The 70,693-nt window shown below is 47.9% G+C and overlaps 2 protein-coding genes and 1 long non-coding RNA gene across 5 annotated transcripts in view; 1 reads left to right on the top strand and 2 right to left on the bottom strand.

The window, feature by feature from the left end:
• The window catches only part of LIPG (lipase G, endothelial type), a 25,855-nt gene extending 1,675 nt beyond the window's left edge, over positions 1–24,180 (top strand). For 2 of the 3 annotated variants that reach the window (XM_012531697.3, XM_049697880.1), the window contains exons 2-10: positions 2,555–2,736; positions 4,400–4,579; positions 6,096–6,207; positions 12,044–12,265; positions 14,773–15,015; positions 15,691–15,811; positions 16,745–16,963; positions 19,623–19,727; positions 21,757–24,180. In XM_012531697.3, coding sequence (XP_012387151.3) covers positions 2,555–2,736; positions 4,400–4,579; positions 6,096–6,207; positions 12,044–12,265; positions 14,773–15,015; positions 15,691–15,811; positions 16,745–16,963; positions 19,623–19,727; positions 21,757–21,778 — 1,406 coding nt within the window. In that variant the 3' untranslated portion in view covers positions 21,779–24,180. Of the gene's footprint in view, positions 127–2,554; positions 2,737–4,399; positions 4,580–6,095; positions 6,208–12,043; positions 12,266–14,772; positions 15,016–15,690; positions 15,812–16,744; positions 16,964–19,622; positions 19,728–21,756 lie in introns of all 3 variants that reach the window. The other variant, XM_033421387.2, reaches the window with a different exon arrangement.
• Positions 24,181–36,418: 12,238 nt separating this feature from the next.
• LOC101280282 (cytochrome c oxidase assembly factor 8-like) lies at positions 36,419–45,878 on the bottom strand. The gene is given in 4 exon segments (XM_033421331.2): positions 36,419–36,758; positions 36,968–37,021; positions 37,023–37,315; positions 45,789–45,878. Coding segments are annotated over 4 exon segments (543 nt in total). The 3' UTR covers positions 36,419–36,652.
• Positions 45,879–45,899: 21 nt separating this feature from the next.
• On the bottom strand, positions 45,900–55,809 carry LOC117200019 (uncharacterized). Its single transcript, XR_007471655.1, has 2 exons — positions 53,049–55,809; positions 45,900–52,285 (listed from the first exon to the last, which is right to left on the bottom strand). It is a non-coding gene; the product is annotated as an uncharacterized LOC117200019 (long non-coding RNA).
• Between the last annotated feature and the right edge of the window lie 14,884 nt (positions 55,810–70,693).

The raw sequence follows: 70,693 nt of genomic DNA, 5'->3' as shown, positions 1-70,693 counted from the left end.
AGGCAAGAAGGTTGTTAGAGCTCTATCACCTGGTGCCCTTCCTTTTAATCTCGGTGTAGGTGTCTTGAAAGTTAAGGTATCAGGGTAGCTGGCTCTGGTTTGAGTAGTGCTTGCCGGGAGTATTAGGTGAGTAATTTGTGCAGAGAAGCTGCTGGGCTTATTCCCCGGGTTGCCGGCCTCCTCTTCCCCAAGTCTTTCCAGCCCTTGCTCTTCCTCTTCTACCTCTCCGTCCTCCTCCTCCTTCCAGCTGCCAGCTTTTCTTCTGAGTTCTGCGTGGCAGTCTTTTCTACTGGAGGAACCTGCCCCGAGGGGCGAGGGTAGGGTCACCCAGCGGGAGTACCAAGTCAATTAGTTAAGCAGAGGAGAGCGGGGAACCTCTGAACCACACACTATTATTTCATCTTCTACTATTCTGCTGAGGTTGGGTCAAATGATGCTGGTCCATGTTGCTTATGTGCGTGCAGGAGGTTAATTGGAATGAATGGAAAAAACTTGTTTTATTTAACATGTTCCCAACTCTAGTGCAGTTGAACCAGGGTAGGTTGCATCTCTAGTTCCTCTCCTGTAAAGTGCTAACATTCCTTCCAACTTCTATGTTCTGCGATTCTGAGTATTTGGGGGCCATTTCATTCATTCAAAACAGTATTTATTTGCCAGGCATGCTTCTCGGAGTGAGGGATAGAGCAGTGAACAAAATGGGTGTAAACCCCTACCCCCATGGATCTTACATTTCAGTGGTGGGAAAACAGCTAGTCAACTAATTAAAATATATAGTGCTTAGTGTTATGGAAAAAAATAAAGCAGAGGAGGAAAGTACAGAGGGCTGGTGGGAGAAGGTGGTGCAGTGTTAGCCTGGGACCAGGCTTCCATCCCTGAGGAGTTGACCCCTGAGCAAGGAGCTGAAGGAGGTAAGAGAATGAGCCTGAGGACATCCGGATGAAGGACGATCATGAAGTTCCAGAGGCTGAAGTGACTCAGGCTGGAAGTAGTAGAAATGAGCTAGAGAACTGTGGTGTCAGAGAGAGCCAGCTGCTAAGGTGAACCTTTTATGTCAGTTTGTGAGTTTATCCACAAGTCGAGGCAGGAAGCCAGCAGACTCCCTTTCCTTTGCTCCTGGACTTCCCACCTGGTCTCTGTGAGTGGCTGGGTGGAAATGAATGAGTTATGTCCGTGGTTCACATTTCTGTCAGTTGGGGCTTTTGTTCGTTACTTTAATGACAAAGTTCTGCTCATGCACATTTAGTCGCATTTTCTGGAACCTTACCCTTTTTACATCTGGTGCATAGCTGTCCTCCCCCTTGTCCGCTTCCCCACCAACCTGTCCACCACTCTGGTCTCTCTTTCCATGACTCCATTTGTTTTTTAACTCTGGGATAAATGAAGCTCCTGGGATGGTCATTCGGTACCTTTTCACTTGATTTCTGGGTGACTGGACAGTTTGATTTTCTAATTTCCTAGCCTGTTATCAAGGGATGGTATCCTGGATGGTTGGAAGAATGCTAGATGAGGCTCATTTAGGGCCTTCTGAAATAGTGTGGTGATGACAGTACCTAGTGTTAAAAGGCCATAGGGACCATCAGTGACATGGGCTGTGTTTTGTAGTAGGGCCATCTCCTAGACGGCACTGTGCATGTGCAGTGGAGCTGAAAAGAGAGGTTTTGCTGCGCTTATGAGCTTCTCCATGGCTTCAATAACTTATTTAATTTATTCAACAAACTAGAAGACTGTCTGGCACATGTCTGGTACTGCAAGGAGCACTGAGGATGCATGAGGTCTTTGGAGCAAGTGTTGAAATCGAGATGAGAGCATTAGGGAAGCCCATTGCATAAGAGGTCAACAGCTCCTTACCTCCCATTCCAAAATCCAAAATCTTTGAAAATTGAAAAATTTGTTTGGTAACTTGTTTAGCAGCAAGAACTGGCCTTATCTGACCTGAACTCTTACTCATTTGGCAGCAAAAACTGACCTGAACCGATAAGAGGATATTTAGAAACTTTTTTTTTTTCCCCCTCGAGTGTGAGTAGTTATGTATTTCCCTGCAGAAATATTATTGGTGTATTTGATGAATGGGAACGTCCCAGACCCTGCTGGGGGTGTTATATTATATATATATATATATATATATATATATATATATATATATATATATATATATATATATATGCCATAATACCTTTCTAAAATCTGAGAATTTCTGAATTCTGAAACTCAACTGGTCCCAAGCATTTCAGGTCCCATCCTCTGAAACTAGTAACTTGAGGGAAGGAAAGAGAACTCGTTTGGATGGGGAAGAAGAAAGAAAAGCAAGAGAGACTTATTTCAGATTCACAGTAATTGATCCTAGTGACTCATTAATACTCAAATATTGGTGAGATGTCCCTTTTATAACATCTTCGCAACTCTTCTGGGAGGTGAGGAGGAAACATTCAGCAGATGTAAAAACTGAAACCCAGTGGGGTTAAGTAATTTGCTCAAGAGTGAATTAGAACTAGACCCTAGATCTCTCACCACCCAGGCCTGCTAGTTATACCCTTGCTCTGTTATTTCTCCCCAGATGAGCTCAACAAATCCAGGGTTGTACCGGCTGCTGCCAAACCCCCGGTGAGATTTAACCTCCGCACCTCTGAGGACCCAGAGCATGAAGGATGCTACCTCTCCTTTGACCACAACCAGCCCTTAGAAGACTGTGGCTTCAACATGACAGCCAAAACCTTTTTCATCATTCATGGATGGACGGTGAGCCTCTGGGGGAGGGAGCTCTACAGCTTTCCGGGAGATTTGGTTTCCTTTGTTTTGGTCAATTAGAAAGAATACTGGTGCTTCCAGATTCCACTCTGTCTCCCCCTCTTTTCTTGTGGGCTGCTTGTATTTCAGACAGCTGTGAAGAATGTAATGGGCACTTTGCTAAGGGGGCAATCTGGACTCCAGCAGGGCGGTATTTAACACTGGCACACAGCGGGCTTTCAGAAAGTGGCTCTCCTGAGGGCAGCAGCCCAGCTCCACTGGCTCTTAAGGGGCCCTCTAATTATGCTTAATTACATTGGTCAACCACTGCGTCGCGGGGGCCATCCCTCCGTAAGAGCTGAGCTGAACGGAAGCAACTTGACTGGCTCAGAGAGTCTGTGAGGAGGCAGCTGGCCTGGCTGGCTGGCCCTGGTTGGCATGGTGCCCTCCTGTTTGCATAGAGATGGCTCCGTTTAAAGGCACTGGAGTCTTTATATGACCTAGCTGAGCAATTCACATTGAAAAGCCCATGACGAACTTCAACAAAAAAGGGCTTTAACACTCAGCCTCAGAAGCTTTTGACCAGCGAGGGATTTATTCATTCATCTAATGGCAGTCTGTAGGAAAATGGCACTATTAAGTGAGCAGGTTTCTGCCTGGGCTAATTGGGAGGGGACATTCCTCCTCTTAATGATGAGAAATTCATATCCGTTACATGCTTTCTGGGTCTTTAGGTCTATCACCAACTGTTGGGGTCAGGCCTGGTGGGGGTGGGTGGTATGTAGGCACCTACCTACCTAATGTAATTGGAGGGATGATGAAAGGCCTGCCATCCATCCTCACCCCACAGCCTACGATTAGAATTATGCATTTGAACCTTTATAAGGCCCCCTGTCAAAATGCAAGTACAAACTGCCTGCAACTTACAAACGGGTTGCATTCCAGAAAGTTCTTTTATAATCTGTTTGGAACTTGGAATAGCAGTTTCCCATAGAAGCAAGATTGTAAATGGCGTTAGGGTTCCCAGGCCAGGCACAGAAAATTTGTTTATCTAATAATGTACTTGTGGATGGGTTTACAGCTGGACCTAGTCACCATTTACACTTTGTTTCTGTGGGAAAGTGTGTTCTGAGTTCTAATTTGGGATTCCAGGGACAGATCTTCTCTACTCTGGGGTCAAGAAGGATGGCAGAGATGGCTTGTGGGAAGGGGTCATTTGTTAACTCTGCATTTGCCTAAGAGACAGAATCTCCCTGCATCTCTGAGAAAGAAACTAATTCTCCAGGGCAACCCTTCTCAGCTGCCTTTGAATGACGGACCAGGCCACTTACTGGCCTGACTGTGACAGGGACTTGGGTTAACCTCAGGCCAGCATCGCCACCAACTTATATCTCATAGGGGGCCTATCGGTCAGTGGGGCAGCAGCAGAGGACACCAGCTCTGACATCTTTGATGGGAAAAACTGGAGATGTCAAGCGCAATGGAAGACAATCACCCATGTACCAATCCTACCTGTGGCTGGTCCGGCTCATGTGCAAGTGTTTGATGCCTGGGTAGTCAATGTGAAGGTTCCAGAAGTGGCTGGGGAGAAGGTCGTGGAACTGAATTCCATATTCATTAGGATTTCTGAAACCCAGAAGAAAAATTTTAAAAAAAAGCCCCGTTTTCTCTGCAGATGAGCGGCATGTTTGAAAGCTGGCTGTACAAACTCGTGTCAGCCCTGCAGACAAGAGAGAAAGGAGCCAACGTCGTGGTGGTGGACTGGCTCCCGCTGGCTCACCAGCTTTACACAGACGCAGTCAACAATACAAGGGAGGTGGGACACAGCATCGCCAGGATGCTCAACTGGCTGCAGGTAACGGGACCAAAGGGAGTCATCTCCTTTTATGAGCAGGACCTTGAACCCTTTTAAGAAATATAGGTCAGGGGCTTCCCTGGTGGCACAGTGGTTAAGAATCTGCCTGCCAATTCAGGGGACACAGGTTTGAGCTCTGGTCCGGGAAGATCCCACATGCCATGGAGCAATTAAGCCCGTGGGCCACAGCTACTGAAGCCCATGCACCTATAGCCCATGCTCTACCACAAGAGAAGCCACTGCGATGAGAAGCCCGCACACTGCAACGAAGAGTAGACCCCTCTCGTCGCAACTAGAGAAAGCCTGCACGTGGCAACAAAGACCCAACGAAGCCAAAAATAAATAAAAATAAAATAAATAAATTTATTAAAAAAATTCTAAGACTGTAAAAAAAAATACAGGTCAGACAGGTCAGTTTCAGTGAACTTCAGGAGTCTGAGAATATCTTTGAGCTTCCAATTTTTTACGGAATTAAGTATTGCTTGAAACATTTGGAAGCTGGGACTTTTAGAAAGCTTTCTAATTATTGACACATTTCTGGATTTTTCCTTTTACTTTACTTGAGGGAAGAAAATTTGCCTTTTGGTTCATTAATTGCTGATGCCCTCAGAAGCCAGCTTGTAATCTTAAATACCTACTGAAGTCTGCTCTGGCCTCTTAAGGGTGGCTGGGCTGAGGGTACGGAGGGTTGGTTCAAACCAATGTAGCTTAGTGCCTTGCATAAAATGTGGAAAACAGATCTTGAGGTCTTAAATTTACTTTTTATAGGTTAATGATTTACCTGAGCTCAGTGGACTTAATGGGATGCAGGGGTACACTGGCTGGTACACTGGCTAAGTGACCCTATTATTTGAGTAATTACAGCCTGAGCTTCCTTTTAGAAGCCGATGGAATCTGAATAATTTTGGCAGAATTCTGGTCAGGAGTCTTGAACAGTCCTTAGTCCTCTACCTGGGTTGTTGTTTTTTTTTTGCGGTACGCGGTGCCTCTCACTGTTGTGGCCTCTCCCGTTGCGGAGCACAGGCTCCGGACGCGCAGGCTCAGCGGCCATGGCTCACGGGCCCAGCCGCTCCGCGGCATGTGGGATCTTCCCAGACCGGGGCACGAACCCGTGTCCCCTGCATCGGCAGGCGGACTCTCAACCACTGCGCCACCAGGAAAGCCCTACCTGGGTTGTTTTGTCGAGCTCGATTCCTGAGCCATGGGGTCAAATCACCACCTCCTCACCCCCACTGCTGAGTGCCCTGTGAGGGTCTGATGCTTCAACTCTGGGGTCCCAGGCAGGTTTGGGATGAGGAGGTCTGCAGCTCGTGGGCATAAGAGGGTGGGCAGGGGTCACCCTGCTGCAGGCTGTGGCTGGCACTTAGTCTCCAGTGAGCCCGGTGGCTTTGAGCTCCACACTGCCACCCCCTCCCCCCTCCCGCGTCTCCCCAATGTGATTGACTTGTTGAATTGTTGGTGGCCTTGGGGCTCAGGACCACACTCTTCACTCACACACCTCTGTGACTTCCTGCAGGGGAAGGAGGATTTTTCTCTCGGGGATGTTCACTTGATCGGCTACAGCCTTGGGGCTCACGTGGCCGGGTATGCCGGCAACTTCGTGAAAGGCACGGTGGGCAGAATCACGGGTAAGTGTTGCTCCCTTCACTCATGGCTGATCCTGGAGCTCCTTCAGCTGCTCTGCCCACCAGGCTTTCCTGAACCAGAGTGCTCCCTAAGAGGCAGCAGGAGAGAGCCGTAGAGGGTTAGCCTTGGAAGAAACCTGGAGAACATCTAATCCAGGGCTTTTCAAATGTCCAAAAGTCTCAGAGCCCTTTTTCAAATTGAACATGTGCAGGTCCCCAATGTATGAAACAGATAGAAGGTGTGTTCTGGTCAAAGCTGGGTATTTGCAAGTAGTGTTAACCTTGTTATTTGAGCCTCCACCTTTTCTGGAGGAATTTCCGGGTCCCAGAGCACCAGGGAGCACAGTTTGAAAACCAGGTCTAGTGCAACAGGTGAGGAAACACCCAGGGGCAAAGAGCTAAGACTCAGGGGCAGACCTGGGGTAGAGCCCAGGCCTGCAAGCCTCTGGTGCTCACTTCTAGTCTCTGCCCATGGTAATGCCAGGACCTCAAGGGAAAGGAATGAGAGATGGGCTGTGGTTTGAATTCTGCCTCTGGTTTCTATTTCATCCACTAACAGCCTCTTTCCCATGTTTAGTTGGCATATTTATTAGTGATAATTACCTGTTTAGAATGAGTGGTTAAATGTTGTCGTTAAAGAGACCTTTCTATCTGATATTGGTACCCAGGTAGTTGATAGAAATTTGAATTTTCCACGTTAGTGAGCTTTTTTTTTTTTTTTTTAAGTGAAAGCAAGTTTATTTGGAGAGATAAACATTCCATAGGCAGAATTGGTGAGCTTTTTCTTTAAAATTTTATTGAAGTGTAGTTGATTTACAATGTTTTGTTAATTTCTGCTATACAGCAAAGTGATTCAGTTATACATATATATATTCTTTTCATATTCTTTTCCATTGTGGTTTATCAAGGGATATTGAGTACAGTTCACTGTGCTATACAGTAGGACCTTGTTGTTTATCCATCCTATATATAACAGTTTGCAATTGCTAATCCCAAATTCCCAATCCTTCCCTCGCCCCCTTCCCCTTGGCAAATAATTGGTGACCTTTTGATATGAGAGTTTGATTTAAATCATTGAATGATAGTGAAAAGTGGAAAGGATTCTCTTCCCCATTTGGGGACCCTCTCAAAAAACATACTCTCCTCTAGGAGAAAATTAATGGCAATTTTTTTTTTAAGATTATATATTTATTTTAAAATTAATTAATTTTTGGCCGCCTTGGGTCTTCGTTGCTGCACGTGGGCTTTCTCTAGTTGCGGCGAGTGGGGGCTACTCTTCGTTGCGGTGCACGGGCTTCTCATTGCAGTGGCTTCTCTTGTTGCGGAGCATGGGCTCTAGGTGCGCGGGCTTCAGTAGTTGCAGCATGCGAGCTCAGTAGTTGTGGTGCGTGGGCTTGGTTGCTCTGCGGCACGTGGAATCTCCCCGGACCAGGGCTGAAACCTGAGTTCCCTGCATTGACAGGTGGATTCTTAACCACTGTGCCACCAGGGAAGTCCTTAATGGCAAATTTGTTGCCCTGAATTTTTATCCCCCTGCTAGCATTCTTTTATTTGTTTTCCCTCCCAGCTTCTCCCTCACCTCCAACATGCTAAGGGCCTAACTGGCCACCCAGAAGGAAAGAGTTAATCGTTTCCTTCCTGGCAATGTTTTCGTTTGAAAACAGGGTTCAGGTAGAAGGGAGTCCTTAGCTAAAGAATGATTTAGTAGAGGTAGAGTTTCTGGTTTCAACAACAAGCCAGTGGGGCAGATTTAAAAATATATACATTTGTGAGGTTTAGTAGCCCTGCTTAAATCATTGTCCCTGGGCTTAAGTCTAATGAGCACACACACACACACTCCTTTAGATCCAACTGTTTGATTCAGCGTAGCTTGAGAGCTTTACTTTTGGTTATCAAGATGCGGGGCCTGACCTGTCTAACGGGTAATGTGGCCACACATGACTGCTCATTAACCCATCGCTGGAGCAAAGCCGTTGGGCCTCAAGCCCCTCAGGGTTCTATTGGCTGAGCACCTCCTCCTAGCCCCCAGCAAGAGGCAAGATGTTGCAGAGCTCGGCCAGCTGTGCTCAAACTGCAGCACACACAAGGCCCCTGCCGGAGCACCAGGGCCAGTGTCCTTGGCAACAAAGACAAGCTGCAGATCTTCCCTCTTCCTCTTTCTAAGTCTGAAATGAGATGGGGCTAGTAGGAGAGTTCCAGTTCTTTCCCCCTGCCTGTCTGGGTGGGAGCAGCTGAGATGCGGGCTTTGCTGGCAGAATGCTAATCAGTGCTCTGGGCTGTCTGCGTAGAGCACTGGGACCGGCATGTCCTGAGCACAGCCCCTTTTCTGCGGCCTCTCTGTGGAGCAGGGGACTGGGGTGAACATAACAGGAAGGAATGGCCTCTGTCCAGTTGCCAGGCAGCACCTCAGAGGGTATCTGGCTGACCTGACTTATGCTGCTGTGCATGTCTGATGGGAGAGGCCTGTGCCCTCTCCTCTCCCCTCAGACTTCCCATGGGTCTGGGAACCAGGTGGTCCTGACTGGTAAGAGCACCAGAAACTGCAGCTCGTGTGGGGCAGAGGCCAGTGACGCCGCTGTACCGAGGCCAGCAGGGGTCCTTAGCCTGGACCTGCAGGAGGTACCTGAACCCCAGTCTTGCTTGGACCAGAGAACTCTGGACTGAGGTTTGCTAAAGTTTTATCCTCTTAGGCTTCGGAGGGAGTTCTGTGACATATTAGGGAAGAGGTCATATACTTCTAATTGAACTTGTGTTTTGTTAGTTATAAATAAATAAGCAAGCAGATCTGTTCATTCATTCAAGAGATGTGAACTAAGTGTCCACCCTGCAGGCTGTGGGCTAGATGCTACCTAATGTCAAGCACTCAATGTGTGACAGGTATTTTATGCCATATGCAAGCCACATAGCGTCCAGGCAAAAGGGTCCTTGGGCTTCATTTTACAGATGGGGAAAATAGGACTCAGTATGTACTTTAATGATATCTCACACCCTGAGTAGCAGAGCTGGGATTCAAACCCAGGCAGGCCATCAGATTCGAGTCTGCACCTCACCACTGCACAATGCTGCCGCTCTCCTGCTGGGGGAGATGCAGTAGCTGTTACAGCGCAGCAGCCTCTGCCCTGCCAGGCCAGAAGGTGGAGGTTTTCCTGTGTGTATACATGTGCACGACAGGGTGTGTGTGCGTGTGCATGCATGTGTATATTCCATTTGCTGGACAGAACACTTTGCGGGGAGTCTGACTGAATGGAAGAAGAGGTGGTTCTCCATCATCTCTTGTTTTTGGAGGGGATGCGTTCACCCTCCCATTCCTAGTTAAGAAGTAAATTGTGAAACTTTTCCCCAGAGTCGGTGGGCCCTAGCTACGTGTCAGGCGGGGTCAGTCCAGGGAGGTGAAAGCTCTGCCTGCCAGCCGGCCTTTCCAGAAGCCCCGTCAGCCGCCTGCATTCCTCCAGCCCAGCTTGGTTTCCATGGCACTGACTGTCTGGTGGAGACTTTTGTTCACCGATACAAAAGCCCCTCTCTTATTGGCTGCAAAGCAGAATGTTCCTCTTCTTTCTTTTTTTTTTCTCCAGAGGACATGGTGAGAGGCAGGGAGAGGCCACCTGTGTCAGTACTGCGTCCGTTCAGTCCCTAAAAAGAGTCATCGAGGGCTATTCCGGGAGGCCACTGTTTTTGTGCCATCTTTCTTTTGGGTCCTGGGCTAGAGATGAGCCCCCAGGCAGCCTGGGCTCCCTTTCTGCCTCTGTCATTCATACATTTTTCTCAACTTCAGAGTGTTAATCATTACCAGTTCTCATGAGTAGCGAGTTCCACAGGTTTACTGTCCGCTCTGGACAACAGTTCTACCTTTTGTTTATCCTAAAATGACCCCCTCAAGCCTCACGATGTGCTCCCTTGTTCCACTGCACTGGGGTCTGGGAAACACTGTTATATTACTCATCTGCTGCTTTCACAGCTCTGTTCTTGGTCATACCTCCTCCCTACCTTGGTGTTTCTAGATCCAGGTTTCTCAACCTCAGCAACTATTCATATTTGGGGCCAGATAATGCTTGTGTGGGAGCTGACCTGTGCATTGCAGGATGCTTATCAGAATCCCTGGCCTCTACTCCCTGGATGCTAGCAGCTTGTTTTCTCCCTCTTCGCCAATTGTGACAACCAAAAATGCCTCAGATGTTGCCAAGTGTCCCCCTGGGAGCAAAATCCCTCCTAGTTGAGAACCACTGTTCTAGACTAAACAAACCCCCTTCCTCTGCTGCACATAATCTTTTCTTAACTTTCTCCAGGTCCTCTCTCTGTGTCTGTAGGGCTCTAGGTTGGGATGGATCCAGCTCCCATAATTACTTAAGCTTGGTAATAGTAGCCAGTATTACCCTGACAAGCCCTTACTCCTTAATATCGCACAAGAACTGTATGAATCAAGACATTCAGATTTCATTTTCGAAATGCTACTGAAGCATGGAGAAGTTTTTCCAAAATCTGGTCCACAGACCACTTATTTTTAGGATCAGCTGGAGAATAAACCTCTATTTCTGGGCTCTACACTGGACCTACCAATCAGAATCTCTTGGGGGTCAGGGAATCTGCATTTTATGCTTTGCAAATTCTATTTTGAAAGGTTTTACACTCATGTGGTTCCCAAACTATTATACAAGATGGTGAAAGTGTCTCTGTTGCTGCCACTACCTTTGCAGTTGCCTACCCTGCCTTCTCCCCTGACACACATACACACAGGTGACCTGGGGCTTGTGCGTCCTCCCAGAGTTTTTCATAGCTACACGGTGGAATCCAAATTTGTAAGAAGCTCCCCAGAGATATTTGTGCTGTTTCAAATGTGAGAACCAGTGCTCTCTGCAGTGCTGTTTGTTTGATACAGAAAGTTTGCAGACAAAAGGTTTTCTCCTTGTGGCTGCAAAAGAGAGGAATTCTGGGGGCTTGAGATACAGCTGCTCAGTGTGCCTGGTGTACCCCCCTCTTGCCACTCCACTCCTGGGCCTGATTCATAACTAAAGGAAGCGGAAGTGGAAGTCCAAATACAAATAGCTCAGTTTGGGGAGACTGAGTCTTCCCTCTTGAAGATGTAGGTAGCTTAGTTATTCTGTCAAAATTCTGCTAAAATTAAGACTGTGGAAGGCTCCCAGTGGCAGAATAAATGGAATGAATGGCTTAGTTTCAGCCAGCCCAAGTTCTTTCTAGAACTGCTTCAGTTCTTCTTTTTTGCTTTTTAATTAATTAATTTAATGTATTTATTTTTGGCTGCATTGGGTCTTCGTTGCTGCGTGCAGGCATTCTCTTGTTTTGTGAGCGGGGGCTACTCTTCGTTGTGGTGCACAGGCTTCTCATTGCGGTGGCTTCTCTTGTTTCGGAGCACGGGCTCTAGGCATGCAGGCTTCGGTAGCTGTGGCACACGGGCTCAGTAGTTGTGGCACACAGGCTCTAGAGCACAGGCTCAGTAGTTGTGGCTCACGGGCTTTGTTGCTCCGTGGCATGTGGGATCTTCTCAGCCCAGGGATCGAACCTGTGTTCCTTGCACTCGCAGGCGGATTCTTAACCACTGTGCCACCAGGGAAGCCTCTAGAACTGCTTCAGTTCTGACAGTGCACGGTTCCTCAGATCCACGTGTCACTTGAACCCCGTGGCCAATTTACTGAGTCAGCTGAGTTGTCAGGACAGGTGAAGGCTTCAGAAGAAAGCATACGTTCCTCTGCAACAGGCACCACACCCTTTAGGATTCCCAGGGTGGGGATGTCTTCATTTTACACTTGCCGGCTTAGCTATCCACCAGGACCCACTGCCTTAGCGCACCTGACACAGCTGGTCTTGGCTCTCCCTTCTGCTGTAGGTTTGGATCCTGCTGGGCCCATGTTTGAAGGGGTTGACATCCACAGGAGGCTGTCCCCTGACGACGCAGACTTCGTGGATGTCCTGCACACCTACACGCGCTCCTTTGGCTTGAGCATTGGGATTCAGATGCCTGTGGGTCACATTGACATCTACCCCAATGGAGGTGACTTCCAGCCGGGCTGTGGACTCAACGATGTCTTGGGGTCAATTGCATATGGAAGTGAGTTCCTTATTATTATTTATTTTGCGGTACACGGGCCTCTCACTGTTGTGGCCTCTCCCGTTGCGGAGCACAGGCTCCGGACGCGCAGGCTCAGCGGCCATGGTTCACGGGCCCAGCCGCTCCGCGGCATGTGGGATCTTCCCGGACCGGGGCACGAACCCGTGTCCCCTGCATTGGCAGGCAGACCCTCAACCACTGCGCCACCAGGGAAGCCCCGAGTTCCTTATTTTTTGTTTTGACTCAATTATAGCATCTCCTCCTAAATCAGCTGGAGCTGTTCGTGCTCCTGACAGCATCCGTTTCATTATTCCCACTACCCCCCAGTGGCCCTTCAACACTGTTTATTCTACAGTTCATCATCCTGCAAGCCAATTAACAGCCTTCCCGTGGTCTCTGCTCTGCTTTCTTGTGCTTTGAGGTCACAGTTATTATTGATTAATTTCTTTTTATAACAAAAGGAATACATATTTGTTGGGAAAATAATCAAGCATTATAAAATTGCCTAAAGCAAGAAGTGAAAATACCCCCTCATTTCCCACACCTACTCCTACTTTCACTCTCCAGAGGTAGCCAATATGAACATGTTGTGTGTATCCTTCCACTCTTATCGCTTTGCAAATTTATTTGTGTGTGTGTGTGTGATATTTTTCAAAATCACATTGTTCTGCAACTTTGCTTTTTCAGTCCTAATATATATTACGGACATTCTTAGACATCAGAGTACATATATCTACTTACCTTATTCTTTTAAAAGGCTGTATAATATTCTTTAGCATGGATGTACTATAATTTAATTTTTGGTAACATTTTAAAGAAATAAACTCAAGATTCTTCCTCCATTCACTTATAATCTGTCTTCCTGGATGCCTAAGCCTATTCCCAGCAGTCTTGGGCTGAAGTGAGTTTGCTGCTGAAACTGAGGTGCTTGGTTTCTCATTTGCTCACCGCCTTGCATCCTGGCAGCATTTCTAAGTCTTGGCCCCAGTTGGCTCTCTCCACTGTGATGCTCTGCTCTTGGGATGTCCACTCTGTCACTCAGTCTTAAGTTGCTCTCTCCCAAGGTGATAACATCCAAGGAGCCCCTGCGGGGCTTGGGGGTACATGCAAGGGGAGTTCAGCCCTGCAGGGGGGATCAGATGATGGCATTTCTTAAGGCTGGTGATATTAATGAGGAAGGGGAAGGGGAGCTTTGCCAAATTTTTCTTAAGGTCCAAGGATTTACTGGAACTATTGGCTTTAGCCTCTGGTTACAAGAAATAATGATTACTGCGGGTCACAAAAATCCAAATTATACTCCTAGCTTTGCAACCAACTGACTCTGTGACCCTGAGCAAATGACTTCATCTCTAAGGGCATTTGGGCCCATAATCTACAACTGAAAGTATTGGACTAGAATGAGGTTGGCAAACATTTTCTTTCCTTTTTCTTTTTAAGTTCTTTTTTTATAAACTTATTTATTTTGTTTATTTATTTTTGGCTGCTTTGGATCTTCGTTGCTGCTCTTGTGAGCTTTCTCTAGTTGCAGCACACAGGCTCGGTAGTTGTGGCGCACTGGCTCTAGAGCGCAGGCTCAGTAGTTATGGCGCATGGGCTCTGTTGCTCCGTGACATGTGGGATCTTCCTGGACCAGGGATCAAACCTGTGTCCCATCCATTTGCAGGTGGATTCTCAACCACTGCACTACCACGGAAGCCTGGCAAACATTTTCTTAAAGAGTCAGCTAGTAAATATTTCCGGTTTTGCAAACCATACTGTCTCTGCTTCAACAACTCTACTCTGCTACCGTTGCATGCAGGCAGCCAGAGACAATAGATAAATGAATGCATGTGGCTATGTTCCAATAAAACTTTAGTAAAATGGGGCCAGCCTGCAAGGTGCAGTTTGCTGAGCCCCGGACTAGATGATGTTTAGCATCTGATCCATTTCCAGCATTTTGTGACCGCATGACTCTATCAGGACTTAGTGACTCCTACTGCACAACTGGTCTCCATCACCCTGTTTCGTGCCTGTACTATGCATTCTCTTGCTCTTTATTGCTTCATGTGTATCAGTGCTGTCTTCCCACCTGGAGGGCAAGCAGTCAGGTGGCAGGACTGGCTTTCAGTTCTAAAGACAGTATATCACTGGGCATGCATTAAGAATGACACAAACGGGCTTCCCTGGTGGCGCAGTGGTTGAGAGTCCACCTGCCGATGCAGGGGACACGGGTTCGTGCCCCGGTCCGGGAAGATCCCTCATGCCGCGGAGCGGCTGGACCTGTGAGCCACGGCCGCTGAGCCTACGCGTCCAGAGCCTGTGCTCCGCAACGGGAGAGGCCACAACAGTGAGAGGCCCGCATACCGCAAAAAAAAAAAAAAAAGAAAGAAAGAAAAGAATGATACAAACAAGCATACTAACAGTGACATGAAAAGCATGTCTGATGAAGTGTACAGTACTTACTGATGGAGTGGGCGGGTCACCGAGAAGTAGCTCAGCCTGATGGTCTCCGTCTCTCTCTCCCCCAGCAATTGCAGAGGTGGTGAGATGCGAGCACGAGCGGGCAGTACACCTCTTTGTCGACTCTCTGGTGAATCAGGACAAGCCGAGCTTCGCATTCCAGTGCACGGACTCCAACCGCTTCAAAAAGGGGATCTGCCTCAGTTGCCGGAAGAACCGTTGTAATAGCATTGGCTACAATGCCAAGAAAATGAGGAACAAGAGGAATAGCAAAATGTACCTAAAAACCCGGGCAGGCATGCCTTTCAGAGGTAACCTTCATCCAAACCTGCATTGCCCTGGGGAAGGACCTTTTTCCTCCTTCTAAATACCACATTGTAGACGGGCACATTCCTGCAGTTAAATCAAATAACTGCAAATCACATTAAATTGTGTATGCCTAGGAAAGTAGATCTTTAAAAATAAATGATGGGGGCTCCTTTTGTGATGTGAATCACCACTCTATGATCACAATATCGCTATCTTAAGTTTCTATCTTGCATTTAGCTTTTCAAAGCTGTTTCGTATTTGTTTTCTCATTTGATCATCAGAATAATCTGTGATAGGACTAACAGTGGATCCAAATGATATCTCGCATTTTTATAGCATGTTATAAAACCGTAAGGTTTTGTGGGTATTGTGGGTGGAATTTGAGGCTCAAGAAGTTAATACCTTGGTCCTTAATTCAAGGTCACACAGCTAGAAAGTACCTAGGTCAGCATTCCCCAAAGGTCCCCCAAACCCAAAGTTCAGGGCTCCTTCTTCTACACTGCAGTGACCTTTTACACCATTGGACAGAATGAGATCAAAGGGAGGCTAGAGGCTGGGCTGGACCCAAAGGATGAGAGTCCCTAAAAACTCACTGTGCTGGGTGACTCAGTTTGGGTCAGGGTGCCCTAAGATGACAAGCAAGGCTCACAAATGTCTCTGTTCTGCTGTCTCTGCAGTTTACCATTATCAGATGAAAATCCATGTCTTCAGCTACAAGAACATGGGAGAAATTGAGCCCACCTTTCATGTCACCATTTATGGCACCAATGCAGACTCCCAGAATCTGCCTTTGGAAATGTAAGTCACGGGTTTCCTTTGCTGAGTTCAGGACAGAGAACGAATTGGTCTGAAAAGGAGAGAGAGCGCAGGAGCTCTCTGTGTGCCAGGTGAACAAGTGCAGGGGAGCTCGTCTGCATGCCAGGGAGGAGCTGTGTGGTTCCTCTCCTGCTTCACACTCTCCACCTAGCCCTTGACTCACAACGTTTCTGGAAGGGCAGCTCCTGCGATGAATCAGCAGCGTGAGAATCTGCTGGATCAGCTGGGCAGAAACTGCTGTTTCATTTCAGAGAACGCCTGATTCCTGAGGCTTTAGGAAATTTGGAACTTGATAAACATCGTCCCTGGCATGTTTCTAATTATCTGTGGGAGGGGCACACAGTGATCTGTATGTGTTGAGCACTTGTAAGGTGCAAAGCGCCACGCTGAGTAATGCTGGGCTTGCAAAGTAACGTCATCAGAATACTCACTCTCAGGGCTGGGGTTCTAGCAGTAGGAACAGGCTTGTACGCACACACTCATGCACACACATGGGGTGAGACAAGCTCCCCCAAGTGCCACGTGAGAGGGACAGGCAGGAGGGGCTGAGAGTTCCGAGGGAGATGGATGCCTGTGGGCTGAGAGGAGGAGGCGCTGTCGAGTGGGGATGTGACTTCTTTGCGCTTTCTCATTTCTGTTCTTTCCTGGTCTTGTCCCCCCAGGAAGTAGCATGGATGGGGAGATGCTCAGGAATGGTTTGGGGTGCGGTGGGCAACATTATCTCTCTGCCCGTGTGGAGCACATCTGAGTTTTCATCCCGGTCCTGCTGGTGGGACGTGGAGAACGTAGGGGGGACCTCTTGTGCATTTCTCTCCCATCCGAGTGGGGCAGGTGCTGCCACTGCGTCAACCCCCACGGTGCTGCAGTTTTCCAGGTGGCGGGGGGACTGAGACCAGCTTCCCTCTCCCCTTGCAGAGTGGAGCAGATCGAGCTGAATGCCACCAACACCTTCCTGGTCTACACCGAGGAGGACTTGGGAGACCTCCTGAAGATCAGACTCACCTGGGAGAGGACTTCTCAGTCCTGGTACAACCTGTGGAAAGAGCTTCGCAGCTACCTGTCTCAGCCCCGCAGGTCCGAGCAAGAGCTGAATATCAGACGCATCCGCGTCAAGTCCGGGGAAACCCAGAGGAAGTAAGTGCCTCACGACCCTTTCCCTGTTCTGGGTCCGTGGTCAGCGGAAGGCGTGCGTCTCTGCAGCGTCCTTTCCTTTGCTAAGCGTACAGCTTCCATCTTTCCGTATCCAGAGTACATGGGCAAAACTGCAAACCCTTTGCGAGGAGAACTGAATTCCAGACCAAGGCCTCTGTCCACTGTTGTGCAGCTTGTACCCTGATCGCAGGCCCTGGGCTGAGAGGGGTGGGCAAGCGGGGGCTGGAATCCAGCCCTTGTTCCATTGGCCAAGCCCTGTGCTGGCCCGGAGGAAGAGGGCTTCTCCTGGACAGGGCTCTTTAGGAGTGCTGCCTTGTTAATTTGTTTGCTCTGGGGTCCGTGCAACCAAAAGCCTTTGCTTGCTCCTGTCCAGAGCAAACCAGACTATCCAGTTTAGGGAGCCTGCATGGATGAGGTCTGTGGGAGTCCTGGCTTCCCTTGCATCCAATTTTCAGAGCATTATACCTCTCTTTGGGAGGCTCTGACTCAAGGACATGCGTGGGGCGCTAACGTCAAGTAACAGATTCCTCTGTGCCACGCCGGCTGGCAGTTTCCCCACGTCTGTTAACCAAGCCTAACACAAAAAATCCACCCCTAAATCAGCCGCTAAAATGCGGCTTGACTCTCGGAGCAGCCAGGAAGACCTTTGTCAAGAGAGGAGGGTTTCCTTGGCCAAATCCTTCAGCAGACCTCCGGGAGGTCACTGCCAGCCTTGGGATGGTGGGAGGAAGCCTCCACCTTCTTTCTATCTCTTCTGGCATTTTCTCCATTACAGTTCTTCATGCATCCCGTTTCCATCCACCACCTATGGTGCAGCTTGGCCATGCAGGGGGTGGAGGCTTAAGTTGCTTGTCTGAGTGATTCTGATCGGAAGACCTGTGCACTGGTGTGTATGTGGCAGGGGTGGGTGCCAGCTGAGGGGAGCTGTTAGTATGAAGGCTGTGATCTAGATAATTGCGTGTCTTTTTCCTTCTCTCGGTGCTTATAAGTGCAGCCTGTACCAGAAAGATGTGTGGTAGCAGAAAGATGATCATTTTTATAAAATATTTCAAATTTAATAAACCACTGAGACTTAATAAATGTAAACCATTTTCATATTGGTTTCAGATATAAGATTTTAAACAGTAAAACATTACAGATAAAGCTGAAACCCCTTTGTGCCCCTCCCCCATCCGACTCCTCCCCTTTCAAACCAAATGTACCAATCTTCCAACATTAACTAATGTCAGTGTGTTTTCCTCTTCATGATTTTTATACTTTCCCTACTTCTGTTTTATCCATAAACAACCTACAGAAATGTTTTGGTTGCTTCTGAAGTTTACGTGAGCGGACACATTCCTTTAAAAGTTGCTTTTCTCCATTTAACATAGTTTATGAGATTTATCCAATGCATACAGATCTGGTCTATTCACATTCAACTCCTGTATGTAAACTGCCATTGCACAAACAATAGTTTCACCATTGTTCTGCTGAATATTTAAGTTGTTGCTACTTTTTTTCAGTTACAAATAGTGCTGCGATGAACATCCTGGGACATTTTCCTTGTGTACGTGTGTGAGAGCTTCTTTGGGGCATGCTGAATCACTGGGTTATAGTGTATGTATTCTCCAACTGGACGGGATATTATTAAATCCCTCTCCAAAGTGGTTGGACCAATTTTTAATCTTATCCACGGAGTAAGAGCTTCCTTTTCCCCTCCTCCTCACCTACCTTTGGTGGACATTTTTGCTATTCCGTTGAGTGTGAATTGGTCCCCAACTGTTGTTTTCATTTGTATTTCCTGATTGTGAGTGTTGTGGGTGTTTATGGGCTGTTTGGGCTTCCTGGTGAAGGTTCTGAAAGCTGTTGGGAATGTGGCTTTTGTCCTGCTGGTAAGCATCACGGTCAGGTGTACCACATGTCTATTGGTCATGAGGTCATGCTGTCCACACACCACTGAAGCTGGGGCAGCCCACATGGTTGGGCTGTAAGTTACAGTTGAAACGATTATTAGATCATGGATTCTTCCTGTGATCTTGGTTGTCTACTTCTTGAATCTTTGATATTAGCCCACAGCTGAGTTCCAGTTACGCTTGTCAATGGGTATTTCTGGACACCATGCTGGAGGGACCTGGAGTTCCTCCGTTCAAGGAGTTTATAGTCCACCATGGATGCAAGAATCCACAAGCTCTTCAAGGCAAGATATAATGTGTTAAAATGAGCTAAAGCTTTCATTATTAACTCCGTGCCATAAGAAGTAATGACAATAACAAAAGCAACATTTATATAAGGATGTGCCTATTTATGAAATTGGAAGGTCAATGGAGGGTTAGATTAATAAGGTCTCGGGCAATCAGGGAGGCTTCAGAGAGGATATGCCTTGGTACAGGCTTTTGGATAGACAGAAGGAAGAAGGTGGAAGGGGTGTGATTAAAGTCTGCATGAGCTGAATCATGGGAGACATCAAAGTGAGACGCTTTCAGTGTGCTTGTAGCAGCAGTGGAGAGTTCTGAAGGGTCTTGAGTCAGGGGTCACATGATAAAAGCTTCTCTTTTCTCCTTATTCCATCTGCCTCATGTCCAGAGAGCACCATATGGCTGGTGCAAGCCATGTACCTTCCCCTAGAGTTTTGGCTACATCAGTGGTTTCTTTTTCCTCCTAGATTGACTTTTTGTGCAGAAGATCTTGAGAACACTCGCATATCCCCTGGCCAAGAGCTCTGGTTTCACAAGTGTCGAGATGGCTGGAGAATGAAAAATGAAACCAGGTAAGGAGGACATTCTCAGAGGTTCATGCAATGCATGTTGATGGGTCCCCTAGTGTAGGCTGGACATGTGTCTGACACTTGGGACACATAAGTCAACAAAAACAGATAAAAGTCCCTTGCTTTATGAAGATGACCTTCTGCTGGAAGGAGTAGGATGTTGGATGGTGTGAAAGTCCCTTTGCCTCTTGCTCTGCTTCATCCTGTAGGTGTCACGGCCATGGTCCTGCTGGAATGAGGTCTTTCAGTGACTAAGTCCCAAGCTTGGTACCCATGTCCTCATCTTAGATGGAGCTTCTCTGTAGTGACTGGGGCTGTGGGAAGTTCCAGGGCTCCCAGCTTCTTTCTGGGCACCAGGTTGGAGTGGGGAGTTGCGTGGGAGGTAAGGGAGAAGCATAAGGCATAGCCCCCCTTTAAGGTTTTCTGGAACCCAGGTTGGTGTGAGTGGATATTAGTGGGCAACTCTCCCCCTTTTTGAGAAGCAGGAATGCTCATGTGCTCTTGCTTCAGGGTCCTCCTTGCTCCATGCAAGTCTCATGATCTCAGAATTGAGGAAGGATGATCTCGTGGTATGAGGCAGTGGGTGCACCCAAAAGGGGGCTCCGTCACACACCCTCTGAGTCTAAATGCCTGCTGAGGAGCAGGGAGATGGCCCCCACCAGCCCCTACCCCTGGGTCCATCAGAGGTACTAGATAATAACGCTGCTGCCTTACACCGAGCACGGAGTGTGTGCGCACCTTGTGTCAGTGCCTTCCATACATCATCTCATTTACTTCGATCATCAAGCTCATGATGCTGGTGTCGTAACGCTGTGAACAGTTGGGGAACCTGAGACTCAGGGAGGTTTGGTCACTCTTTCCAGGTCCCCCCCTTGGTGATGGCAGAGTAAGGATTTGAAGCAGGTTGGTTTACTCTAAAGCCTGTGCTCTTTCTCACGCATGGAGGTTCCACTTGCTCAGATAAGTCACCTCTCCTCAATCTGAGTATCAATTATCAAGCAGCCGCGCCCGTGCTGGGATCCCCTGTGATTAACTGTCTGCCAGCCTGGAGGGCCGGGCTACACCCTGGCTGCTCTGTCTCCTGTTCAGGAGCATCGACGTGACCACAAGCTCGGCGATCACAGGACTTGTGGTATTCTGAAAACTGCCCATCTAATTAAGTGACTCGGTCTAGTCTGGATATGATTTTCTGCTATAGTAATAATTTTAATTCTTTATGTTTGTATTCAAATTTATACCTTTCCAAGTGCTTCCACATGTACTAACTTCATTGATCCTCAGAACAGCCATGTAAATTGGACACACCCAGGAAGGATTGCTATTCTTATTCTTATATACTTCTTTTCCGCTCCAGAACTTCATAATAGTTGAGAACGTTATACTTCGCCTCAGAATACCTCTTTGAGAAAACACGTCCTTTCCTTTGCCTTCAAAGGAACAGAAAACAATAGGAGCCCGAGTAATAAATTAACACCAGGAAGTGGTGAATCCCTGGACATATATTACACCGTCAGTACTCTCTCTCCTGCCATGGAGACCGTTCACCTGTTCACAGAGAAGGAGACGGAGGTTCCAAGAGGCTCAATAGTACATTACTGTAGCTGAGACTAGAATCAAGATGTCTTGACTTTGCCTTGCCCCCTTCCCGCCACACTGCCGGCTCTCTTGTGTTTCTAGATCAAAGCAAAGGAGCACTTTATAGTTCTCCCCGAAGTTGTGTTTGTGTGTGTGTGTGCTTGTGTGCACATGTGCGTGCTGTGGGTGAGTATTCTGCTAAATACGCAGATGTCAACACTGAGGTGTATGGAACTAGGAACCCGGAGCAGGCTCCGGTGTGGTGTTTCTCAAAGTGAATCTGTGGCTTGTTGGGGGAGGGGGAGGAGGGAGCATTCAGGACTTTCTCCATTTATTCTGAAAGGGAAGCAAATAAAAGAGGCTGATAGGTATGGAAGAAAGCTTGGTCTTGTGGTAAACAGAGTTGCATGTTTGCAAAGCCAGCTAATGAACACCACTCCCACGTGGTTCCTTTCAGCCCAACCCCGGAGCATCCTTGAAGGTCCCCGCAAGGCCCCCCACTCCCTGATTTCCAAGCACATGGAGGAACGTTACTGCTGAGGACCCACCTGATGGAAAGACCCTTCTTGGCCTTGACCCTGGAGCAATGGGAGGAGCCCACTTGCTGGGCCCAGCACCGTGCCTCCCATGATGGCTGGGACTTTTCTCCAGAGGAGACCACATCCTGCTGTTCCTGCTATTCCCGCTGCTGCTCTACGATAGCTCTAACTCCAGATCTGTGTGCAAATGGCCGATGCCCTGGCCTCTATGCGTACCGGGCTGGCTTCTCAGGACTGGATGAGCCAGTGCTTCACCCAACAAGGAACACAGGCTCCGAGTGACTCTGCGTGGAAGGCTGTCAGCTGCCTGACCTGACTTGAGTCATAGTGAGGGGTCTTGCTGCTGGGAGCTGACTCGTGTCAGGATGGCAGACCTGGGACCTTGTTCACCGGGGGAGGGAGAGTAGATCTGGGGAGGTGTGGCGGCCCTCGCTCTTGGGGCTTGATGGGTAACTGGTGACGTGGACTGGTTACATTTTATTCGGTCCTGCTCCCCAGCTCCTTCTCCAAAGCACACATCATTGGCTTTCTTCTTTTTCCATTGCTCATTTATTTGTTTTAAGAAGATGTTGGGGGTAGGAGTTTATTAATTTTTATTTATTTATTTTGGCTGTGTTGGTCTTCGTTTCTGTGCGAGGACTTTCTCTAGTTGTGGCAAGCGGGGGCCACTCTTCATCACGGTACGCGGGCCTCTCACTATCACGGCGCCTCTTGTTGCGGAGCACAGGCTCCAGACGCGCAGGCTTAGTAGTCATGGCTCATGGGCCTAGTTGCTCCGCGGCATGTGGGATCCTCCCAGACCAGGGCTCGAACCCGTGTCCCCTGCATTAGCAGGCAGATTCTCAACCACTGCGCCACCAGGGAAGCCCCTCAATTGCTCATTTTTTGATTGGACAAATGTTTATTAAGCACTGAAACTTAATTAGCACATGGCAGTAGACACCTTAGTAAATCTTTGCAGACCATCTTCTCATTTGAAACCTAATGGGGTTGGGATGTCTAGGCTCTCTTCCCGTTTAGATGATCCATGGATATGCACGTGATGAAAGGCATGAGGGGCACTGGGAGGGCTACAGGATGTGAGAGTTGGGGACCCTGAAGCTTTAAGTGATTTCTACCTATTTCTTCTTAGTTAAAGTGCATTTCCCTTAAGAGTGACATCTTTGATCACCAGCAGAGTGGCAAGCGGAGTGTTATACATGTTAGGGACAGAACGGTGCCAGTTGCTGAATATGATTGGCAAAATCTCTTCTGTGTAGGAAGCTGGAGGCTATTACATATGTTACACATATCTGTTCATACAGAAACCAGCACCTGTCACACACAGCTGGTACCAAGATTGAATTAATGCCATGCTTTTTCCTTCTTGAAATATCTTGTTCCAATACAAGTGCCCTTTCTGTGCTGAACTTCTTCAAAAAGCCCTTAATTCTAGATCTTGGTTTGAATTAATATACATGATATCTGAGGAACCCTTTTATAATTTTCAAAAGATTTGAACATGCATCACTTAATTAGAGACTCACAACAGGAGGTGAGCAGGGCAGTTACTATTATCTCTATTTTACAAAACTGAAGCTTAGTGAGGTTCAGCACGAGCCTAGAATTATATACCAAGTTGGTGGAGGAGCCAGGTGAGGACCTAGACTCCCTGGAGGCAATGCCCATGGTATGCTCATCTCTGCAACTTCATCAGGACTCGTATAGCCATTTCCCACCAATATGCCCCAGATGTAACAAACAAGGAATTTTTTTCAGAGCCATCCATGAAACCCGAAACTCTTTTATTAATATATAACTGGGAGAACAACTGGGCCAAGGGTTGGGATTTTTATGGATAAGATTGATTTGCAAGGAGATGTGATGTTAGGTGGGAAAGGGGGAGAGTGATTTTCTCTGTAGTTAGGTTTTTAAAGGACATTGTTTTAATCTCTATTGTGCCAAGGTTGTGTCATTGTTCTGTGCCAAACCTCTGAAGACATAACCAGTCAAATACCTTAATTCAAGGTATTTTCTCAATCCAGTTGTGTGCCTTTTCTGTTGCTTCTGTGATTGCATTCTAGCCAAAGTAGAGCTTGTATTATTGACTGTGCATCCTGGTTACTTCTACTTTTGTAATGGAAGCCTTGGGAATCGAATCCTCAGTGGGTCCTGTATTTATACATTTGGCTTGAAGCCTTATTTGTATATAATGATGCTTTTTTAAATGCTTAGAATACTATTTATTTCTCAAGTGTATATAATGTATAAAAATAAATATATGGTTAGTTTTTACTTTATGATTAACCGATTTCAAGATTTAAAATTTTAATAGTAAAATAATAAAAATCTACAAAATTCTTCATGGTCTAGCAACTCAGTTCTCAAAATTTGAAAGGATTATCCTGCCTAAGCCTAGGTTTTGACAAAAAGTTACTTTAATATAGGATATATTCTCTATTTGATACTAATTGTTGGTAAGAAGCAGACAACAACTCCTTTCACTGAAGAACAAGAGGAGAAATTATTCGAATCGCAGTAGAAAGTCCTGAAGGTGGATGTTTGGGAGGACTGGGGAGGAGGGCTGGGTATTGGGGAACGTTGGTGAGGATATAGGTTTGGTCCCATGGGATCTAGATAACAGTGACTTAAACCAGATAGAAGATGAATTCTCTATTGTGTTAGATTCTCAGCTGGTATTGAGGTTCTGTTTCATAAAGCCAGACTCTTAGTTTTTGCTCTGACATTCATAGGATATTCCCCTCACCCCCGCAGTCCAAAGTGTCCCCCATTAGGTCCACTTCTAGCCCGTGGGAGGGTGGAAATGGGGGGAAATGTTACCTTTTAAGAGCATCAATGAGGAGTTGCCCACATTATATGGCCAGAAATCAGTCGGATGATCACACCAGAAGCTGAAAAATACTGTCTTTCTTCAGGGTGCCCAGGGGCCCAGCTGAAAATGCAATTAAATATTTATTTGGCTGTGTCGGGTCTTAGTTGTGGCATGCGGGCTTTTCCTTGCGGCGCTCGCGCTTCTCTCTAGCTGTGGTGCGCGGGCTTAGTTGCCCCGAGGCACATGGGGTCTTAGTTCCCTGATCAGGGACTGAACCCACGTCTCCTGCATTGGAAGGCGGATTCTTAACCACTGGACCACCAGGGAAGTCCCAGGAATTCATTTTTATTTCCTTTAAGTTGCCCTTTAAATCATTCCATCTTGTAGTCAACTTTTAGTAAATTTAAACTGATCTATCACTATGAAGTTTGATGAAGGATATACATTTGACTTTATTTCTAGTCTTAAATGTTAAAACGTTTTAAAATGAGAAGAAAACTCTCTGCAAGGGGCCTTCATGATGGTGGGAAGTGGCTGGTCTTCACTGCCACCCAAGACATTCTGAAATACCAGGTTTAATCATGGACATGGTGGGGGGACTGGGTTAGAGAGTTAGAAATATATTCTTAACCTAATTCAGGTGACAGAGGAAAGGGCTGAAGCCTTCTTTCTGGCCGACTAAAGGAACTTTCTGAAATTGCCGAAAGGTAGAAGTATAGTCTGGGTGCCTCCATTGTGTCTTGTCTGACTTGGGGGTTCAGTGGCGCCCCCTCTACAAATTAGAGTCAACGTGCTTCCATGGGGCCTCCTTTGACTATATGAACAAACTGAAACACTGAACTCCTTGGAAGGATGGATGCCAAGTAGGTACTAGAACAGCCACTGTTACCAAATGTACTTTTCTCAGTTTTCACCTCTGTTTTCAGTGTTACTTTCTACCCTTCAACCCAGGCTCTTGTTTATTCAGAGTAGCTGACATCTGCAAGGGATCCGTTGGAAGCTTTGAAATGAACTCAGTCCTGCTCATGTATCAATGGCTAGTAGACCTCTAACCAGTTCAGAGTTATAAACATTGTTAAAAGAAGATGCTTGTTATCCAAATTAATCTTTGCCTCGAGGCAGCCAAGCACATCAAAAGGAAAATTTCCTGTTAGGGTAGGAGATCACTGGGTCAGGGCGGTCACCTTACAAATAGGCTAGTCCTCTTTGGGAATCTTTCCTCTAGTCAAGTCCCCTAAAATACTGCTGGGTTTCCGCAGTTGATTTCATTCCTCCACTCCTGATGCTGCAGATCCTCTAAGCACCAGCATTTGTTTTTCCATCCCCTCCTACCCAATGATTTCCATGGCAGCAGTAGTTGCCTTGAGAGGGGGAGAAAGGTGTCAAAGCTGTCTTTGCTAACTGGGGGTTTATCTATAAATTGGGAGTGGTTTTTCCTTAAAAAAAAAGCTTAATAAGCAAATAAAAGGAATAAGAGTAAAACAACTATAAACTAGGGTTCAAGTCATTTGTCTTCCTAAACGTCTGTGGTTAGCAATACAGTGTAACTTTGACTTTCCTTATGTAATATCAGCGCATGTATGTATCGTGGTGGTGAGACAGGCTGGGACCTCGGACCATTTGCTGCAGTGCCGCCATGCTTGCACCTGGACACACCTCTCCTTGAGCAACAAAACATAAAGAAACTATATGGGACTAAAAATAACTGCATGCATGAACAGGTGGGGCAAATTCTGGACCCAAAATATACAAAGAGACCAAAAAACCCAGCTGCCACTTTCTAAGAGCCTGGAGCAAAAACAGGCGTGTTGGGAGCAAAAGCAGGGTACTGAGCATGGCCCCTGTGCGCAGCACCACCTAAGAGGTGGGCAAACCACCTAAGCTACGCCTCCGGCCCAACCCCTGGACACATCCCTACCTTCACCCCCTATAAAGAACAAGTTCGCCCCCCTCGGGGAGCAGGGAGTGAGCAAGCAATGGAACCTGTTGTTTGTTCTTGCTCCCCCGTGCTGCAGCAGGGGCCCCAATAAAGCCTCGCCTAAATTTCTTGTCTGGCCTTTAGAGACAAGAAATTGTCTTCCCCTCTACTGATTGGAAAAGGCCAAGAACTCTGGTTGGTAACAGTGGGAAGAGTCTGGAAGCTAGGACAGGTCTAAGCAGGCAAGGGTTTAGGACCAGAGGTCAGCTGTAGCAGCAAGGAGCAGTTATCTGGACCAGCGCTAATTATCTCAGCCCAGAGGTATTCACACTCAACTTTGTTTATCATTTCACAGGAAGTGGGCAATCATAGTCAGATGCCACATACAAACTTGGAAGCGTTGAGGCTGGGAGCAGAGGGTGGGATTATCTGAATGGAGATTATCAGAATGGAGAAACTAAGAGTATACTATAGAAGTAAACATATTTTTGCTTCTGCCCTGGTCATTATCCCAGGACAACTTCAGCGGGATTGCTGTGAAGCTAGAGCCTCAACCAGTCACTGTGAAGGAGCATATTCCATCACGACCTCAACTCATTGCCTGTATTCTGTCGGAGATATCTGTCCTCTTGTGGGTCCTGTGTCCTTTTTTAAGACACGCTCATCTTCTTTCTGATTAGGCTGCCCCAAACTCTCTACACAGGCTTCTTATTGGCCAATCAAAAAGAAACCCTCAGCAATGTGGCTTCACAGACCCTGCAGTTCGTTTCCCTGGTGACCCAACTGCACTGCTGCAGAATTGCTCTTTGCAAATATACAAAACTTCTTTTTTTTTTTTTTTTTTTTTTTATCATTTTGGCCGCACCACACAGCGTATGGGATCTCAGTTCCTCAGCCTGGGCTTGCACTCAGGCCACGGCAGGGAAAGCGCTGAATCCCAACCACTAGACCACCAGGGAACTCCCAAAACTTATGTTTTGGATAGAACAACTTTAAGTAAACACACAATTACTTATTTACAATGGCATTTTTATTTTTAAACAAAATTTTGAACATTAAAAAATGCCAAGATACCACTCAGATGGTGTAGTGGATGTGTGGAGGGCCAACTAGAAGCCCCCTTCAGAACTGAGGCACTCACCCCCCTGGCTGCTGGGAGCGTCGGCAGTTGACGGCTCTCATCTGAGTCTGTCTGCAGGAATTACCCTCAGTCAACAAAGGGGCTTATGGTCACAGCCCCTCCCCAGAGGCAGTCCACAACCAGTGACCTCCTTGCCTGAAGACAGGACAACTCTGGAGGACTGTAGGAGCTGCACAGCTCCTGGTGGGATCAGCCAGGGCCTTTGTGACATCATAATTCACCTCTCCCCTGCCCAGTAGAAGTCCTGCCCTCAAACCTCCATCTCAGACAGTCTGTCTCCCAGGGAATCCAAGTGAATACAGATGAGAATTTCCTAATCAGCTTGCAGCTGATGCAAGAGCTTCAAGGAGTGGCGACAGAGACTCAGGGTCAGCCCGTAGGGCCCAGAGGTGAGATATGGAGAAAACAGGAAGCCAATAATCACTGGCCTCTTATGCCTGTTGGCTTACGGTCAAAGTCACGTCTCTCACTCAGAAGGGCTTCCCTTTCACACATCACCCTGACTTTGGGAAGAGGAGAAAGCACCTGGCAGGCTTCTGCCTCCTCATTGTGGCAGGGACACGGATGACACATGGGAGAGAGAGGGAAAGAAGACTTTTCGTCCCTTGAAAGCCGGAGGCCAACTGAAGCTGAATGGAGAAGCTCGGCCTCTGGGAACAGGGTATCACAGCTGGAGGGGAGACGATGGAAGGTGAAGACTCACTTTGTAACTTTTCTCAACTCTTGTTTGATGGGAGCATGAGTGTGAGATGGGAAGTAGGAGGAAATAGTACCAAAAACAACTGTAATATTAAGCATCGTGATACTCAAATGTATTTTTAGTCACTTATCGATGCTAATGAAACCCAGAGCGATCAGAACTGAAAGGTGGGCAACCAGGAGCCTCAGGAATGGATTTCCTCATCGCTCTTTGCTACAGATATTAGCCAGCATTCAGCCTTCCATTTTGACATAAATCCTGTCCTACTCCGATTCCTCACAGAATCACCCCACATTTTTTAAAAAAGTTAGAATAGGGCCTTTAAAAACAACCTTGGGTTAGCCCATGTAAATGAGTTTCACATTGCACAACAGATATATTTATGTAAATTTAGTTATGTAATAGTGACTAATTAAAGGCATTATAAAGTCCTTTCATCTATGTTCCCTCATTTACCCTTTACAACAATATACGGCAGGGGAGAAAACTGAAGTTCAAAGATGTCAGTGGGTGGTCCCGGGCCTCTCAGTAAGTGGATGAACTTGGACTTAAACTTGGGTCTACAGGCAATAAGCCTGTGTTATTTCCTTCCCTTAAAATAGCACTAGAAGAATTTACCTTCCAGAAGACTCCTCTATGAGTCTGTTTGTTCTCTGTATAAATCTGGATGTTCAAGTGTTACAAGGTGGGGGGCACCTGCTTTCTCTGAAGGAACACCCATTGCAAAACTTTCTCGTAAGAAAACGACCAATGGGGCTTCCCTGGTGGTGCAGTGGTTGAGAGTCTGCCTGCCGATGCAGGGGACACGGGTTCGTGCCTCGTTCCGGGAGGATCCCACATGCTGCGGAGCGGCTGGGCCCGTGAGCCATGGCCGCTGGGCCTGCGCCTCCGGAGCCTGTGCTCCGCAACGGGAGAGGCCACAGCAGGGAGAGGCCCGCGTACCGCAAAAAAAAAAAAGAAAAAAGAAAAAAAAAGAAAACGACCAATGAAGAAACAATCTCTGTGGCGCTCAGGTGAGTGGGAGATTGGCATTCACTGAGATTTCCAAACTTGCCTAACTGGCTTGCTGTGGGACACCAGAATTGCCTACATTCCTGAAGAAATGTCCTAGAGATGTTTTACCGCAGAACCAACACACACGGTGGGAGGGGATGCTCCCCGAGGAGAGAAGCAGCTGGGGGACAGGAGCTGCCGTAGAGGAGGGGCTGCAAGGGAGGCCTGGACACTCCAGCTATTAGTGAGGCAGGCCCAGAGGGTTCTGGAAGAATAGAGGAGCCAGTGTGAAACCAGGCCCTATCCAGCCCCACTTCATTTAATCCTCACTCCGCTGCTATGAGATGAGTTTTCCTTTTGTTTCAAACATGGAACCCGAGGCTTGGAGAGGCTGAGTTGTCACAGGTCAGAACAATAAGTGATATTTGAGCCCAGGTCTCTGACTCCAAATCTGCTGTTTTTAATCACTCGGTTCTATTGAATCTGGAGGTAGGAAGGATAATGAACTGCACTGCATATTTAAAATATTTCTCCAACATTTACTCAGTGGAAAGGTCCAGGCTGAGAGGGACAGGTTGATGAGGGGGCAGCACCCAGCGTGGATACTTCCCTCAGCAGACAAATTCCTGCAGGCAGCATCCCCTCCCTCCTTGTGAGGCAGTCGGGGGCAGCACTGTGCTCCCCTGAGCTCCGCTGAGCTCTCCTGAGTTGGGAGGTATGTCTTCTCCATCCTAATTAGCCCATCAGAGTATCCCTTATAAAAACAAGCCGCTCAGTGCCTGAGTGGCGGCTTCATAAACAGCACCGCCAGGAACGTGGCGGTGCTGAAGGCTGGATCCCAGGCGCTGCCGCTGCTCCCCATGTGCTTACCGCAGACCACATCCATGGACACTCTGGAGAAGTCTCACATTCTGTCTCCTGGCTTCGTTCTTTTTTTTTTTTTTTTTTTGCAGTACGCGGGCCTCTCACTGTTGTGGCCTCTCCCGCTACGGAGTACAGGCTCCGGACGCGCAGGCTCAACGGCCATGGCTCACGGGCCCAGCCGCTCCGCGGCACGTGGGAGCTTCCCAGACCGGGGCACGAACCCATGTCCCCTGCATCGGCAGGCGGACTCTCAACCACTGCGCCACCAGGGAAGCCCCTGGCTTCGTTCCTTACGGCCTGCTCCTAGGCTCTGCTCAGGGCTGGCAGCCCGCCTGGGAGTGCTGGCTCCACCTGGTCCTCCTCCATCTGGCCGGGCCACTCCTGTTCCACAGCAGGGGTGCAGGAACCCTCCTCTCTGCCAGGAGAACAGGAGCTGAGGGGACCTGGTGCTTGCTACCTTCTTGGGTGGCTTCCTCCCAGGAGACATCCCCTGCTTCTCCTCAGAATGCCAAGAGCCCCAGGAAATCAAAGGACATCCTGCATCTATCCACCTTAATCTGTAAGAAGTTTGGATTATAGGGGGACCATCTTCCAGGAAGTGTGCCCCAGGATTTGCACAACATGGTAAATAACCAATGGCCTATTCCCTTCATTTGATTTACTGTCTGTAATCATCTACGTATTTTATTGAGGCTGAAGTCCATGGAATTTTGTTGAATAGGACTTGAACTGAATATTTTTTATTTTATATTATTTGTTTATTTACTTTTGGCCTCACCATGCAGCTTGCAGGATCTTAGTTCCCTGACCAGGGATCGAACCTGGACCCTCGGTGGTGAATGCACTGAGTTTTAACCACTGGACCGCCAGGGAAGTCCATGAACTGAATATTTTTTAAAACTATAATTTTATACAGTCATTCAGACAGTTTTCCATCAGGGAATTAGTATTCTACCAGAATTCAGTTCACAATGGTGCAAATCTTACTGGACCCAAGCCAATTTCAACATTTAGGAAAAGGTAAGCTAAAAGATTGTGCACAGGTGATGTGGGTATGTGGGAATAAAGAAGAGAAATGGGAAAAGATGACCAGAGGTGACTGGCAAGGAAGGAAGACTCAGGAAAAGCCTGCATCTGCTATGATGTGCTTATCAGAAGGCTGGTAATTATTGGGAGAAAAGAAACACAAAAGATGAATATTTTGTCTAGGAGGTAAGCCAGCCTAGAGGTGTCGAGGAGCCTGTCCTAATCTATGTAAAGCAGGAAGGGTGATCACCTGGTATTCACAAGATTCATCTGAGCTCTAAAGATGTGCAGGTTATTCCATGAATGAGAGACTCTGGAAGAACACTCGGCTGGTGCTGGCAGAGTTTGAACTTCCTGGTGGAAGTTGGACCAGCCCAGCCTGCAGATGTGTACATAACTTCCCAATGCCTACTGGTGGGTTTGAACAAATCCCATGAAGATATAAATCAGCTAACACTATAAAGGAGTGTCATGAAGGCCAGGGGAAGATGCTGGTGCAGTGGGTCTGGCCACCACAGTGGCAGGCAGGAAGGTTTGGAACATCTGACTGTGAATGTAACATCTGAATTCTACTGTGTTATCCATCATGATGTCGATTTTCCCTTACCTTGTTCTGGAATAAGTCTCTCATGCATAACAAGTCGATACTCTAATAATGATTTGATTAATGGTCTTCCAATTTCCTTAGGAAAGAGAAATTAAATTCGTTAATTAAAGAGGGAAAATGAAGGAAAGGAAAAGCAAGTGGATTAGCTAAGATCTCACAGCTCAGTGACACCTAACTTGAGATTTTTGACTTAGTAAATGGACCAAAGGAATGTATCCTGATGTCTTCTCTCCCTGTATCAGCTTCTTTCCACTCAAAATGTTGGGGTGACCAGCAGGATTCTTGTTTTTTTTCTGGTCCTTTAAGAAAGCAAACGGCAATTTTTTGTACACAAATGTTCATAGTAGCATTATACGTAATAGCCCAAAGTGGAAACAATCTAAATGTCTGTCAACTGAAGGATAGTTGAACAAAAAGTGGATATCATACAATGCAATATCATTCAGTCATAAAAATGAATTAAGGTCTGATACATACTACAATATGGATGAATTTTGAAAACATTATGCTAAGATAAAGAAGTCAGTCCAAAAGACCACATTTGTATGAATCCATCTGTATGGAATAGAGTAGAATCTATATGGAAATGTCCAGAATAGGCAAATCTATAGAAACAGAAAGTTGATTATTGGTTGCCTTGGGCTGAGGAACTTAGGGGTGAGGGGGTGATACAGGGTTACTTTTTTTTTTTTTTTTTTGGTGGTACGCGGGCCTCTCACTGTTGTGGCCTCTCCCGTTGCGGAGCACAGGCTCCGGATGTGCAGGCTCAGTGGCCATGGCTCACGGGCCCAGCCACTCCGTGGCACGTGGGATCTTCCCGGACCGGGCACGAACCCGTGTCCCCTGCATCGGCAGGCGGATTCTCAACCACTGCGCCACCAGGGAAGCCCAGGGTTACTTTTTTTAAAATTAATTAATTTATTGTTGGCCGTGTTGGGTCTTTGTTGCTGTGCGCAGGCTTTCTCTAGTTGTGGCGAGCGGGGCTACTCTTCGTTGTGGTGTGTGGGCTTCTCATTGTGGCGGCTTCTCTTGTTGCGGAGCACGGGCTCTAGGCGTGCGGGCTTCAGTAGTCGTGGCTCGTGGGCTCTAGAGCACGGGCTCAGTAGTTGTGGCTTGCGGGCTCTAGAGCGCAGGCTCAGTAGTTGTGAGGCACGGGCTTAGTTGCTCCATGGCATGTGGGATCTTCCCGGATCAGGGCTCGAAACTGTGTCCCCTGCATTGGCAGGTGGATTCTTAACCACTGCGCCACAGGGAAGTCCCCAGGATTTCTTTCTGAAATGATGAAAATGTTCTAAAATTGACTGTGCTGATGGTTTTGCAACTCTGTGAAAATACTAAAAATCATTGAATTGTACACTTTCAGTGGGTGAATTGTATGTTAACTATATCTCAATAAAATGGTTAAAAACCAGTAAGGAGAGACCATTAGTAAGACGTGGGGTGTTGTCGATGGGAAGCCTCAGTTTTTTTGGACTTCTTGGCATAGTCCTGGGACCAGAGCTGAGTGCCAGTGCAAGGGGTGAAGGAGAGAGCCTGGACTGGACACACTGGAGGCTGAAGCCAGTAGGCATTCAATAACTGAATGAACAAGTATTGAAATTCCTGCCTCTTTGTTAAGGCCCAATCAGTGAGGAGGGAGAGAAAAGAGTTTGGCTTAAGTCTTAGGATTTGGAGCTGGGAAGCATTTCTGAGGGTGGCCCAAAGCAATTTTGAAGTAAGGTTTTAATAGAACCAACACTACTGTATATTCACACATCTCTTACTCCTCAGAGAGTACTGCCTCTGGGGCCTCATTCGAGGTCTTGGTGCTGAGGGGTTGAGAGGGGGAGGCCTTCATTTGGTACCCAACATGGAAACCTGGAACGGGAGACCAGCTGCCCTGAGAAATGTCATCTCCCATTGTAGCGTGTGGCATTATAAGTTAAACGTGAAGATTTCTCCAGCAGCAAAGCTCACCAAACACTGAAATGAGTCATCTCTGGAAAGATGTGGAAACCTTTATGTATGAGGACACATGGGAATTAGATACAACCCATAATGAGACTGGGACGTGGATTATTTGGCCTCTGGAAAGCCCGTGGTCAATGGAGGCTGCAATTTCACCTGCTGAGGGATCAAGTTCAGGTGTGGTCTAGTGGGATGAACACAGTCCAATGGGTCATTTCACTCAAGTTTTAAACCGGCTCTTGCTACATTAATTTGTTGGGTTATGCTAGGGCAAGACACTTGCGTCTACAAATCTGGTATAAAACTCTGAGCAAGGACTGGTTTTGAAAGAAATGGTGAAGCCATCCTGTGCTTTCCCCATCACCCCTGTACTTCAATTCAACTGTGCTGATGCCCAAGTGCCAGTGTTACCCCGATCTAGTCCCTCCCCCTGTCTCTTATTAAGCTGGCTGGTAGAGAAGCTTCAGGAAGAGAATGGCTTAGGCTAAAACCTTCTGATAAACAAATTCATGCTAAGATATGTGTGACTAAGAGTTATTTAATGTGTTGCAATTTAAGAAAGGAAGTCAGTTACCTTAAGGAACAATTTAATGAACCCATACCTCATTACAGTGGAATTTTTTGTTTTGTATTTGTTTTAGGTGGCTGGGCTTTCTGGATGCTTCTTAATTGACCTCAGATCAGCGTATCTCCAACTTTAATGGACACATGAACCACCTGAGACTCTCGTTAAACTTGGCTCTAACTCAGTAGATCTGGGGTGGGGCCTGAGAGTCTGCATTTCTATCAAGCTCCCATGGGGTGCTAACATGGCTAGTAGGGACCACCTTTTGAGGGTCCTTAGTGACCACCACCCTACATTCAGCAATACTAATGCACGCAGGAAGTTGAGCTACTCTTTCTTGGAGTCCCCTCGACAAGTTGTACATCCTTTCATTAGAGCACTTAACACATTGTGTTATAATTATTTGTTTAGGGGCCAGCATCTCTATTACACTGAGAGCTCTCACACAGCAGTGGCTGTGTCTTACTCACCTCCACCTCCAGGTGGTCGGATAAAATCATGAACTCTGAGAGCTCTTACATGGTATCCCTGTTCCTGCTTGGCCATGTGGTGTAAACCAGTGCTTTTCAACCCTAACTGCAGATTAGGGGAATTTAAGAAATAATCAATGCCCAGGTACACTCCTGGGCATCTGATTCAATTGAGCTGTTTTGGGGCTTATGTAGGGATGATTTTAGAAGCCTTCCAGGGTCTTACAACTCAACAATAAAAAGTCAAATAAACTAACTGAAAAATGGTCAAAAGATTTGGAGAGATATTTCTCCAGAGAAGACATACAAGTGGCCAATATGTACATGAAGAGATGTGCAAAATCATTAGTCATTAGGGAAAGGCAAATCAAAGCCTCGAGATACAACTTCACACCTGATAAGGTAGCTATAATAAAAAGTAAAAAAGAAAAAAAGAAAAGAAGTGTTGGTGAAGATGCGGAGAAACAGAACATGTATCCACCGCTGATGGGAATCTAAAATGGTGCAGTTGCTTTGGAAAACAGTTTGGCTGTTCCTCAAAAAGTTAAGTATGGAGTTACCATATGATCCAGCAATTCCATTCCCAGGTATGTCCCCAAGAGAACTGAAGACATATGTTCTCACAAAAACTTGTACATCAATGGACCTAACAGCATTATTCACGTTAGCCCCAAAGTGGAAATGACCCAAATGTCCATCAACGGATGAATAAATAAATAAAATGTGGTAAATCCATACAATGAAATATCACTTGCCATAAAAAGGAATGAAGTACTGATGCATGCATAGATGAACTTCAGAAACATTGTGCTAAGCGATACAAGCTAAAGGCCACATATTGTGATTCCATTTACATGAAATGTCCAGAATGGGCAAATCCAGAGAGACAGAAGGTAGACTAGTGACTGCCAGGGGCTGGGGAGGGAGGCATTGGGAGGCATGGGATTTCTTTTCAGGTGATGGTAATGTTTTAGAACTAGATGGTAGTGATAGTTGCACAACATTGTGAAGAATGTTCTAAAAGCCATTGAATTGTCCACTTTAAAATGGTCAAATGATGTATTTTATGTTTTGTGAATTTCATCTCAAAAATAAAAAGTTAAAAACTTTCTGGGGATTCTGATTTGTAGCCAAGTTTGAGAACCTCGGTGTAAGGTAACCTGGGGTACATGCTCCAACATTTGCTATCGAGAAGAGGATGGTGTTAAACTGAAGGTCTCAGCTTTAAATGCACATTGCCATGACCTGGGGACTGTTAAAAATGCCCATGTCTGGGTCTCCACTCCCCAAATCTGATTTGATTGTTCTAGAAGGGCGGCCTGGACAATCCCCTCAGGGAATTCTAACAGGTAGCCGAAGTGGAGACTGTCAGGCACAAGTTCCTAAACATGAGGGTCACAGTGATCACCAGAGGCCTGGAGGAGGAAGGGGGCACTGGGAACTCTTTAAAAAATTTTATTTTATTGAAGTATAGTTCATTTATAATGTGTTAATTTCTGCTGTACATCAAAGTTATTCAGTTATACATATATATACATTCTTTTTTTTTTTTTCCACAGTGCTTGGGTTTTATTTAACATCACTTCCATGACCAAGAGCCAGCTTGGAATCCACAGTCAGGATGGAGCCACGTGGGCCACAGCGCACCAGGACCCGCGTCCTCCCAGCCTGCCCTGCACACACAGCTCTTAGAGCCCTCGTAAAACGAGCTCCTGTAAGCAGCTGCTTCTCGTGGAAACTTAGACGCTGGCGGGTGGGTCAGGGTGGGCTCCTAATTGCTGGTCTTCTTTCGTTTCAGTCTAAGCTTGTTCCAAATCCTCTCCAGGGCCACTTTTCCCATGAAGAAGGGGATGGCAAAATTACGCTTGTGCCAGTCCCTTTCTATAGGTGGTCTGTCCGTATTAGGATCCAAGCAATGTCTACACACGGCATGAAGTCTCTTTTATTCTATAATATTAGTTTCCCCTGTGTAGAACCCACTGTCTACGCACTAGGGGTGCAAGCTGCTTTAGGGCTGCCATGCAAGTAACTTTAATCTGTCGATTTTATTTAAAAGTGCAAAAACTAAGTTGATAGCGACTTCTACCTGTTGTAATACATGTGCTTCTGAAAATTTTTACTTAAAAATTCCTTGTGAAATTTCTTCTGCATTCAGTGTTGCTTTTTGACCTGACTCAGCTCTCAGTTCCAGGCCTTTGGCTTTCAGTCTTGAGTCAATAAATTTTTCTTTTTCCTTAAGAAAAGTCAAATTCTGGTTCTCCCAGAACTGTTGGTTCCATTCTTGTGTTTCTTGTCTTAATTCTCTTAACTTTTGTTCCAATGGTGATTCATTTTCAGGGATGTAGAAGTGAACAGGTCGAAGATTTGAATATTTATCTGGGGGTCCTATCCAATCATGGCAAGATTTTCCTGGAGGGCAGAATCTTGAGACCTCCTAGTATTGGAGGGTCTCCTGCGGAGTCGGGGGGTGGCTGTGGCTCACCGTGGGGACAAGGACACTGGCAGCAGCAGTTCTGGGAAGCACTCCTTGGCGTGAGCCCTCCCAGAGTCCGCCATTAGCCCCACCAAAGAGCCCAGGTAGGCTCCAGTGCTCTACATTCTTTTTTATATTCTTTTCCACTATGGTTTATCACAGGATATTGAATAGAGTTCCCTGTGCTATACAGTAGGACCTTGTTTATCCATTCTCCATATAATAGTTTGCATCTGCTAATCCCAAACTCCCCATCCATCCGTCCTCCACCTCTTCTTCCCCTTGGTAACTGCAAGTCTGTTCTCTACGTCTGTGAGTCTGTTTCTGTTTCATAGAAAAGTTCATTTGTGTCATATTTTAGATTCCACATATAAATGATATCATATGGTATTTGTCTTTCTCTTCTGACTTCACTTAGTATGATCATCTCCAGGTCCATCCATGTTGCTGCAAATGGCATTATTTCATTCTTTTTTATGGCTGAGTAGTATTCCATCTTCTTTATCCATTCGTCTGTCAATGGACATTTAGGTTGTATCCATGTCTTGGCTATTGTAAATAGCGCTGCTATGAACGTAGGCAAGCCTTTGATTAACAAGCTCCCCGGTGATGCTGATGCAGGTGGTCTGCACCACACGTTGAGAGCACTGCTTTGGGGAAGGGATCTCAAAATTTAATGTGCATACAAGTCACTCAGGACCTTGTTAAAATGCAGCTTCTGGTTCAGCATTTCTAACCAGCTCTCAGATGATGTCAGGGATACTGGTCTGCAGACCACAGTTTGAGTCGCAAGGTTATAAAGCTGTGGTTCTCGGAGTGGGTTCTCTGGGCCGGCATTAGCATCAGCTGGGAACTCATTAGAGATGCAGATTCTCAGGCTCTACTTGAGACGTACAGAAGCTCTGTAGCTGATCTGTTTCAACAAGCCCTCACAGTAATTCTGCTGCAGGCTGGGGTCAGAGGACCACTGCAGATGCACAGCAAGTGCTCTTACCCCCCAGAAATGCCTCGCACAAAAGCCTGGACCAGCATCCCAATAAGGGAGCTGAGGGCTGTAAACTCAGAGATGCCAGTGGCCTCAGGGGGCCACTGATTCTGAGCAAAGGAAGCCGTAGAGAAGGAGGTGTTAGAATGGGGTGGTGGGCACCCCTGAGGACTAACGAGGTCTTCAGCCCAGGATGGTGGCAGAAGGAAAGGCCAGCACAGAACCGGGCCGTGGGGCAACAACGGTCAGGGGTGGGGGGGTACATTTGTGGCAGAAGTGAATCTGTGACCCAGGGCCTCCTGTCTTCACTGTGTCCCTTCTACAGCTCAGGCACCTGCCTTCCCAGGTCCCCAGACCCCTTGGGAAAGCTGCACAGCCACCCACTTATACGGAAGGTGTTAAGAACTTAATGTGCTACTTCTTCCTGGGTCGTTTGCATTAAAAAGTGCTTTCAGGGGAAAGCAATGTTTCTAAAGTGCAGTTTTAAGGTTTAGGGTGCCTGGCTAGGAAGCTGCCTGGTCTTCAAATCACACCTCTCAGAGACAGCCTATGGGACAGATGAATGCGGCTCTGCCTCCAGCTTTCCCCGGTGAGGGCTGGCGGGGCCCCTCCCTGGGTTCGGGCCAGGCTGCAGGAGCTGAGGAATTCCCGCTCTGCTCAGCTGCCTCCTGGAATCTCTCACCGCCCTATCCTCTGTGGGAGAGAGGCAGCAATTAGCATAACTGGAACAGATCCTCTTTGTCTACATTCCAGACTGTGGGATTCAGGCCTCCCCCAGAGACATGTTAATTACGTGGAAGGGACCCTGGGTGCCCGTTGGCACCAAATCCTCGCCGCAATGTTGCTGCTGCTGGAAATGAACCAGGTGTAGGTGAAACCGCAGCCCGGGCTCGTGCATTGATTAACCTGCTTCCCAACCAGGAAACCTGCTGCTCCAGTCCTTCAAGCTCTCTCAGTATCTTCCTCCTCCAGGTTTCCCCAGTCCTCTGTGGTCAGGAAAATATGCTTACTCTTGGCATGAGTTTATTCCATCAGCTCACCCATGATTGGCTTTCCTTCCCATCTGGACTGTGGTTTCTTCACAGGGGACCTTGTTTTATACTTAATTAATGAATCAACCAAACAATCAATCAATGTTTGTTAAAGAAAGCTTTTTTGCCAAGCACCGTGCAAAGATCAGTAAGGCACCATCTGCAACGAGGCCTGTACAACTTAGTTAGGGGGGCAGGGGTACATAGCCAAGTGATCAGTTACATGCCAGTGGTGAATAGAGGATGCTCTGGGAAGATTGAAGGGGGTTACAGAAATGTGCCTGGGAAGGAGTGAAAGGAGGAGCAATGGAGGGCTTCCTGGAAGAGGTGACATTTGAACAAGATTAAGGATGAGTAGGGTTTACCACATGGGGGTTACAGACAGAGGAAAAAGCTTGTACAAAGTCACCTGGTGGGACAGAGTTTCGGGCTTTTCTGGGGTCACAGGCGGCAGAGGCGAACTGGAGAGGCAGGTGGCTGGGTCCTAGAAGGTTTTACCTTCCAAGCCAAAGAGTTTGGAGGTTGACTTGAGGGCACTGTGCAACCAGTGAAGGATTTGAATAAGGGGGTAGTGTGGTCAGAGTTTTAGAAAGAGAGGACCACAGTGCGGAGGGCAGACTGTGGGGGATGACCTGGAAGGGGAGACTAGGGAGGCATCAGGAGGGTGGGATCAGGGAGACTGAGAAAGGAGGAGGCAGGGGCCGAGAGACCAGGTACCACAGGGGTTTATGAGATGAAGATGGGCGTGTTGGATTATCAATCATGAGGTTACTGGTGATTTAAGAGCAGTTTCAGTGGAGCGGGGAATAAGTGGAAGATACTTTCAAAAAGCTTTGCTTTGAAGGGTGGGAGATGATAAAATGAAGCGAAAGGGGAGCAGGGGTAGGGAAGACTTCTTTTTAAGACAGATTTTGTATGTATCTCTATCGTTTCACTTTCCCAGTTTCACTGAAATTTTCTGTGCGGGTGCATGCCTGCCTCTCTGACCACCCCAGCATCCCACGCATCCCAGTCTGGGTTAGGGGCTGCTCCTCTCTCAGAGCCCCAGCCCTGTGAAGAGCTCTGGCAAAGCACACAGGTGGTGAACTGGGTTGTCAGTTTCTTACGTGTCTTCCTCTTTTTTTTCTTTTTTAATAAATTTATTTTATTTATTTTTGGCTGCGTTGGGTCTTTGTTGCTGCGTGCGGCCTTTCTCTAGTGGCAGCGAGCAGGGGCTACTCTTTGTTGCGGTGCGCAGGCTTCTCACTGCAGTGGCTTCTGTTGCGGAGCACAGGCTCTAGGCATGCGGTTGTGGCATACAGGCTCAGTCGTTGTGGCCCGCGGGCTCTAGAGCACAGGCGCAGTAGTTGTGGCTCATGGGCTTAGTTGCTCCATAGCATGTGGGATCTTCCTGGACCAGGGCTGGAACCTGTGTTCCCTGCATTGGCAGGGGGATTTCTTAACCACTGCTCCACCAGGGAAGCCCAGTGTCCTCCTCTTGACTGTGAGGAGCACAAGAACTGAGCCCATGTAGCTAGGGGTTCCCAGAACCTATCCCAGTGCCTGGCACAATGTAGATGCTCAAAAAATGTGCCTTGAACCAGCTTGTGTGAATGAGATGGCAGATGAGGGCTCCTGCTTCCAGCCACTGCCTACCTGGGGAGACCCAAGTGGAGTGAGCTGTGATTGTCCTGGTGTTGGAGCCACAGAGCATCTGGTGACTCTCGTGTGATCAAGAAAAGTGGTGAAGAGCTGAGGGCTTTGAGGTTTCCCTGCTTGTCAACCCGGAGCCAATGCCTTGGGAATAAATGTCTAAGTGCAAGTTCAAGCATGTCCATATGAGGTATGTGGACCCAGAGTGGCTCACCTGCGTTCCTGGAACTGTTGTCTGTGGGTGCCAAGGGTGTGCTAAGTCTTATCCCTACTAGGTCACACAGTCTTCAAAGGAAGCAGGGTCATCAGTGATGATTTTGTAAACAGGGGCTGTAAGTGAAAGGCTCTGACCACTCACAGATGATGTTCCCTCCTCACTGATCCTGGAATTCTCTTGATCTCTGAGGGTGTGAGTTGTACCTTACCTGTACGGCAGGTAAGTTGTACCTGCCGTAACCTCACTCTCCTCATCTGGAAAGTCAAGGCGTCATTCCAGCTCCAGTCGGCTTGGATTCTGCTTAATTTTTAGATCTTTTCTTGAGATTAGGTTTTGATAGGAAGAGCCTGGAAGGATGTTACGTACCTGAGAGGGAAGAAGGGCTTCTGTGGAGGGTGAGGGACTGAGAAATGGGAGGTTATGGCTCTGGGAAACACTTGCCCACTTCCCTACCCTCACGTCACTTCCCACACAATTGAGGAGTCAGGATGACCACAGCCGTGAGATAGCCTAACAATCAAAGCACGTTCTTGGTGATCCAAGTTCATGTGAAGTCATATACATGGGCTCCAATGGGAAGTGGAAATTTGGACCAGATCTGTTCAGACCTGCCCTGAAAGTAACCCAAAGGCCCATGAGGTAGTCTCAGAACTCCTGGGACCGTTCTCTCTGGGATCTGCTCACTGGATCTGCTCTGGCCTGGACAGCCTCTAATTCTGTCCTGTGCTGTAACCAACCTCTCAAGGTAATCCAGGGCCAGATCAGACCCAGCCCATCGGGAGGAAAGGCAATCTCGCTGTTCTACAGAGAAAGCACTGAAGGAACCTCTGTCTGCCTTTGATGCCATGAAGACGCTACCCCACGAAGGCCTGGTTTGGAGTCTCAGTTGGTGGATAGAGCAGAGATTCTGCGAGAGCTTTCTTCACCCTCTGGTTCTGATCAGGCAGTGAGAGTGTATGCTGTGACTCGGTCAGAGCTCGCTGTAAGGAGTGGTTATCACATCTCAAATTGAGGAGACCATCCCTGATGCTTTGTTGCCCATTGGGCTTGAGAGGATGAAGAAATTACAGGATCTTCAGAGTCTGTTTGTAATTTTCAGTGCAATAACCACTCTCTAAAAAGGGGAGGTAGTGCGCTTTCACAGGAAAAGAACGTGAACTAGGAGTCAGAAGACCTGAGTGATTCTGCCACGTAAGAGCCAAGAACTCTTCACAACCTGGGTGTCAGTTTTCGCGTCTCTAAAATGGGAATAAGAGTACCTGTCTTAGGCCCTCACGGGCTAGTCTTGAGGATCAAGTGAGCTAAAAATGTGAAAGAGCCCTTGTGGTAAGGGATGGTACTTTTGATTACAAATCAGCTGGACTTTCCCTCCTCCAGATATTCGCTAAATCAGAACACATGGGCCCACAGGGTGTGGTCCACACGGGTATATGTGGGTGTGGGGCTCTTTCAGCCCAGTTTGGGGTCCTCCAGCTGGCAGCACAGTCTGCTGCCTTGTATCTCTTGCTCATTTTGTCCTACAGAAGAGCCAGTGAGGGCTTCAAAGCAGGAAATGTTTTCACAGTTTCTGCCACGAGAAAACCAAGCTTTCCCAGGCTGTACGTCGAGCCCCGCCTTGCTGGAGAAGATCGGAGACTGGTCTTTATCTCTGTGACAGTTAGACCCTTTATAGTCAGTCAGGCATTTTATTGTTTCCCCAGTGATGACATGGCTGGAATTCAGCCCATGTCTTTGTAGTACTTGCCGGTGTCAGATTAATAAGGGGGAAGGAGAAGGAATCATGTGCTGGACAATGAAAGCTGTGAGCCTGGGACTTTACAAACTGCCAGCAATTCTCTTTTGGTCGGGAGGCAGCTGTGCTAGGAAGGGTCGAAGATCTGGAATTCTTTCTGATCTGGCTGCTGGGAGTGGGGCAGGGGGCTTGTAAGTCTCTGGGCATCATCTTGTTAAAACTCTCTTATATGAAGCAGGCCAGTGCCAGAAGAGGGGCTTTCTGGGGACCATCTCTGAGTGGTGGCTGAGCCAAAATGTCGGCATCAGGACTGTGGAATTTAGCCAGGAACAGATCAATTTCATGCAGAGAGCAACTTTGAATAGGGAAGCAAGGATCAATAACTTAGGATTCCGACTCTTCCGGAAACTACAGGAAAGGATATCGAATATAGCCACATACGGTTATGACCCGGGGGGACTGTGGTGACCACTACTAGGGAGGTACCAACACTGTGTGAAGGGGGATTTAGAGTTTTGCTATAGTCTTAATGTGTGTCCCCCTAAATTCCTATGTTGAAGCCTAATCCTCAATGTGATGGTATTAGTAGATGGGGTCTTTGGGAAGTGGCCCCTAATGTCATGAGGGTGGAGCCCTCATGAACGAGATTAGTGCCCTTATAAAAGAGATCTCAGAGAGCTCCCCAACCCCTTCTACTATGCAAGGGTACAATGAGAAAACCAGAAAAGGGCACTCACCTGACCATGCTGGCACCCTGATTTGGACGTCCAGCCTTCAGAACCTTGAGAAATAAATGTCTGTCGTTTATAAGCTATCCAGTCTCTGGCACTGCATTATAGCAGTCCAGATGGACTAAGACAGGTATTGTCAGGAGAGTCCCAGGAGTCTGATGGTTGGTGGGTAGCTGCACAACCACACCCATGGCCATGGCCATGTGTCTCCACAGAGCCTCACATTTCGGCCACCATGAGCTGGTAGCCTGAGAGCATCATTTCATCAGTCTGGGTTTGAAGCCAGTCTCTTCTGAGGCAAACAAGTAGCTATTTCATAGGCCATATCAGATGCGTGCCCAGGGATGACTACCTGCCCTGGAAGACAGTTGCCCAGGGACTCTAAGCCTGTCACCCTATGATGCCTCCTCTGACTTGAACTAGCCTGTGTCCCAAAGATGAGGGCCCTCCTATTTAGAAAAAGAAAAGAAAAATAGAAACCATCAGAAGCAGCCTCTTCCCCTTCCTGGTCACCAAACTTTCCTTTATTTGTTTGCACCCTTTGATCCTTCTCTGGATCACAGTGGAAGTTGTGTCTGTGATCTCCTCTTGTCCACCTCCTACACCAGCACCCCCAATTTCACAATGCACTGATCTCGTTAAATGTCTCCTCTCTCCCAGGTCTTTATCCCTTCTCCCTGGGCTAGTCTGCCTTTCACCTGCATTTAACACAATCAAGTCTCATTCATTCAAAAAAATAAAAGCCTCCCTCCTGTCTTCACATGCCCTGCCACTCTGTTTCTCACACCGTCTGGAAGGTGTTTTCTATACTTGCCCTCTCCACCACTTTCCCCCCTCGTGTTCACGCCTGATCTCACTGCTCTCTGGCTTGTCCATCTACCACTGGGCCAAGACTGCTCTCAGTGTGGTACCAAAGGCCCGTCTGTAGAGCCAGTGTGCCTTTTCTCAGCAGATTTGATTCTTTGGACCTCTTTTTTCCTAACAAGAGAAAACCCCCCACTCTTTCCTTAAATCCCCTGACACCACACACGTTCCTGCTTTTCCTGGGTCTCCAGTTTCTCCTGCCCTGTCTCCTCTCACCAGTTTCTGTTCTTGTGTCCTGAGCTCTCTTCTCTTTCTCTCTTTTTACACTCACCCTCACCTATTTCATCCAGTTATACAAGGCAAAATCCACCACCTGTCTCAGATTCCGGCCTAGGCAGATTTCCTGAGCTCTGTTTTGATGTCTCTGGACACCCACAGTAAGTACGTGAGCCGGCTCCCTCCCTGTGCTGTGCTCCAGTGAGCAGCATGGTTAGTAACTCTGTTACTCAGTCAGAAACCTGGCTTTGTGAGTAAGGTGTGGGGTGAATGGTGAGTACATGAACATTTCCCTTGAGCCCACAGTTTCTCCCACCACCCCAGGAAAGTAGGTTCTGGAAGGAGAGAGAGAAGGTGGGGAAGGAGAGGAAGAAGGAGACAGAGAGAGAGAGAGATAGAGGCATGAGATAGCGTATGATCTCTTTTCTAAGGCTGAGCATCTGTGACATGTTTTATCCATGTTTACAGCACGTTAATGGTGAAAAGTTGTCAGTGCAGGATTCTGGCAGATTCCTCATCAGAGGACACTTCAGAGAATGCCCTTGAGGATGAACCCAAACAAGAAAATAGTCCTGATCTTTTCTTGAGCTTGGGTCTGGGTCAGGCACCTCAGCAGAGCATTGATCCAAAAGCTGAAGTCCCCAGACAAGAAGCAGTGACTAGGAGAGGGCCGGGGGTGCGGGTGGGGGTGGGGTCGGGGAGGGAGGAAAGGCTGGACGTGCAGACGGTGCCACCGTCCTGACATTACAACCAGGGAGGGGCTGCTGAGCGCTGCTGAAGGAGCCTGGCGTCACTGGAGGGAAGAAGGGACACCCACCATCTCCCAGGGACTCAGCTTCAGGCAAACAGACCCTGGAGGCCTGGGAGGGTGGGGGGCACATTATGGGAGGAAGAGGCCGCAGGGAGACTCCGAAGATGATACGAGCCAGCCCTCTTCACCTCCAGTGGGGAGACCAGAGGCCAAGGGTGTGCCTGAGCCTTCAGTGGGGCTCGACCATCCAGCTTTTGGTGGAGAGGTTCTCGTACCTCCTCACAGGCTATGAGCAAAAAGCCCAGCATCTCCTTGCTGTTCTTGGTTTTGAACAGCCTGGATAGCCCCTTGGAAGACTGGCTCATGATCTCTACTCTTCTGGTTCATTCTTTTTTTTTTTTTTTTTTTTAATTTTTATTTATTTTTGGCTGTGTTGGGTCTTCATTGCTGTGCACGGGCTTTCTCTAGTTGCGGCGAGCGGGGGCTACTCTTCGTTGTGGTGTGGGACCTTCTCATTGTGGTGGCTTCTCTTGTTGCAGAGCACGGGCTCTAGGCACGTGGGCTTCAGTAGTTGTGGCGCGTGGGCTCAGTAGTTGTGGCTCATGGGCTCTAGAGTGCAGGCTCAGTAGTTGTGGCGCACGGGCTTAGCTGCTCCACAGCATGTGGGATCTTCCCGGACCAGGGCTCAAACCTGTGTCCCCTGCATTAGCAGGCGGATTCTTAACCACTGTGCCACCAGGGAAGTCCCTTCTAGTTCATTCTGTCTCATTCTGCTTTTCCCTTGACATTCTTCTAACTGGGTAATTCTTCTACTCCAGTTCTAATCTGTATCGGGCCTCCTAATCTCTCAAGAGACAGATATCTGTCATAAGGTTTGGCTTTAAGGAGGTGTTCTTTGGGAATTCCCTGGCGGTCCAGTTGTTAGGACTCTGTGCTTCCACTGTGGGGGACACAGGTTCGATTCCTGGTCAGAGAAATAAGATCCCCCAAGATGTGTGGTGCGGCAAAAAAAAAAAAAAAGAAGGTTTTCTTCAACATTTTTCTCTTTTACAATATTCCTGTAACAGCAGCACTCTTGTAAGAACTCTTTCATCGTGTTGCTCCCCACACCCAAAGTGTTTGGAAGCTTCTCCAATCTGGTGGACCCATTCTAAACTTCACACTCAGGTGTCTGACACTCTCCACGGTCACCTTCCCCCATTTCCACCTTGTCTGCAGCCCATAATTACTCCAGCTGTTCACCTTCCCACCTTCTTCAGTGTGTGTGTCACACACACACACAATCACTCATACTCATGCTCTTCTTGTCTGGAATGTTTTCCTTGGGATCTCGTCCCGACGTTTCCACCATCAGGCTGTGCTGCCTGGACCAGGTCCTGTCCCCTCTCAGAACCTCAGTTTCCCCGTCCGTAAAACCGAGGGGTTGGACTAGGTGAGGTTCACTGGGGCCCCTTTCAGTGTTGAGGTTCTTTAACTTGGTGACGAGTTGGAAAGTCACTGGAGGACAGGGACTCTGTTCCATATACACCTTTGTGTTCCTGACAGAAGCCACGTAGAAACTGCAGTCTAGGTCAGTGTTGATTTTCTTATTGTAACAGTCTGGCCCATCGTAGGGACTAAAGATCTCCCTGCTGGGCTGGTTGTGGGCGTGTGTGGGTGTTTTTGTCTCTTGGACTGTGCATTTGTCAATAGGATGTGCGCATATAAAGAGGGATTTATTTTAAGGAGTTGGCTCGTGTGATCGCAGAGACGGGGGAGTCCAAAATCTGCAGGACAGGCCAGCAGGCTGGCAACCCAAGGAAGAGTTCAAGTTCAAAGGCAGTCTGCCAGTAGAATTCCTTCCACTGCCTTAGACTTTGTTTCTGTAATCCCCAATTTCACAACCTTTCCCACAAATTTCCATCAGCTCTCAGGCCTGATTGTGTGGGTGAGAGCGAGTGCTTCTGTGGTATTGCCTCCCGGGCCAGAATGTAACTCATTCATTTCAGGAATTTTCTTTTCTCTGCTTAAAAGCCTCCCTGTGTGTGACTCAGACCCAGGAAAACTCATGAGTGAGTGAGACGTCATTGGTAAATTGCAAGGGTTCAGCGCCAGCCACGTGGAATCAACACTCTCTTTTCTGTGACCTTATATATACCTTAGGTTGGAAAAAAAAGTAGAAAAAAAAAAGATAAGAAACTGTCTTTTCTTCTCAGGCATTTTGCCCAGGGTATGGGTCTAACCTTGATTTTCCAAATCACTTTGCAGCCTGTTGTTCAGGGAAACAGAAGCTCCAAAGAAAATAGGATAATGGTTTAGTGACCCTGGGCTCATCTTGAACAAGCCAGTGGGTGATGGGTTTCCACATTACCTTTGGCAGGTAAGGTTGGTTGGCAAACATGTTAAACAGGGAGAAGAATAGCATTCAAGTCCATCATCAAATATCTGTAATAGTTGATTTTGTGAAAACAAACAAAGTGCTACAAAAGAGGTCCTATGGGAGAACGGAAATCAATGCATCCCAGGTGATCACCTGCAGTGGCGGAGTGTGCCGTGAGGATACTCAGGCTGCAGGGTGCTTCTCTGGGAGTAGATCTGGCTCTCCCATTCCATGTGCTGGCTCCGGGGCTGTCTTTGGAGGTCTGCCTGTGGCCTTGAACAAGAGTAGCATCAATTTTCAAGGAACCCCACGTGGATCCGGCAACTCTAAACTCAGGAAAGGGAATGTGGCATGAGAATCCCAGGGGAGCTTGTTGAACACACGCATACCCCAATTTCCCCACCCCACGTGGCTCTGACTTGGTGGGACTGCGGTGGGACCCCAAGAATCTGCACGTTTGCTGAGCTGGCCAGGTGATTCTGCCATCCATCCAGGTATGGGAACCACAGTCCTAACCAGCGTGGAGTGACTGGGGATGGAGCCCTGGCTTCCAGATTGGCCCCCTTTCTCTTCCCTGTTTCTGGGCCTCAGCGGTACACCATGTGTGTGGGCGTGCTCTCAAGAGCATGCGGTTAGCAGACGCTCTAGGTGTTTGACCCACCCTCCCCACAATGAAAGACATCCTCACACACCCCTGCCTCCCCCGTTCTGAGGATTTATTAAATTCTATGTCTCTGGCTAGAGTGGGAGAGAAAGTTCCCCTGCACACACACCTGGGCGTATGAAATCTTCTTCTTTTTTGCCTGCCCATCCTCCCGTGATCCTGGGGGACATTGTGGAGCAGAAGGAGGAAATACGCCCCAGGGGTGGGGCGTTCTCTGACCTCGATGCCTGCCCTCTGACTTAACAGTTTTGATGTCAGTAGGTACCCATAAAATGGGCTGTGTAAAATTCCTCTTGAAAGAAAGGGGTCGAGTTAGCTGAGAGGTGCGTCAGCAAGTTCCAGTCCATGGCAACTGCCTTCTCCTTCGAGTCTGTTCCTTTCCCTGGGAAAGGCATGAGTAATGAAAGGCATGAGTAATAAAAGTAATGGAATTGGCAAACTCTGCTCACTGTCATCGGTGATGGGACTGCATGCACCGGTGGGCAAGAGGCCCGAGGCCAGAGGGGAAGGGCCTGGGGGAGGGCGCTGCTAGGAAACCTCATGTGGGCATTTCTGCTCCTTGGGGAGCCCCAGAATGACTCCTCGACACCCAGGCTCACCCCACCACACTCGGTCCGCTTGCCTGTAGGTTGGATGCTGCCACCTCCCCTTCACCCATATTCTTGTCTCTGAGCCTCTCCTCTGCCCAGAAGACAAGCACCCTATGTCTTTCTGTCAGAGGGTCTCTCTGCCCTAACCACAGCGAAGGACGCAGGAGCGCAATGGCACCCAGGGGCCACACATAGGCTGCTCCGTGCTTGGCCCCCTGCTCCTGACTTACTTCTGAGACAATAGGTGGAAGCCCCATGGACAGAGCTCATCAACGACCCCCTGCCCCAACCTTGGGCCCTCTGTGTACAAAGATGTGGCAGCTCACACTTCACCTGTCTTTCTAGATCTTCTTTCTTGCCTGTCTGGTCTTCGCCTGGCTTTTTTGGTTTTGTTTTTTTTTGCGGTACGCGGGCCTCTCACTGCTGTAGCCTCTCCCGTTGCGGAGCACAGGCTCCGGACGCGCAGGCTTAGCGGCCATGGCTCACGGGCCCAGCTGCTCCGCGGCATGTGGGATCCTCCCGGACCAGGGCACGAACCTGTGTCCCCTGCATCGGCAGGCGGACTCTCAACCACTGCGCCACCACGGAAGCCCCTCCTGGCTTTTTGAGCCTCCTCTATGCCTCCCCTTCGGATGGATAGGGCATGTGTGAGAGCTGCCTTGCATTCCCAAGGCGTTTCCTCTCAGATGAACCCCCTGAGTTAACTATCCATCCACCACCCCACCCCCAATCTTGTCCCTTGTCCTCGCCCCATCTTTGGCTCTTTCTTACCTGGGTGGGGGAGCAGACATGGACAGGTGGAGTCTGGCTGGGGAAGAAGGAGTAGGGGCACTCTTTCATGCCTCCCTTGGACACCCAGTCTCCCTGCTGCCTCCATTCAACAGCCCTATTTTCTGCCTCCTTCACATGCTCTCTGATTAGGACAGCCTAGACTGGGTGCTTTCTGCACCCGGCCATTCTTAGCCCTTACATACTGTGTGCATTAACGGAAACAAAGCTTCGTGTGGGCACATTCTAGCATCCCAGTTAGATCAAAGAGGGCAGACATCTGCTCCCAGCAGCCACTAGTGCCCTGCACACTGGTGGAAATCCAACTGTTCTGGCAACTGACTCCTCCTGGTGAAACATTCCTGGTTCCCCTGTGCTCTGGGAGGCATGGGAAGCAAAGTTTCCACCAGCAGCTTCGTTGTGACGACAGCCAATGGAAAGAAGGGCTCTCTTGTTGGGAAGAATTCTAGGCGTGTAAAGAAAACAGAGCTCTGAATAAAGCAACGTCTATATTCATTCATTTGTCCTTTCACATTCACTGATTCCCAGTAGACCTACTAAGTGCCAATTCTAGGTAATGCATAGTCCCTGGGAGCCTACCATCTTGTTGGGGAGATAACACTTGAAACAATGAGACAACATGGCAAATCAGCATGTGACTAAATGCCCCAGATATTTGGTTTGAGTCATGAATTGAGGAGGTCAGAGAAAAAGCATGGTAGGGTTGCAGGGGAGTGAGTAGGCACTCTACGGGGGAGAGTGGTCCCCCAGGCCATGGAAGGAAGGGCAGAGTTTAGACATGTAGAAGAGAATGTGGAAGGCCTTCTCGGAAGAAGAAATGAGCAAAAACGTGGTGTTTTACAGCAAGCAGGGGTGTTCTGGGGCAGTGGAAGGAGCTGGAGAGAATGGGTGCTGGATCCATGCTGCTTCCGTGGACATAGCAGGCGTGTGGGCCCACACTGGCCATTCCAGGCCTCGTCTGGGAATCGCTTTGGTAACCAAGAGTGCATAAAAGAAGTTTGTCGGGGCTGTCTTCACCTCTCCCAGGCCCTACCAGCAGGCACAGCCAGGACCAGAGACCTCATCCAGACCATTCTTGTCTCGCTCCAGGAGCAGAGGTAGCAAAGTGGCTGGAAAGGCAAAGCTCTCTGATTTCCAAGGCCTTCCGATCCAGCCAGGTGGAGGGCAGCCAGGGAAGCAGCAGCTGGTGGCAGCCTGCCTTATTGCCATAGATAGCAGGCAGCTACTCAAGGGAACAATTGGGCAGAAAGGGCGGTGGTGGGTCAGGGAACACGGGCCAATGGAATTCTGAACAAGGTCAAAGTCCGGTTTGGTACAGTGCTTGATTACCAATTTAAATCTCATCTTTCCTCCCAGGGCGGCTGCCACCCCTGCAGAAGAGGCCAGGGCTGCCACAAGGGAAATTTGCATTGAAAGATTCCAAGCGCCGGGCACCCTGGCAGGGCTGCAGCCTGGCCTGCATGTTCATCCCAACACCCGGAGGTCACGTACTGAGCACGCTCTGATTTTGCCCATATCTGGATGCTCACTCGCTTGGGGGGGGGGAGAAAGACCCCAAACTCTTCTCACTCCTTCCAGTCTGGGAGAGGGTACTGGAGTCTGCAGAATGGAAGCGGTGGGGTCTGGAAGCCGGTGATCATATGTTTTTCTTAACTGGGGCTGGAAGGAAGTCCTAAGGGAATGGCAGTCGATGGGTAGCAGGGATATTAAAGGGGCTGAACTGGAATAAGGCTGGGGGCGGGGGCGGGGGAGACGTGGAACGGGGCTGATGGAATGAGACAAGAATCTGGGTCACAGTGAGCGTCAGCAGGTGGATTCTACAGCAGTGGTGGACTGATTTATTCTGGGCACACGATTCAATCTGAAAGAAGACTCCTCTTCATACCTCTCTCCTTGGGGCAGTTGCTTCTCAATTTTTTCTTCATCTGGGGAGCTTTAGGAAATATTAATACATGATTACTAATGCCCCAGAGGTTCTGCTGTAGCAAATCCATAGCTTCTCTCCTTCCCCATCAATCCCATCACCTCTGCCTCCATCCCCACCACCCTAAAGGAAAGGGATAGAAAAGCCCTCTTCACTTCCATATGCTAAAACCCCATGGGGTTGGTCTTTCTATGACCCCTTTACCATCAAATCAGCACACACTTATTGCATCCCTTGGTGTTGGTGAAAACTTAGGCACACAGCTTCAAGTTGAGGGTTGGTGCTTGCTTTCAGCTGGACACAACTGTCCGTGAGAAGAGGGAGGACAGGCTGCAATGGGTTTGTGACGTCAGGGTTCGTGGAGACAATGATCTTCTCACAAGGAGATTTGCTTGTCGGCATCCTCAAAGGCGAAGCCTGTCCCAATCCTTTGGCTGCGTGTTGGGCTGCGACATTAGTTGTAGGTTACCCAACACCCTGTGCCCGGGAGCCTCACGTGCGTGCGTGTGCGCGCACACACACACACACACACACACACACACACCCCTACCTGCCGGAGGAGGTGCAGGTACATTCTGTGTATCCTGCATCCAAGTTGATGGCCCAGCAGGCTTGGCTGGCCCAGACCACATCTGAGCACACCTGGGACTCAGGGGCACCCTGAGGTTTTGCTGTAAGCCTCAGGGCTTCCTCCCCTTCCCCTTTCAGCTGGCGATGGGGGGCAGAGGTTGATGTAACAGGGACTCCCTGCTGAGTGGGAGGAATAAGGAAGGCTGGAGCTCAGCTCTTCGAGAGCACGTGGGCCCTCCAGGCCTCCGGGTCAGGCTGGAGAGGCTGAGGGCTCCCGTAGGCTCTGGTGAGTGTCCGGGCCTGGCAGGCGCCCCGGGAGAGAAGTGACTCGGGGACGGGCACTAGCTAAGTGGGCCACAGATGATCTTTGCTGGGCACATTCCTGCTTGGCCCCGTCTACCACTCACTTTGGAGGTGGCAGGAGCTTGGTGGGCACAGTAGGACCTCACAGCAGATCAGAAATCCTCACTAACTCCAGGTTCCCACAGTCCAAAGTCTAGAGTGCAGAACACTCTGTCATCTGCGCCCAGCTGTCCTGTCCAGCCTCATCTGCCTCTTTGCCCTCACTTGGATCTTCTGCCCACTCTCTGCCACTCTCTGCCCACCTCCCCTACCCCCCGGCCCCTGCCCCCAGCTCACCTGCGTGTTCCACAGGCCATCAGTCCCAGGTGCCGATCTTGCCACAGGTGTACCCGCTTCCTCCTCAGACACCTATCACATCCTACCAGCCCACCCAGGTCCAGCTCTGGGAGACCTTCCTCAGCCGGAGGTGATTTCTATGCATTTCCCAGGGATGGTGCACTGTATCGTTCATCTCTCCATCCCTAATACTTAGCCCGGTGTGAGGATTAAACACAGTAAGATTTAGCTGAGGAAACAAGTGCACGGATGATGTATGTCAGGAATCGGGCACTCCACCTTCTGAGTGTTTTTCTTCGTGGACGCACATTATCAAGCTAACTTATGAGCTCACAGAAAGCGCTGACCCTGCATTTCTCACCTTTCCATACCTCACAGCATACAGCCCGGAACCTTGTACGTGGAGGTGTTCAGTGACAGATGTGTTTTGATAATGAGGAGGACAGACACTTTCCACTCTCTAATTGGGACCATATACTCCAGCCAAGCCCGTTTCTTCACTGTCTGCCGCCCACTCCCTGCTCACCTGGGCTGTCACACCTGTGCTCACCCCAACCCCTACCTGGTGTTCTCAAGGTGAGATTGAACCCCACCTCATCCATAATACCTACCTCTAAATCTCATATAACTGGGAAGACTCTCAGTTCGCCAACTCACATATGCAGGTAATAGCATAGTTCTTTACTTTCTGCAAAACTGTTTGTGACGGTGAATTATATATGCCAACTTGACTGGGCTAAGGGACGCTCAGAGAGCTGGTAACATATTATTTCTGGGTGTGTCTGAGGTGGTGCTGGAAGAGATTAGCATTTGAATCAATAGGTCAAATAAAGATGATGCCCCTCGCCAATTTGCGGGGCACCATCCAATCCACTGAGGGCTTGAATAGAACGGAAAGGTGGAGGAAACATGAGTTCATTCTCTCTGCTTGAATAGACACTCCTGGTTCTCTGGGCTTCATATCTGAAGTGAATTGCACAACCAGCTTTCTTATTTCTCCAGCTTACAGACGGCAAATCGCGGGACTTCTTGGCCTCCACAATTGTGTGAGCTAATTCCTATAATAAATCTTTATCTACTTATCTATCTATCTATTTATCTATCTATCTGTCTCCTACTGGTTATGTTTTTCTGGGGAACCCTGACCAAACACAACTTAATGTTGACTTCACATCCCCGTCCTACTGGGATGTCAGGAAATTCAACCGAAATCTTTCTCTGGTCACTACCTTATCCGCCACTGGATTGGGTAAAGTGTCTAGGCCCCCTTGCCATGGGTCCATATTGATCACAGGGGAGAAGCCCCTACCCCAGGTGTGGTCTCTGCAGGTTTTTCATCTTGCTAATCACCTTTGGGTCATGGGCTTCTATGGTGATCCCAGAGCCCAGGATACCCCAAACCACTATTCCTTCTGAGGGTCTCTCATTATGGGGTGCCATTAGTGAGCAGGTTGCAAGTTCCAATTGATCTTGTGACCCAGAGACCACACCCCACCCCTGGTTTTAGTCTAGGAAATATCCCTCTCCTCAAACTCTATTCTCTTCAATTGATCTGTGTATTTTCCCTGTCTCCAATACCACGTATGTGTACTTTTAATTTTAAAAAACATGTTTATAGTATATTGCTAGATTGTTTTCCAGTCTGCCCAGTTTATTTTTTCAACAACAGTGTGCGAGAGTGTCCTTTTTCTGCGTCTTTACTAGCAAAGAGTATTATCTTACTTTATTTTTTGCCAATCTCCTGGGTTAGAAGTGATTTCTCGGTGTTACTTCAATTTTAATTATTTTCTCTTGATCAGTTCTCTTTATTATTTGGGGGAAGTGGGAGGTGGAAGGAAAGGGCAGAGGGGAAGTGAGCTAACATAATCCTGCTGCGATGCAGAATTTCAGCTAGGTAATTCTTTTTCTATGTTAAAAAATTAATATACAATGTACCCTTTTAACCATTTTAAGTGTACATTCAGCAGATACTAAGGACATTCATAATGTCATGCAACCATCACCACTATCCTTTTCCAGAACATTTTCATCATCCAGAATAGAGACTCTGCACCAATTAAATAATATCTTCCCCACCCTCTCCCCAGTCCCTGGTACCCTCTACTCTACTTTCTGTAAACAGCGCAGGTATAACAGTGGGATTTGGGCAGGCTGAGAAATACGACCCTCAGCGGGTCATTGTGGAGCAGTGGAAACGCCCATTTTTGCTTAGAATCTCTCTGAGTCTCCCTTTCCTCACCTGAAAGGTAGAAATAATGATACCAGCCCTGCCTAAATCAAGTTTTTATACTGAGAATTGAAAAATAACACAAATACATTTATAGCCAAACATACGCGCCTTTTTAGGTTTATACCCCCCAAAATTGTGAATACATTGATGCTAAGTAAAAATTGTACCTTATACGCCCTAGGAAAGTTGTCTCTTCAAAGAAGTTCCATAATTAATTCTTTCGTTAAGTGGAGGACTGTCGGCAATGTGCTTTGAACATCCAGCTTTGAATACTTGTTTCTTTCTTAGGACCAACTGTGTAGAGCACTGACCGGCTGACTTTAGGAAGAGTGGATGGGCGACTGAGCTCGGAGAGTAACTGCTCAGACAGGGCAGGTTGGTGAGAAGCCCTGTGAGAGGCTGGAACTTGTCCTTTCGCTCTCCCCACCCTTCTTCTATAAACAGGATGAGTGGACTGGCCTTCCACCTGTCTGGGTGGAGACAGTGTGAAGCTTTGCCTAGATGAGGAACCAAGGGAAGGGAAGGCACGTTTTCTGGAGGCTCTGTGCCTTGTGAGCCCTTCTAATGGGCTCTAGAAATTTCCTGGGGAAGCTCAATCTTTGTGATCACACAGCTTAAGCACACTTCTCCTGCACATCTGGGGACCACGGGGCCAACTTGGAGGAGCTGGGAAGACATGTGGGGTACCTGCTGGCTAAGCCTGGGTTTACTTTTTCTTCCCTGGAGATTTGTCTCCTCCCGCTCCCCCCTGTTCTTCCCCAAGACCCTGGGTCACAGGGGAGAGCTGGGAACAAGCAAGGAGAAGAATGACCCAGACACCAAGGCGGTGGGCAGGGCCGCCAGATGAGATGAGGCGGCGTCCCTTTAAGCAGTCGCTCACTCGCTTGGGCCCTGCCAGCCAGACCCCTCGGCCAGCCTAACTTGGCTGCGGTTCCCTCAGTCACATTGCTCCCGTGTCTGGGCTGGAGCTGTGCTGGTGGGTGCAGTCAGCTTCCCATGCTGAGCCTGGGCCTGGAAAATGTCAGCCCGTGACCTACTGCACATAAACAGCCAGCCGCTCCTGGGCTGAGGACAGTTTTCCACTCACCTTGCTCCAGATTTCCAGGGCCTGTGTCTGTGTGTGTTTATGTCTCAGCCTTGTGAGTGAAGTCTTCTTCCTGAGAAAGCCTGTCCCTGGGGGCCAGAACCTGTGACCACCTACTCCCCGCAAGATGAGGGGCTGGACAGTCACACCTGAGCCCTTCAGAACATTCCAACCCTTTTTAAGGAGGCAGCCAGGATCTGTCCCCCTGGGCTAGATCAGTGCTGGGTGGGGGCCAATACTATGGGCCCAGTGATGATGTGATTCAAAGGGTGGTAGAATCGTCCTGCCCAAATACATTTGCCCTCCCCTACGTTGCTTAGATTTCTACCAAAATGTGACTCCGATTACAGTTACAGTACAGTTACAGTAACAGTAATGACGATGCTTCTTGTTTGAATTGTGCTTTCCAGGTTTCATTAGCTCTTTCAGTCTCCATGTCAGCTTCACAGTAGGTGGGCCAGGAATTGTTTCTACTCTTTCACAGATGGGGGCACGGGGAGGGTCAAGGAGAGGAAGCAGGCTCGGACTGGAATCAGTTGGCCTCAGTCTGTCACTGCCGCTGTCAAGGAGAACAAGTGACGCCTTCCTTGAACTTAGTTTCCTGATTTAAATGTATTTTGTAATTTATGAAAGTCTGTTCAGTTAAATATGACATAGTTAAAGGCAGACCTTTATGTACTGATATGAAGGGTCTCCAAGATAAGGTGCTAAGTACAAAGAGTAACATGTGGAATATGGGTGCAACCTACTGCTATTTGAGTTTTTTGAAAAATGGCCATATATCCACACGCATGTTTGACTGTGTTTGTGCATCACCATCACTAGGGGGATATACAGAGTATGCTGTCGGCAGGGGTGGAGGGTGGCAGGAGAGAGCAAGTCAGGGGTAGGTGGGAAGTTGACTTTCTATTTCTTTGTACCTTTTAATTTTCTGCCGTGTCTAAACAAAATTTTTAAATGAGAATATCTTACGTTGGAAGTCTTAAGGTTTTCTTTTGGAGCAGATGGGATGATGTAAGTGATATAAGACACTTTATGTGCATAAAGGTATTATTATTATTATATCTAAGGGGGTTCCTTAGAAACTATTACCACTATTAGACTTGACAACATTGTGTATTGGACAAATTATGGGTTTAGGAATTGAGTAGACATGAGTTAAATTTGCCCTCTGGTTTTCTCATTTAAAAAGTTAGGGGAGGGCTTCCCTGGTGGCGCAGTGGTTGAGAGTCCGCCTGCTGATGCAGGTGACACGGGTTCGTGCCCCGGTCTGGGAAGATCCCACATGCTGCGGAGCGGCTGGGCCCGTGAGCCATGGCCGCTGAGCCTGTGCGTCTGGAGCCTGTGCTCTGCAGCGGGAGAGGCCACAACAGTGAGAGGCCCGCGTACCACAAAAAAAAAAAAAAAAAAGTTAGGGGAGAGACGGGGAATCACATGAGTTATGAGAAATAAAATGCGAATGTGAGAAACCAGGTGCAACATACAGCATGCCGTTCTCCCTTCCCATGACCTGTGCCAGCCAGACTCCGGGGAAATGCAAAACTGTTCTGTGTTTCAGGTAAGTTTTGATATCAAAGAAGGTCTTAGGGCAGTACTACCCAAAAGAAATATAATGCAAGTCACCTAATGTAATTTTAGGTTTAAAAAAACTACAAAGAAACAGGTGACATTAATCTTAATAATATATTTTAATTAACCTGCATTTAATTGAATTAATATTAAATCAAATTTAATATTAATATATTAATATAATTTAATTAAAATAATATACTTCAATTAACCTGCATCTGCATTTAATTAATTTAATATATACTTAATTAATATATTTAATTAATTTAATTAATAATTACATATATTGAAATGTAATTTTTGCATGTAATCAATATACAATTATTCCTGGGATATTTTACATTTATTTTCCGAGTGAGTCTTTGAAATCCACATGTAATTTACACTTACTGCACATCTCCATTCCGACCAGCCCCATCTCGGGTGATCAACATTAGCCCACATGGGTCTGACAGCTGCCTTTTGGAGACAGCAGATGGAGGGTGTGGGCTCTTTGCCAGAGATGACTGGACAGAAGGCTCCAGATTACCCAGGGGTGTGGGGCTGGAGGAGGGTGATGGAAGTGAAACCAGGGTTGCCCAGTCCAGGCTGTGATGAGGTAACAGAAGCACAGAACATGCTTGAGTAAATAAATAGGGAGCTTTACCGTTTGCCCTGTGAGGCTGTCCTCCCATCACCCCAAGAAAGGTCAAGTACTTTCACTGTAGCAAACTGGAAAGGGAAGTGGACAGGAGGCGAGGACGCGGACAGGGAAAGCGCTGGGCACTGTCTCTTTGTGTGATTGCCCGTTGTCTGCTCCCCTGGCCTCTCGTCCCTGCTCCTTAGTCTTTGTCGTGAGCTCTTCGTCTGCCCGAGCCCTTAATATTGGTGCTCCTCTGGTCTGTTCTGAGCCTCTGTTTCCCCCCACACTACACATCACTCTCCTCCCATGGTGCCAGGTCCTTCCATGGGCTCGCTCTCCAGCCTTGAGAGCTCCCCTGAGCTTGAGCCGCCTGCATCGAGTCCAGAGTCTCCTTAGCATCTCTGCTTGGGTCTCCTATCTCCTTCCTTCCCACCTTGCCACGTGCCCTCATTCAGTTCCCTTACTCAGAAACCTGAGAACGCAATGTGGCTCCTTTCCTTCTCCCTACTTCCAAATCACCACCACACCTTGTCAGTTCTGTCTCCCAAATACCTATTGACTGTCAAGAGATACATCTCACTGAGTTACTGTAAAGCATCCGACTTTGTTCTTCTCTATCTGCCCTCCATCCCAAAGGCAGCATATCTTTCGAAAGCTTACATTCTAAAACGCCTCCACCTCTCACCAGTGTCCCTGGATGAAGTCTGTGTGTGTCCTCAGCCTACCTCTGGGAATCTCATCTCTCTCCACTTCCACCCTTGCCCTCTGTGGTGGGTTGAATCATGACCCCCAAATTCCCATCCCAGGGAACCTCAGCGTGTGACTTTATTTGGAGCTAGGGTCTTTGCAAATGTAATTAAAGATGGAGATGAGCTCATTCTGGGTTAGGTGGGCCCTAAATCCAATGATGTGTCCTCATGGGAAGAAGAGACACAGAGAGAAGAGGCAGGGATTGGAGTCATGTAGCTACAGACATCAAGGATTGCCGGGGCCCCACAGAAGCGAGGAAGAAGCAAGGAAGGCTTCTCCCCGAGAGCCTTCAGAGGGAGTTTGGCTCTGATGATACCTTGATTTGGACTTACAGCTGGCAGAACTGTGAGAGGATAAATTTCTGTCATTTTATTTTATTTTTTTTTTTTGCTTTACAATGGTATGTTAGTTTCAGCTTCACAACAAAATGAATCAGTTATACATATACATATGTTCCCATATCTCTTCCCGCTTGCGTCTCCCTCCCTCCCACCCTCCCTATCCCACCCCTCCAGGCGGTCACAAAGCACCGAGCTGATCTCCCTGTGCTATGCGGCTGCTTCCCACTAGCTATCTACCTTACGTTTGGTAGTGTATATATGTCCATGCCTCTTTATCGCTTTGTCACCGTTTACCCTTTCCCCTCCCCATAGCCTCAAGTCCATTCTCTAGCAAGTCTGTGTCTTTATTCCTGTTTCACCCCTAGGTTCTTCATGACTTTTTTTTCTTAAATTCCATATATATGTGTTAGCATACGGTATTTGTCTCTCTCTTTCTGACTTACTTCACTCTGTATGACAGACTCTAGGTCTATCCACCTCATTACAAATAGCTCAATTTCGTCTCTCTTTATGGCTGAGTAATATTCCATTGTATATATGTGCCACATCTTCTTTATCCATTCATCCGATGATGGACACTTAGGTTTTTTTCCATCTCTGGGCTATTGTAAATAGAGCTGCAATGAACATTTTGGTACATGACTCTTTTTGAAGGACTTCCGGGAAGATGGCGGAAGAGTAAGACGCGGAGATCACCTTCCTCCCCACAGATACACCAGAAATACATCTACGCGTGGAACAACTCCTACGGAGCACCTACTGAACGCTGGCAGAAGACCTCAGACCTCCCAAAAGGCAAGGAACCCCCCACGTACCTGGTTAGGGCAAAAGAAAAAACTAAACAGAGACAAAAGGATAGGGACGGGTCCTGCACCAGCGGGAGAGAGCTGTGAAGGAGGAAAAGTGTCCACACACTAGGAAGCCCCTTCGCGGGTGGAGACTTCGGGAGGCGGAGTGGGGGAGCTTGGGAGCCGCGCAGGAGAGCACAGCAACAGGGGTGCGGAGGGCAAAGCGGACAGATTCCAGCGCAGAGGATCGGGCCGACCGGAACTCACCAGCCGAGATGCTTGTCTGCTCGCCCGCCAGGGCGGGCGGGACTGGGAATTTCTGTCATTTTAATCCACCATGTTTATGGTAGTTTGTTATGGCAGCCCTAGGAAACCAAAGCACGACTTCTGTTTCAGCTGTAACGCGGTTACTTGGATTTCCTTGTACTCGTCTTTCCTTCAGGGCTGCCCTGACTCCCTTCCCCTTCAGCCTGACTCATGGGAACCTCTTGATGTGTGTTCTCAGATGGGTTACTTGTGTCCCTTCTGTGTCCCCAGAGCACACGGCTCTCTGCGTACTAACTGCCTCTCTACTTGCCTGAATCCTTCCTCTACTGGGAGCCCTGAGACAGGGGCATCTTAGGGACACAAACGTTCTCCCCTCACGCTCAGATAATGCCTAGTCTGCAGCAGATTCTGAGCAAGCATTTGTGGGAGGACTGAGGGCCAGTTCCTCTGTCAGGCATTATTCTCTGTGGGTATCATTTCCAGCTACCTTTGCAAAAGCCTTGTGAGTTAAATAGTACTAGTATTTATTCTCTATTCAAGACATGGAAACCAAGGCTAAGGGCCTCCAGGGGCTGACCTGAGGGGCATCAAAGTCTGTTTACAGGCCTTGTAGCCAACAGGAGTTTGGAAACTTATTTTGGGCTCTACACGGCCTGGCTGTCAAAGCTGTATTTTTCACTGTCCAAAGTCCAAAACTCAGACTTTGCCGAGGAACGTGCTTCTGACATCAAGTGGGAAACGGCAGTGGTCATTGCTGGGGGTGGACTGGGGCAGAGCGAGGCCGAGGGAGGAACGCCAGCCTGGGACCCCAACACTAGGAGACACGCATGGGCAAGTGCTTGGGCGCCCGTCCTCCACAGGCACGCGGTTGCTACGGGGAGGAACTGAGCTCCAAGTTAGGAAGACTTAGGGGAATCCAGGCCTCCCTGCTAGCGGCTTTGTGACCCAGAAAAGTCCTTTCATCTCTCAGGCCATTGTCGGCCTTCTTCACCCCTTCCAGACTAACTGAAATGGAATTTCTCGAGGAGGGTCCACGTCTGTTTTTAAGGGTCCCTTAGGAGATTCTAGTGCTCAGGAGGGGTTGAGAATCAGTGGATGGACAAGGGCACCTCGGAGTCTTGAGAGCTTAGATAGAAGGGAACCCACAAGGGGATAGAGGGTGAAGATGGGGAAGCTGCAGGAGATGAAAGGCAAACTTGGCTGAGCTGTAATTGTGCCCAGAGTTGGGGGTGGGGAGAAGGGCTGTCACAGCTTCTAGAAGGAGAATATTCTCAGAGACTTGCCCCCTGGGCCTCTGTAAACCATTGCACCTACCCAGCCCCCTTCACTCCCCCCCTCTCCAAGAGGAGCCCTTTCGCAGCTCCTCTCTCTCACCGAGCCCTCACCTTGGCCCTAGGGGGCTCCAGGCTCACCTGACACTGGGCCCTGGTTTCTGCTCACCTGTCTCTCCCTGGAGGCTGAACTCCTTCAGCCTGAGTCTACACCTTACCCTAATTGTTCCACCCACGTGCGTCCTGTCTCTTGTGCACTTTTTCTGCCCTGGAGAGCTGGGTTAGAGTCCTACAGTGCAAAGAGCATGGGCTTTGGAGGCCGCACGTCTGCAAGAATTGTCACTTATTGGCAACATAACTCTGAGCAAATGATTAACCTCCCTGCCCAGACTCCATTTCCTTGTCCATAAAACGGGAATAACAATACCTTCCTCTTAGGGCTGTTGTGAAGATAAGATGAAGCAATGTGTAGAATGTCCTTGGCATATAGTAGGTGATCAATAAACTCATGTTGATTAACCAAGCCACTGGATAATCACTGGCATAATCATAACTAAGATCAGGGAGCACTTGTTTATTTTCTCTTTTAGTACAGTCAGCCTGTGGGGTTTTATTAGCCTCATTTTGCAGATATGGCAAACGAGGTTCAGACAAGTTATCAAGTCCTCAAGGCCCACTCCTTCTAAGAGGCACGTCTGGGGCTGCCCTGAGGACAGAGCCCCGTAGATCCTCCACTTTCTCTACTCCATTGCTCCTTGGATGGATATGACAGGCTGTTTTGGCTCTGCTCTTGCGCTGAGAGCACAGTCTGTGGTTCAGGCCCCCTCCAGAGTCTTTTTGACAGAACTCAAGCTTGGCAAGCTTGGCCGATGCTTCCATCTGCCGGGCAGCTGGGAAGGCTCTGTCATGTTTGGCTGCAGACTCTGGTCATTTGCAAAGGTACGGGGCTGTGTTATGTTTTGGTGTGTTCTCCTGTGTGGAGGGCATGTGCAGCCCTCCAGCTGATGTCCCGGGGTGTGGCTGGGGCCAGGCCCACACCCTGTCTCTTCTCCCTCTCGGTCCTTTCCACGACTGGCATCAGGGCTGCCAGCGTGGTCTGGAACATCGTTTTTTTTTTGCAGCAGCAGTGCACATAGTCACATTGGCTTAGTGCAGGAGTGGAGAACAGGAGGGAGGCCAAGGAGGGGGAATGATGGGGTTGGGACTTTTCTGACACGAGGAGACTGGAGCCACATGTGCTTCTGCTGGGACTGGTCTGAGGCCCCATGGATGGGAGGCCAAATGGAGGATCCAATTCAGAGTCTGGGAAAGATTGCAGTGGGGCCTCCAGGGCAGGAGGCAGGGCTGGTGCTGGGGTCTTGGCCTCCCTTCCCTGCAGGCCCTGGTGAGAAGCATGTGGAGTTGCCAAGCTGCCATGTCCAGGCTGGGGCCTGGCTTCCTGGGCCGGGAATTTAGTGTCACCCTTTCACCATTCCCTGACCTGGCTCCCCAGGTTTTGGTCATAGCTGCAGAAATGATCTGAGTTGGGGTTTTTTTTTCCTTCAGATTTTCTTTAGACCTAATTGATGGCTCTACCTTGGCAACCCCACCAATGTCACCCAGCTCTTTTTCCCCCACACGCCCCAGCTGTGTTCTTAGGAAAGCGGGTGCCCCAGCTCTGTTCTTAGGAGCCTTAAAGTTGCTGACACACTTAACAGAGTGTCAGCCCAGAGCTGTGTGAATATTAGCTCCCAGTGTGATAAACCCCAGGTGTGTGAAGCCAGGGACCCCAGAGGTGTTTGAAATGACTAAGAACCAGGCCACATTCTTCACTATAAATTTTATCTGCACAGATAAAGTTAGAGTGTTTTTAAAGCACCTTTATCTCAGTCATCTCTTCTGTTCTCGTCCCATTCGTTTTCCCAGGGTTGTCTTGTTTATTCTTTTTTTTTTTTTTTGCATTTTTAATTGATTTTTACTGTGATAAAATATACATAGTACAAAATTTATAGTTTTAGCTGTTTTAAGTGTATGGTTTTGTGCCATGAGGAACATTCACATTGTTGCATCACCGTCGCTACCAGCCATCTCCAGAACATTTTTAAAAATTGATGTATAGTTGATTTACAATGTTGTGTTAGTCTCAGGTGTACAGCAAAGTGATTCAGTTTTATATGTGTATATATATATATATTCTTTTTCAGATTCTTTACAATTATAGGTTGTTACAAGATATTGATTCCGAACATTTTAAAAAACTGAGGTATAGTTGATGTATAATATTATATAAGTTACAGGTGTACAATATAGTGATTCACAATTTTTAAAGGTTGTACTCCATTTACAGTTATTATAAAATATTGATTATATTCTCTGTGTTGTACAATATGTCTTGTAGCTTATTTTATACATAATTATTTGTACCTCTTAATCCCCTACCCGTATGTTCCCCCTCCCTGCTTCCCTCTCCCTACTGGTAACCACTAGTTTGTGTTCTCTGTCAGTTTGCTTCTTTTTTGTTATATTCACTAGTAGTATTTTTTAGATTCCACACATAAGTGATATCACACAGTATTTGTCTTTCTCTGACTTATATCACTTGGCATGGTGCCCTCCAAGTCCATCCATGTTGCTGTAAATGGAAAAATTTTGTTCTTTTTTATGGCTGAGTAGTATTCCATTGTGTGTGTGTGTGTGTCTGTGTGTATATACACACACATTATATATATATATATATATATACGTATATATAAATGTGTATATATATATATATACATATATATATATACACATCTACTTTACCCATTCATCTGTTGATGGACATCTGAGTTGCTTCCATATCTTGGCAATTGTAAATAATGCTGCTATGAACATTGGGGTGCACGTACCTTTTCAAATTAATGTTTTTGTTTTTTTCAGGTATATACTCAGAGTGGAATTGCTGGGTCATATGGTAGTTCTATTTTTAGTTTTTTGAGGAACCTCCATACTATTTTCCACAGTAGCTGCACCAATGTACATCCCTACCAAAGTGCACGAGGGCTCCCTTTTCTCTGTGTCTTCACCAACATTTGTTATTTGTGCTCTTTTTGATGATAGCCATTCTGACAGGTGTGAGGTGATATCTCATTGTGGTTTTGATTTGCATTTCCCTGATAATTAGTGATGTTGAGGTTCTTTTCATGTGCCTGTTGGCCATCTGCATTTCCTCTTTGGGAAAATGTGTATTCAGTTCTTCTGCCCGTTTTTAAATTGGGTTGTTTGGTTTTCTGATGTTGAGTTGTATGAGCTATTTATATATTTTGGATATTAATCCCTTAGTCATATCATTTGCAAATATTTTCTCGCATTCAGTAGGTTGTCTTCTTATTTTGTTGATGGTTTCCTCTGCAATGCAAAAGCTTTTAAGCTTAATTAGGTCCCACTCTTTTTTAAAAATATTTATATATTTATTTATTTATTTGGCTGTGCTGGGTCTTAGTTGCGGCACACAGGATCTTCATTGCAGCGTGCAGGATCTTCGTTACGGCATGCAGGATCTTCAGTTGTGACATGTGAACTCAGTTGCGGCATGTGGGATCTAGTTCCCTTACCAGGGGTCAACCCTGGGCCCCCTGCTTTGGGAGCGCACAGTCTTAGCCACTGGACCACCAGAGAAGTCCTCCATTTGTTTATTTTTACTTTTATTTCCTTTGCTTTAGGAGAAGGATCCAAAAAAATATTGCTACAATTTATGTCAAAGAGTGTTGCATCTGCAGAACATTTTTATTTTCCCAAAGGGAAATTCTACATCCATTAAACAATAACTCCACATTCCCCCCTTCCCCCCAGCCCCAGGCAACTACCATTCCACTTTCTATCTCTATGAATTTGACAACTCCAGGTACCTTATATAAGTGAAATTATACAGTATTTTTCCTTTTTGTCTCATCAGCTCTTCCTGTTGGTTTTAGTTACGTTTATTCAGTCCTGGTCTCATCCAATATCTATTAGTCGCCTACAGAAATAACCCCAGCTGCTGTTCACTGGGCACCAGCTTGTGCCAGGCTGGGCACTGAAAGCTCCCCCGTGTGTTATCCTTTAATCCTCAGCACCACCCTGGGCAGGAGGTCTTAGTGTTAAGCCCATTTCAGAGATTATGGGCATGAGGCCCAGAGCTGTGGCACAGCTGGGGATGGTGGGCTGCGGGTGGAACGCTGGTGGTCCGACTCCCACTTCCTCCTCTCCAGCCAGGTCCTGGATTCTGGGCAGGAAGCTAAGCCGTCTAGCCCGGTGCCTGCTTCATGGCATCCTGACTGTTTCATAGGACCCTGATTGACCTGACCCCCTTCTTTTCCAAAAGTGCTGTTCCTGCGTGTTTCAGTGGGGACAACATCCCAGTCCCTCCCATCACTTCCCAGAGTCAGGAAAGGGGAGATCTTTTTTTTCTTTTTTTAACATCTTTATTGGAGTATAATAATTGCTTTACAACGGTGTGTTAGTTTCTGCTTTATAACAAAGTGAATCAGCTATACGTATACATATATCCCCAGATCTCCTCCCTCTTGCGTCTCCCTCCTACCCTCCCTATCCCACCCCTCTAGGTGGACACAAAGCACGGAGCTGATCTCCCTGTGCTATGCGGCTGCTTCCCACTAGCTATCTATTTTACATGTGGTAGTGTATATATGTCCATGCCACTCTCTCACTTCACCCCAGCTTACCCTTCCTTGAGCCCCTCCTCCAACCATCCATCTTGCTCCTGGGATGTTTTCTCCTCAATGACTTGCAGATTGAAAACTCCCCCCCCCACCCCCCAACCCCCTCCCCACCCAAGACTTGCTTCTTTCCTTTGGCCTGAATTAATGTGGTAGCCTCTGAACTGGCCTGGCTGCTCCCAGCTGACACCCTTCCAGTCCGCCCTGATGAGGAAGCCGGGAGCAGCTGGGTCCACAGTCTCCCAAGGGAGCCCCACTCATACGGGCTTCAGGCAGAGTGCAGTCTTGCTCCTGGGCGGAGGCAGAGCCTTGACTGTGTGGAGTCCAAAAAGCAAATCTGATCATTTTATTCCCTTGCCTGATATCGTGCTGTGGCTCCTCAGAGCAAAAGGCCACAGTTCTCTGCCTGCCTTTGCAAAATCATCTACTGATGCTCCCACCTCATCCCTGACATCTCAGCCAACCCAACTCTCTGCAGTTCCCAATGCCTGTTGCCTTACTCATCCTGTTCCTGCTTTCTGGAATGTTCCTGTTCTTGGCTTGTTGAGCTCCCATGAAGCCTCCAAGACTAACTGACTCACAAGTGAGGATTCCTCCATTCTGAATTAATCACCTCTTCTGGAACTTCACTGCCTGTCCTTTGTTTAACAGTGAATTCCACGTTGTATCATCTTTATATCCTGGTGCCCAGCAAGGGAGTCGGCACACAGTGGTACTCTAAGCACTCCAACCCATGGGGTCCATCCTTGTGGACTCCAGGCAAACATACAGCCCTGCCCTGTGACCCTAGTCAGCTCCCCTCTGACTGCCTAAAACAAGGGCATCATTTCCTTCATTCTAAGACTCACTCTTAAAAAATATTTTAAAGAACCTTAATTAAGATGTGTCTTATAACCTATGTGTAAATTTTTAATATGACAGTGCTCCCTGGCAATAACTTGCTATTAGATTGATGGCATTTCTTCTAATTCGTGTCATCTTAGAATCAAGGAAACATTTTAGCTCAAACTTTACCTTTTCCTCAAGCTCTCAACCCACTATTTCCAAGTCATTTTAGCAGAATTTGCATCATCTTATTTCTCAGACAAAAAGAGGTCTTTCAGAAACTCCTTCAGGGGCTTCCCGGATGGCACAGTGGTTAAGAATCCGCCTGCCAATGCAGGAGACATGGGTTCGAGTCCTGATCCGGGAAGATCCCTCATGCCGTAGAGCAACTAAGCCCATGCGCCACAACTACTGAGCCTGTGCTCTGGAGCCCGTGAGCCACAACTACTGAAGCCCGCGTGCCTAGAGCCCGTGCTCTGCAACAAGAGAAGACACCGCAATGAGAAGCCCGTGCACTGCAACCAAGAGTAGCCCCTGCTCACCGCAACTAGAGAAAAGCCCACGCGCAGAAACGAAGACCCAAAACAGCCAAAAATAAATAAGTAAATTTATTTAAAAAAAAAACTCCTTCAATTTCTTGCCATACCTGCACCCCCATTCTCTGCACCCCACAGCTTCTTCACTCCTTCACTGCTCTAAGTGGATCAGATTCAAATCCTGGCTCTGGCCACTTACCTGCAATGAGACTATGGGCAAGATGGAATGTCCTTATCTGAAATATGTGAGTGAATGGTATCTACCTTAGAGGTGCCAAGAAAGTAAACAATCCATGTAGTTTCCAGGATTAGGTCATTAGGTGTATTCATTTCCTGTTGTTGTAGTAGACAATTTCCATAAACTTGATGGCTTAAAACAACACACATTTATTTTCTTATGGTTCTGTAGGTTAGAAATCTGACACGGGGCTCACTGAGCTAAGATCAGGATGTCAGCAGGGCTGTGTTCCTTCCTGGAGCCTGTAGGGGAGAATCTGTGCACCTGCTTTTTCCAGCTGCTAGAAGCTGCCCGCATTCCTTGGCTCACGGCCCCTTCCTCCAGTAACCTAATCATGGAAGTGACATTCCTTCATTTTTGCTGTATTCTATTCATAAGAAGGGGGTCTCTAGGTCCATCCCACACCCAAGACCCCACCTGAGCTCTGCCAATGTTTGCTGAGTGGATTGATTGCAGAAAAAGGCCCTCGAGACTTCCCTGGCAGTCCAGGGGTTGAGACTTCCCTGGTGGTCCAGTGGTTAAGACTCCGTGCTTCCATGCAGGGGGCGCGGGCTGGATCCCTGGTCAGGGAACTAAGATCCTACATGCCACGTGGTGTGGGAAGAAAAAAGAAAAAGGCCCTCGAGTGAGAACCTTAGCAAGGAAGAACAGTGCCTCTAAGATTCTCATGTGAAGTATGATTACCCAATGAAAACTCATATCTGATCTGGGCTCTTGCCCTGAAATACAAATGACATCAAAAGTAAACGCATCTAAGGCAGCGGAAATATTTTGCCACATGTTGATGGGAACCAATGCCTGAAAAGAGGCATAAAACCTTTATCCACATGAGATAAAGAATAGAGTTGACTCTAAGATCATAATCTGGTCCTAATACATGAATCTGCTAATGATTTTCCTTGCTATAGGCTTGCCCGAAATATTAGGTGTCCCATAAACGTTTTTCCCTACCATGTGACACTTTGCTTCTATCTTCATGTCTCTTTCAGCTTCAGGAAGTAGGTTAAAAGTGAGGAATCAGGTCAGAAAGAAAGAGTGTGAGGTGTTAGCTAGAAAGTGAAGGGTGTGTTTGCAGGAGAGCTTCACTAGCAGGAATTTCTACCTGAGGCCCCTCCTCTTCCCCCACAGGTGTGGGCCACGCTCCAGGGGAGCCTGAGAGACGGCACCTTAATCGGGGAGAGCTGTGTCCTGAGAAGCGGGAGGGAGGGTGCCTGGGTGTGTGGTTTCCTGGAGCCTGGGTGCGCAGACACTTTCACTTGGATGACTCATTAGCCCAGGTGGGGCTGGGGCAGTCCGCAGCCAAGGTTCACTTCCTTCCGGAGAAATGTGCTTGCCCGGGGCTCACAGGCCTCCCTGAGACTGATAGGCAGAGTCGATTACATAGCGCTCTTTAAGAAGGCAAACAATCTCCCCTTTACACAAACACTCAAGCAAACCAAACCTGGGGCTTCTTTTTCTTTTAAACCAAAACATTCCGGTTTTGTTTTTTTTTTTACATTTTATTTATTGATTGATTTTTGGCTGCGTTGGGTCTTCATTGCTGCATGCAAGCAGGGGCTACACTTCATTGTGGTGCGCGGGCTTCTTATTGTTGTGGTTTCTCTTGTTGCAGAGCACGGGCTCTAGGCGCACGGGCTCTAGGCGTGCGGGCTTCAGTAGTTGCAGAACGTGGGCTCAGTAGTTGTGGCTCGTAGGCTCTAGAGAGCAGGCTCAGTAGTTGTGGCGCACGGCTTTAGTTGCTCCGCGGCATGTGGGATCTTCCCGGACCGGGGCACGAACCCATGTCCCCTGCATCGGCAGGCAGACTCTCAACCACTGCGCCACCAGGGAAGTCCCAATCTGGGGCTTCTAATTGTCCCCCTGGCTTGGATCCAAGGCAGCAGTTTGGGCTTATCTTTTTCTTGGATTAATCTGGAATAACTCCCCCTATATCTCCTCTTACCCTCAATCCCCCAACATACTCTAGAAGCTAGAGCCCCACCACTACTCCCACCAACACTCCCCCCACCACTACTGGATGACTCTTTGCTGTGGGGCTGTCTGTGCCTTGTAAGTTGTTGAGCAGCACCCCTGACCACTACTCACTAGATGCCCACGCCACTAGCACCTCCCGAGTTGTGACAACTAAAAACATCTGTCGACATTACCAAATGTCTCCTGGGAAACAAAACCACCCCAACCGAGAACCACTGATCTCCTTAAAGCCTTTAATGCCATGTGTCAGCGTCTCAGAGTTCAAACTAGTGGCCTGAATTTGATTAAAGATCAATTCAGAATGAGGAAAGAGTGACAGGGTCTAGCAAACTGTGTGTCGAGCAGAGCACGATGAGACCAGTTCTACAGTGAACTAGTCCCACAGGCTAGGGCAGGCTAGCTGTCCTTCTGGAACCTTCAACGTGCTAACCCCCAATACAGCAAAATAGTAGTCTTTTCCTAACCGTGCAGGTG

Source organism: Orcinus orca, chromosome 15, assembly GCF_937001465.1.
Source record: "Orcinus orca chromosome 15, mOrcOrc1.1, whole genome shotgun sequence".
NCBI lineage: Eukaryota > Metazoa > Chordata > Mammalia > Artiodactyla > Delphinidae > Orcinus > Orcinus orca.
The sequence above is the reverse complement of the archived record's forward strand: the minus strand, read 5'-3'. Positions and strand labels throughout refer to the sequence as shown.